The sequence below is a fragment of the Elgaria multicarinata genome, chromosome 17, assembly GCF_023053635.1.
Source record: "Elgaria multicarinata webbii isolate HBS135686 ecotype San Diego chromosome 17, rElgMul1.1.pri, whole genome shotgun sequence".
Lineage (NCBI taxonomy): Eukaryota > Metazoa > Chordata > Lepidosauria > Squamata > Anguidae > Elgaria > Elgaria multicarinata.
Window position 1 is genome coordinate 3,095,087 of NC_086187.1, and position 59,606 is coordinate 3,154,692.

Below are 59,606 nucleotides of genomic sequence, written 5' to 3' on the forward strand. Positions count from 1 at the left end.
CATGAACAATCCGCAGTTCACAACCCAATAACAAACCATGGGATTGTTAGTATGTCTGGGTTCATGCAACACAGCAACCCATATTTTTACAACAACCCATACTCAGCTTGAGTGTGGGTTGTCATGTTGTGTGACATCTATGGTGTTTTCATGCAAATCTGTGCACATTCATAATGAGTAAAACAGCAGTATTCAGGTCCTGCTCTTCAAGTCAGGCTGCAATCCTGGATGTAAGCCCCATTGAACATAATGGGACTTATTGTTTATTTATTTCTTTGTAACATTTCTATACCGCTGAACATAATAAAATCTCTCAGCAGTTCACAATATTAAAACACAGAATTAAAACACTTCCAGCAAAAATAAAAAAAGCAGTAAAATGGAGCACAGAGGACAGTGGAGGTGATCTCACGTTGCTGACCCTTTGGGCGGTTGACGCGCAACACGGGAGGAACCTGTCCAACTCGTTTCTGCAGCTGCTCAGAGGGACCTGCATTAATTCCTGCTGGCAAGATCTGCGGGCAGATGGCTGTTAGTAAACGGGGCCTATCAGCACAAAGGGTGTGTGGGGGCACCATCTGCGTCCAGGTCCCTTCTTGGAAGGTGCCCCCCGTCCGACCCCCTTTTCAAAAGTAGCCTTTTCAGCTGGAGTTGAAAAGCCAGTTGAGGACTGAGTCGGAGCTATTTAAAGGGGCTGTTCTCTTAATATCTCAGATGGAAAGGGCTCTTCGCACATGCTCAATGGTGCTCTATCCTGCTTCACACGGCCTTATGCAGAGGGTCACTCCACCATCCTGCTTCTCCCCCCCTCCCCCAACTTTCTGCCTAGAGCCCGCCCAAGTTGACCGACTTCCTCCTCGGGCGAAAGAGGCTCTGGCAGAATCTGAGCCCAGCCCTCACCGTCGTGCTGAGCCGATCCCTGTAAAGTGGCCATGTGCCAAAGCGTCTGCATCGTCCACGGACCCAAGGCGGCTGCAGATCCCCTGCCTGTCTGCCTCGGAGGTCTAATGGGCTGTGAAGATGTGACATGATCGGAGTGCCTCTGAGCGTATGCAGAGTGCCCTTTCGTCGCGGGAGAGCCCGTCAGGACAGGCCCTTGGCGAAGAAGCCGTGCTTCGGCGGGGCGAAGGGCGGCGTTCTAGGGGGGCCGGAGCGAGCTGGGCAAGGCGGAGAAAAGGGAGTCTCCGCCGGGTGGCGGTTCCGGCAGGGCAGGGCAGGGAGCCGGATCTGGGGCGGAGGCCCTTGCCAGGCGGGCCCGGGCGTCGCAAGTCCGGCTCCTCCCTTCCCGCCCGGGCCCGGCTGGAGTAGAGTCCGCCGCCTCGCCGACCGTGCGGAGGGCTCAGCTGGGCTAGCGGCCCCTCGATGGGCCCCCGCGCAGCAGCAGCAGCAGCAGCATGCCCGAGCGCCGCGCCGAGGCCAGCCATGCGCGACTTCGAGGGGAAGCCCCGACGGGGCGCCCGCTCAACCCGAGCGCCGCCGCGTCTGCTGCTTCTCGGAGCGCTGCTGCTCCTGCTGGCGCAGGTAACGCCGCGGATGGAGGAGGACGCGGGCCGGACCCGGCGCGCGAGGCCGGAGGCCGGCGGGCGGGTGCGCGGGCCGCCGAGCCGTCGGTGGGCGCGGCGCTCGACCCCGAGGTGGCGCCGCTGGCGAGAGGGCTGCGCCGAGCCGGAGGGCGGCCGGCTGCTACCCTGGGACCGCTGCGATCAAGGAAGAGCCGCCCCCCGCCGCCGCCGCCGCCGCCGCCGCGCGCCCCCTCTCCGAGCGCTCGGGTATGGCGACGGCGGCGGCGCCTAGCTGAGTTTGCCAAGGGGGAGCGGCGCAGGTGCGTACTTGGCGCCGCTCCCAAGGCCCGGGCAGGCCGCCGAGATGCCCCACTCTCTTCCGCGGGAGGCTCGCCGGCCCGGGGGCAACACCACGGAAGCCGCTCTGGAAGCCCGGGGCAGCAGCGCCAGCCCCCCACCGCCGCGATTGGGCAGGGAAGCCCTTGGCCCCAAGTGGGCAGAGCGCGGGCGGGGACGGGGCAGCCCCTGGCCCATGGAGAGGCTCCGAGGAGAGCTCTTCCCGCCGGGCCCGCTAGAGATGCCAGGGCTGGGACCCGGGCAGAACCGCGGCAGGCCAGCACCGCCCTCCAAGAGCCAGCACCGCCGGGACGGGCAGCCAGGGCTGCTGCCGAAACCAGGCTACGGAGAAAAACGAGGCCTGCTCGGGGCAAGGCCAAGGTTTGCAGCAAGGCCGCAAAGACCTGGCCTCTCCTTCCCCGACGCAAACAAACAAATCAAAACGCTAGCCCAAGGAGGACTGAACCGGCCCAGTGGCCACAGAATGCAGAATGGCAGGATGGAAAGGGGAACGGGATGGAGTGTCCTGGAAGGGGGGCTGGCTCGCGGGCGGGCGGGAGCCCTGAGTAGGAGACCCCACACTGCAGCCATTCTATTGCAGATCCCTCTTACATGCTCTGCCTCTTCCTCTCATAAGGGCTGTTGTCCAGCCGATTAAGAGCTGGATCTGGGTTCAAATCCAACACAATTTGGGCTCAGTGAGGACGAAACCAGACCGGGGATGGGGGTGCTGGCTGGACAGTGTCATCGCTGGCTTTTGTTCTCTCAGCCCCTTCCTGTCCTGTGCTCTGCCACTCTCCGCTTTTGTGGCTTGGCCTGATTTGGGCAGGCTGGTCCTTGGGGCAGGGGGGCTGCTGGTCGAGAGGCCTGCCCTGCAAGAGCTGCATAGACCTGATGCGTCTCTGGATCTTTCTGTCTCTGATCCTAACTCCTCCACACCTGATGTCTCCCCTGCCCCCCCCCCCTGCCCAGTGCCTTGCTGGCAGCCTAGTGACTGTCCCAGACATGCTGGTCTTTGTTTCGACCCTGGATGGGAGCCTCCATGCAGTGAACAAGAAAACGGGTGACATCAAGTGGACCCTGCAGGATGGTGAGCAAAGGGCCAGGTGGGGGGGGGGGGGGCGGCGGGGCGGCAGATGCCTTTCCTTGTGGAGGAGAGGTAGGAGGTTGAGCTGAGGTGGGAGTCGCCATGGGACTGCTCCCCTCTCTCACCCAGGGCCAGAGACTTTGCCACATCTCTTTGGGTGTGGTGTGCAGTAGTTTGGCAGTTTTTTTTCCTCCTTGGATGTCGAATATGGGGGCGTCCAAGGAGTCTTCCGATTGCATCTGCCTGAACCCCTCTTCTCCCCTTTTCAGATCCGACGCTGCAGGTGCCAACTTACCTGGCAGAGTGAGTGCCATCTCCTGGTGGAACGGCAGGTTTGGCTCCCATGAGGGGAGTGGAGCGAGATACTGAGGCAGGGCAGTGGTCTCTTCATGTCAGGCTGGCTGGGGAGATCCTCCAAGTTTCCCTGAGGCAGAATGACTGGCTCCCTTCCACAAGGGCCCAGCAAGGCACCAGCTAGCAGAAGGTCTTCCTGGTTTGACTGAACATGGCAGCCCCAAGCGCACCCTCTCTGAGCCTTAAAGCAGGGCTGGGCAACCTTAGGCCCATGGGCCTGATCTGGCCCTCTTGAGGCCCCAATCCAAATCGGCCTTCCACAGTTGCCCAGATGAACACGCTCCTTCCCTCAGTTTTTGAGAAGCCTTTTCCCCATTCTAAAAGGTGGCGATGCCTCTCTTAAAAGGCAGGAAGAGCTGGAAGCTATGATAGGCTAGGATTTGGGAACTAGACCTTTTGCCATTGCCTCCCCCACCCCGTTCACCACTGGAATGTGGCCCCTGAGAGCTCAGAGGCCCAACGCTCCTTCCGTAAAGGAATCCAAACCCTGCAAGTCCTGCCGTTTTCCCTGCCTCGGAGCACCAGGGATGTTGCAGCAGAGAGCAGAGAGAGGGGAGGGCTTGGAAATGACTCTCAGGTGGCCAGGAAGAAACGAGAGGGGAGGAGTTTCAGCCCATGTTGGGGGTGGGGGCAAGCAGCAAAGGCCCATCCCTGGGCGTGGGGAGCAGAGGCTTGGAGCAAGTGAAAGGGGGTGGTGAGGGTCAGCTGCACGAGGTCCAGGGGAGTGCCTTTAAGGAATGAATTCTGAGCTGCTCTCTGTGTCAGATGCCCAGTTCAGGATGGGGTGGAGGTGAAAGGATCAGAGAGTCATTACTCGCTCTCCGGTGGGGGGAAGCCTGTCGCTTGGCGATTCTGAGAGTGTCAAAGCACCCAGTTTAATCCCAAATACTTACATCATAAAGGACAAAAGTTTGACTATATGGACATCTTACAAAACTAAGAAATAATTATCTCAGCTCCAGAAATGTATTGGTACTTCTGGCTTTTGGGCTTACAGTGGAAAGGAGCCTGCACAATCACCAGCAGGTACCAGACTGGAGCCACGGACCTCCCCGCCTCACAGCGAGAGTGCTAGCAGATGATGTCATTAACAGGCACAAGCTAGAAACACACCACTTTGTTTACCAATATGTTGTGAATGTTGTAACAAATGGGCCTGTGAAGCCATTGAACATTTGCAATTGGTGTCACAATGAAAAGTATCACTGGCAGTATGAAGATCCCTGGGCACAGTGTCAGCTGTTGGGAAAATAGGGACTGAGTTAGCATCTGCATCACTTGATGAGTGGTGGGCAGTGAAATAATCAGCACTGCTAATGACAGGACTTGCAGGGTGAATCACAATAAAAACCTTGCCTGAAAGCACCCAAAACCTATCGATGAGTAGATTTGTACCACCTGATGATGGCAAAAGGTGTATGATTCTGGAGAATTGTGAGGCTTTCATTGTGCTTGAGGTTATGTGGGTGATGTCCCTGGCATTGAAGACAGACAGAGCTCTAATCTGGACTGGTTGGAATTCCAAAGTTCTGGTGGATGACCTTCCCTGACAGAAATCCCATAAACCATCCTGTACCCAACATCGCTACAAATTGTGGCAGAAATAATTAAGAGATTCCATAAAAGAACTGAGGAGTGCCAGAAGAAGCACATTATTATGACATAAGATTTGGCTATTATGAAACTGACGCGTTTAATAAAAGCAGACAAAAAGTCCTACATTTGACAAGTTGTTCCTGATGCTTGATACTTTTCACATCTGCCTGGCATATATCAAAGCTGGATGGACACTTCATCAATGAAACTCACTGAAAGAGACAGAAGAGCCACCATTAGCTGCCATGATCAGCAGAATGCAATTTCTGGACCAGAAATTAGACAACCTTCTGATTTTATTGGCACACTAAGGAATTATAACTTCAAAGAGACTCTGTCCCTGTTTCTAGTGAAAGCCTGGAAGTCTGATGATTACCTAATTCTTGCTCTCAAGGAGCCCTAAAAGAAATGAGTCATGTTTTCCATACCATGCAATGAAGTACACAATGCAATGAAGACAGATCATTCCAATGTACCTGTCAAGAGGCAGATTCCCAGCTGATTTACCACCTTGCAATGTTGTGGATCTCACCAAGTAACACTGCCACACAGTGCGATGCCATAGGTGGGTTGATCACTCTTCTGAGAAACATTCTACTCCTGAATGATGTAGAAGAGTCATCAGATGGGGTGAGGGAGGGGAATCACGGTTACCTACCATCTCTCCTCCGCCCCCCCCTCCTGTCCCACATCGCTTCCTCTTTCTTCCCGGAGAAAAAAGAGGAAATAAACAAAGACCACGTGGCCCATTCAGGGGGCTTTTTGTATTGCACTGCTTTTTCCTGCCCACAGCAGGAAACGGTGGTACAGTCTGTTTCCCACCCATCCCAAAAACAGTTGGATTAAAAGGGGTCCATTTTCTCATGGAAAAAGGAAAGATGGAGCGTGAGGTGCGCAGGAGGTGGACAGCAGTGTCTAAAGATGCATGAAAAAATGTGAGTGGGCAGGAGCGAGCGTGCAATAAAATGCTCGTCTGATGAACCCCATAGTCAATATTTGGATGGAAAATGGCCTGCAGTCAAAGAGCAATTCGAGGTGCAAGAAAGCCAGCAGACTCATTATGATGGTCAGTGTGCAAATCTCTACCTGGATCTAATTGCTTCACTGGACGTAACTGCATAGCAGCCTTTTCAAGAAAAGAGAAGAGCTGCGAATGCGCAAGAAGCCACTTCTTCATTAGGGGGTTTGGGGCCGGAGTTCAAGGAAGGAGCAGGGAGTTTGTGTTGGGCTTTTCTGGGGGTTGCCTGCTAATTGCTTCAGTGTTTTCATAACTGAAATAAATGAGTATAAAAATGGTTGTAGCAAAAATAGTTCTTTACTTTGACATTATTGTTAAAATAGTTCATCATTTCAGAACCAATGTACATAGATCCAATGAAATCTATTGGAAGCTTTTATGACATGGGCTTGGCCTGACATAAAGCAGTCAAACTGGATATTTTAAAATACAGGGAGGTGATTTCTGCTCACTGGTACCAGTTTCAGCCTAGTACCTTATGACATAATTAAGGGACCCCTTTTTTTGAGAGTTCAGAGAAGGGGGTTCTACCCAACAAAGTCCGTCAGACTGGACAGTCTGGGATGGACTCCGCTGTTCCCCAAGAGATGCTGCTTGTTTCATCCATGTACCCTGATGATGTAATTACTGGCCTTAAAGAGGGGTATGGGGGGTCCATTAATTATGGGACTAAATGCCGTAGTAGTTGCACATTAGACTGGCAGTTTTGGAGATGCCACATTTGTAAGAAGTGCAGATAGCCAGACCTTTTGTACCTCATGACGTAAGTATTTTGACACAGGCTCTTGGACTCTTTGGCCTTCTGCTTGGGGTGGCCCTGCCTGGCTGGAATCTGGCACAGAGTTCTCTCTCTCTCTCTCTCTCTGACACTCCCTTGTTCTCTTTGCAGGCCAGCATTTCTTCCAGACCCAAATGATGGCAGCTTGTATGTCGTGGGGGGTAAGCACAAGGAGGGCCTGATGGTGAGTGGTCTGGGGAAGGCCGCTGGGCAGGCTCTGGGAGAGGCTGGGTCTCCGGCCCCGGGTGTGACTGACTGCCCTGCTGCTTAGGTGAGGCCTGGGCTCCAGAATTCCATCACCAAGGACCCAGGGCCCCAAAGTGGTGGGATGCCAACGTAGGGTGACCCTATGAAAAGGAGGACCGGGCTCCTGTATCTTTAACAGTTGTATTGAAAAGGGAATTTCAGCAGCTGTCATTTGTATATATGAATGAATGAATCTTTATTGCTTGTTAGCCAACTAGGCCATTCGCAAACAAATAAAAGTGGCAAAATAACATATTAACATAATAACATAATAGCATATCCATACTCCATCACACCACAATCAGAAGAATAATACAAGCTAGTAATATAAAACTGATAGTAGGCTCAATTGCAGTACCAGTACTGGCCCGCAAGTAAGATTAGTAAAATTTAATCCTATATGGCAAACAGAAGCTTCCGTACCTCCAGCACCCGCTGTACAAATTTTGCAGTCCTGAACAATATATAATGATCAGAGCCTAACAATAATATCTGAGTTACATTTTTAGGTGACATGTGGTTGAACCTGGGAATCAGGGGCACAAGGTATTGCTTCCTCAGCTCGACATACACTGGACATTCAGCTAGAAAGTGTGTCATGTCCTCAGTTTTGGGGCAGCCAGCTGGGCAGTCAGCTTTAGCGCGTGGATGGGTCCTGTAACGCGCTTTCACCTCCATTAACTGGAGTGAATTTAACCTGCACCGGGTAAATAACCATCTCAACTCATGTGAAGTAACAGAAGTTAAGTATAAAGGGGCTTTTCCCGGGGCAGTAATTATACTTTTGTATAACGTGTTTGAATGGCTTGCTTTGATGACAGCCAATGATAATTGTATTTCACAATCATACAATCTTCTTGAGATCTCCTCTTTAGCCCCATCAAACCCTCTTGTAAGGAGATAAATTTGTGAGCATTGTAGTGTATATATGAAGAACCTGGTGAAATTTCCTCTTCATCACAACAGTTAAAGCTGCAGGGGCCCTGCCCTCTTTTAAATCTGGTCACTCTAGTATAGCTCCTGCAGCTTTAACTGTGGTGATGAAGAGGAAATTTCACCAGGTTCTCCATATGTACAAATGACACCTGCTGAAATTCCCTTTTCAATACAACTGTTAAAGATACAGGAGCCCGGTCCTCCTTTACATAGGGTCACCCTAGCCAATGGCTGGGATCTGCATTCGAAAACAGAAGAGGCCTCAGCTCCTCAGTGGAAGAATTCTGCAGCCATAATCCACGAGGCCCCTCTTGGAAACGAGCCCCAGGGCTTCATTGTGCCTGGCTGATTCTGCCATGGGGAGGATGGAGCGCTCTGCAGAACTCTACATGGGGTGAGAGGGAAAGACGGTTGAACATGTTCATGTCAAGGGAGCCTGGGCAGGAGACGGGACAAATGCCATTTGCAAACAGAGCTCAACAAGGAGCTGAGATGTATCTGACCAGAATACGCTTTGGGCGAGCCCAATATGTCAGATCTCCATGGCTGGAGGAACTGTCCCCTTCAAGGCCTGCAAGAGTTCCCCATGTTTCTCAAAATTTTGTTTGGGCTCCACACACCCCAGTTCCTAATTTGTGAGTGCTTGGGGTCACCATACCATGAAGAGCATCACACGCAAAACCCGTTTAATTTGGTTGTAATCCTTGAAGTGTCATGGCGATGTATGATATGGGGTGGCCCAAAGCTTATTATGGGCTGAAGGGTTCTTCTTCCATCTACCTGTTAAGCTCCTGTTTCGAGTTTTCATGTGACTAAGGGAAGCAGTGACCAAAATCAGAGTCTTTTACACCTCGCAAGACAGGAATCTGTGCTCTGCAGCCCTCCCCAGAACCCTCACAGGGGTTTCTGTGCAGAAAAATGGATATGGACGAGATCGGGGGTGGGGGAGGAAGTAGGTTTGGCAGCCTCAATTTCTTTCTTTCTTTCTTTCTTTCTTTCTTTCTTTCTTTCTTTCTTTCTTTCAGAAGCTGCCTTTCACCATCCCAGAGTTGGTGCAGTCTTCTCCTTGCCGAAGCTCCGATGGGATTATCTATACAGGTGCAAGATGGGGAACGCGTGTTGCCCAGGTGGGGAACGGTGGGGCCTAGGAGATGGCTTTGGAGAAGGCTTCTGAAAGGCAGAGCAAGAGTGGCAAGCCAGGGCTGTTGTGGCTCAAGACAGTTTGCAAGTGAAGTTAGGAGTGCCTCTGAGGATGTGCAGAGTGCCTGTCCCTTACCATTGAGACCTGCAGGGATTAAGAAGGGCAAAGTTTCCAGGATGGAAGGAGCTTTGAGCCCTGGTACCTCATTCCTTACTTTAGAATTCAGCATGGAAGGATCGAGGCCCTTGTGTGGGGAGGAGGGATGCAAGGGCCGGAGAGTGAAACGTCCCCTCCGTTCCCCAGGGAAGAAGGAGGACACGTGGTTTGTCGTGGATCCGGTGTCAGGGCGGAAGCAGACAACGCTGTCCACCAAGGCTTGGGATGGGCTGTGCCCCACAACTCCATTGCTATACATCGGACGCACCCGTGAGTCACGGTCCCCCTTTCTCCCTCTGGGGCCTGAGGCCTCCTTTGGCCAGGATGGAGCTGCCAAGCAAGCCTGGCGCATGCCGATGAGAAGAGCAGGGTTGCGCTGCCCTCACGCACCCCAAAGGACTTCTATGGAAACATTGTGATTGCCTTGTCAGAACAGGCCAGGAAGACCCATAGAGTCTCAGCAGCCATCCAAGTGCCTCCGTAACGCCCAAATGTAGCGCAGGAAGGGACGAGCTTCCCCCTGTTGCCTGCCCACAGGGCCTGGTAGTCAAAAGTAGGCTGCCTCTGCACATGGAGGTATGACACGTGACATGCAATGTCTTTGGCAGCCAGCCCCACCTTCTATGAATAGGCTGTGTGGCCATGGATGGATGCTGCCCACCCTGGATCTTGGGCAGCTCACGCAGGGCTCCGTGTAGTCGCAGCTAACGAATTCCAAACAACGCACCTGTGGAGCCACGGTCTGTGAACCTGTGCGCACGTCAATTTCTACAGAGAGGCTTAATTGGAATAGTTGGTTCGGCAACTGTTGGAGGAGGGAGAAGGATCTTCTGGGACCTTCCATAGAACAGAAGTCCCTTAGGCTGCTGGTTTCCACACCAGAAACCGTCGTGGCGCATTCAGGACTGAAGAGGGCGCCCCCTGCCCCAGCTGGAGTGCCCCATCTCCCCCCAGGGCCAAGACCACCAGCTGCTGGGTGTGATGGATCTTTCTCAGATGCTACTATTCATAGTGGGTTTTATTACTGTGGTGATGTGTGTGTGGCTACTCTCACCCTCTGCCTGCAGAGTACGTCATCACCATGTATGACACCAAGTCCCGTGAGTTGAGGTGGAATGCCACGTTCCAGGACTACTCCGCTCCCTTTCATGACCAGAGCGATGACTACAGTGAGTAAGAAGGGGAGGGGAGGGGGGGGCTGCCCAGGCCTGGTGATGTGCCAGCGGCTGGGCATGGAAGGAAAGGAGGGCGTTGTGTGCAGGGGCCCACCTGGTGGGAGAGGTGACAACCTGCAGGGAGAAGGTGGTTTAGGCTCCCTGATCCTCAAGGGCCCAGCGACTCACCAGGCGTGCAAGAAGCCCAGGAAGCACAGAAGATATTTTAAAGACCAAGTGTCTTATGGCACATTAAAGATTAGCAGATGGATTGTCGCATCCACTTTTGTGGGATAGACTCTGTTTCATCCGATGCATTGTCCTTCATTGGTAGTTTTGCTAACACAATTAGGATGATGATGTTATCACCAGTTACTGCTGCTACTTTGCTTATCTTACGCTTTATACAGAATTTTCACAGACTATTTTTGCAGTTTTGTAGACCTTCCATTTTTTGTAGACCTTCCTATTGCCATGTTCTTGATATGGTCGCTATATTCAATGTTCCCTGCCGAATGGAATCAACACTCCACAAAGTTCACTCATTTACCAACATGAAATGTGACGACGTAGGCCGTTATTACCCGGCTCTGTGCAATAGCTCTTGGCAGCTCAGGTTTAGCAAAGCTGCCATGTCAGGCATTTCCCTTTGGATCCTGTAGGTTCAGCCTTAAATAACATTCTGCAGGAATGCCACTCCCTGTCTTTCCTCGGCTCCTCTGCACAGAAATGGCCCACTTTGCCTCAAGCGGAGGCGGGCTGCTGGTGACAGTCGGCACGGAGAGCGGGGAGGTGCTCTGGACCCACGACTATGGCTCCCCCGTGGTCGGCGTGTACACCTGGCACCGGGACAGCTTGCGACAGGCCCCCCACCTCAACATAGCCGAGGAGAGCCTGCGTCACCTCATCTTGCGCTCCCAGGAGCTTCGGCTCATCTACTGGAAGCACCGGTTCGCCAAGGACTTCACTGCCAAGACTCCGCTGCTGTGGGTATTGGGCTGGGGGGGGGGGGGGCTGGGTGAGCAATGCGGAGTTGCTGTAGGCATATGCCGAGTTCAGAATGCCGGGGTGGGGGGGGTGGGGAGGGCTAGAGATGTAACATTTCCGGAAATTTTGAAGCCATGGGAAAAAAGGAGGTTTTTTCGAGGGGGGGGAACTGAATTTTTTGGAAAAATTTAAAAAATGCAATATTAGCCCTTTTTACAGATTGAAAGTCACTTTGTTACTTTAGGAACATAAAATGTAATTATGTACAAGTTGATTTGGCATAAAATTATCACATTTGGTATATTAAAAATACAGCGTATTCAAGGAATTATTACAAATTGGATTTATTTTTACCCTTTTATTGTAGCAAATGGAGCTACAAGCTCTTGAACTGTAAGGAACCTCTTTGGTTTTGCCAGTTTAAGAGGAGCAGGCAAAAAACAGAAGAAACCATTGACATTAGTAACGAAGAAAATTATTTATGTCTCCGCTACTCCTCCACAGTGTCAAGCGGACATAAAGCAACCCATTCCCATAAAAGGAACTGAGAAAAAAGGGGGAACCAAGATTCAATGAATATGCAAGAAATTTAATCAGACTCATTTTTTGAGCTATCACTCAGTTTCAGTCTCTGCTTCAGTGGCAGAAATGCATATTGCGCTTGCATTTGAGAGTTGTAGTCTCGATTTGCAACCTAGGACTTGCTTGTCCTCGGTACACAGAAATTATAATAATCTGATACTGCACATAGTTTTTAGAAATCATCTGTAGAAGTAAATAGCTGAACACCTTGTCTTAAACATTTTATTCATCATGCTAAAATAAAACATTCCATAATCCATTTTTCCCCATTTTTCGGGGGGAAACTTTTTTCCTGAATTTTTCCAGGGCTTCACATCTCTAGGTGTGCCTGTCTCTTTAAGCACCTGGGGAGGCGGGTGGCACTACTGAGAGGGCTGGGGAGGCGGGTGGCACTGCTGAGACTCCAGGAGGTGCCTGGCTCTCAGGGCTGGCAATGGCAAGCAGGATATGGAACAAGCATTACTGCAACAATGAGGACTAGCCACTTGCTGTTTGGTTTTTATGAAAGCAAATGAGGGGCAAAAATGTTGAGAGTCTGACAGTTCTGTTCTGATCATTTGTTAATCCAGATTTATATAATCTACACCTGGGATCGTCCCACATTGACAATTATTCCCAAGTAGATCATTCCTTTTGCCTTCAGGAAAAATGGTTTCCAACTCTATCTCCTACCTCTAATTGGCATGATGAACATTCACCTTGAGATAGATTTGCAGGATGTTAGAGTTGGATCATCTAGTCGAGGGGTGGGCCAACGCTAGACTGCTCTCTACAAGCTGCGGGAGCCTCAGAGAGGGCCCCACCCATGTCCCCCCGCATCCTGGCCAACCAACTGGACTGCAGAAAAGGGTGCTGTCCCAGCACTGCTATTAGCCAAGGAGGGCCCATCCCTTCCTGCTCCACAGCTGATGAGGTCTTACGCTTAAGAAGTTACCTGCCCTTCTTTGAGCCTAGCTGGTAATCCTGCAGCAGTGAGTTCCACTGACTTATTCCACATCAAGGGGAAGATCCTGGTTTTCAGGGGGCTCCCCCATTATGCTGCCCAGGTGTCCTGCTGTGTGTCTAACAAGCGCCTCCCCTCCCCCTGTTCCAGGCCAACATTGTACGTGGGTAAACACGTTGCAGGATTCTACGCGGTGACATCGCTGGTTCACGAGGGCGTGGCTCTTGTGGTGAGCAGCCAGCTTCCCCCTGGGGCGACCCTGGGTGAGGGCGAGGGTGGCTGGGGTGCTCACAGGCCACCTGTTGTGCCTCCTGCAGCCGCAGGGGGTGACCTTGGCACGGAGCAACGGCCCCACGACCGAGGACGTGACCCTCCAGAAGTCTGGCGAGCGTGAGATTACGCCCACCACAGATGTCAAGTACCCACACGGGAGCATCACCATTCCCCACAGCCAGTGGCTGCTGAAAGGTGAGTCCCCAGCCTCCCTCTGCTCCCACACAGAGCCAGGCGTGGGCCCTCATCTGTGGCTTCTCTGCCCTGGCTGTGGAATGTGGGGGGGGGAGGGAGGAAGGAGGAGGAGGACGCTTCGCCCCACTCCAGATGTCACCTTTGTACGTTCTTCCATTAGGAAGGAAGGAAGGAAGGAAGACCAGACCTTTTTTCTTCGATGCAATGATGTTTTACTTGCAGGGAGGTTTTTATCAACTGTCTGACATGGCGTGCGCCATTCTACCCGTTCACCATGCTGCACCCACTTCCACTGCATAACAGACCACACAGAGTGGCAGGGAGTTACTTCCCCAGGGCACGGTCCAGATGGATGCACGTGTGGGTTTTTCCCCGCCCTGCCCCTCATTGTCTTTGCTGTGGGCTCATGTGAGAGCCTGAACTCAGCAAACCCCCAAGGCCGCCCCCGCCCCCTCCAGGCAGAGCTTCGATGCTCTCTACGGACAGTCAGGCCGGAACAGCCGGATCAGGTGTCCTGGACCCTGATCTCCAGTCTAGCTGAGTTCTGCCTCTTCTTGGTGTCCTCCTGTTGGTCTGGTCTGCTTTGGCTAAGCAGAGATTTGCTTAGGAGATTTGTGGCACCTCTGCTTCTGCTTCCGTCTGGCACAGCCATCTGGCCGCATTTTCTTTGCACTGCCGGGAAGGCTCAGAAACTCACTCCCCTCGCCGCCCATCTTCTTAAAAGGAAAAGAAAATCCCAAGAGCAGCGGAAAGACTTCACTAGAAATACCACTAGACTGCAAGCCCTTCATCCTGCTCCCGGTGCCCCTAAGGCCTTGCTCAGGCGGAGAACCAAGAAGGCAAAGCAAAGGAGCTGCTAGGCCGGAGACCCCGGCATGACCCTCTTAGCCATCTGGTCCACATTTGGACCTGAAAGCGGGCACATTTAGACTGGCGTGCTGCTGTCTTACAAGTCCATGCAGGTCTGGTGCTCAGTGGGTCAGGCAGTTTGAGGGTGGAGCCACCTCATAACAGACTCTGCCCTCTCCCTCTCTGTGTTGATAGGGCAACATTCCCATGGAGCCCGACGGGATGCCTGGGCCGGGCGCCGCGTGGCCTTGATGGCGTGCTGAGCTCCTCCTCTTTCTTTCCCTGCAGGACACCACGAGCTGCCCCCAGTGGTCCACACGACCATGCTGAGGGCCTTTCCTGAGACCCTGCGGAGGAGCCCTGAGACCACCCTGCCACACAACTCCCCTCCCAGGACCCTCTTCGACGACGTACGTAGTGGGAGAGAATCATGTGTGCACATCTGCGTTGGGCTGCAGGGCTGATCTGGAGCGCTGAGGGTCAGCCCTGGAAGCTGTGGCATAATCAGCACGGGGATTAACCAAGCTTAAAAGGGGAAAGGGGCGCACTGCCTTTGGGCCCCAGCCGACAGTCAAGCAAGGTTGCTCCCTCAAGGCTAATGAAGGGGGCTTCCAGCTGGAGCTGGGGCAGGGGGCTAAAAGGCCTTGTGCAGCTTTTCCATCGTTTTCTCCCTAATGGGTTTTCTGGGGCAAGAGAAAAGATGGGGAGGCACGGGAGGGCCACGAGTGGAAGATGTCGCTCTCTGGAGCCCTGGCAATAATGGGACAGAGCAAGGGCCCTATCTGGAAGCACTGGAAGACAGAGCAACCCAGAGGGCGCAGCGGGGGCCTCTCTCTCTTTCCCTCCCCCGCACCCAGAGCCAGGAGTCGGGCGGCAGAGGCCTCGAGGGCAGCCTCACTTCGGAAAGGCATCGCTGGGCCTGTACCAGGTTCTGGGCTGTCTTCACCCTGCCCCTGCCAGAAAACCCCACGGCTCTGTGTGTGTGTGTGTGTGTGTGTGTGTGTGTGTTTCAGTTCCTGGCACCACGCAGCCCTGAAGAGCCCCCCGAGGAAGGCTGGCACTGGGTGGACCCCCCTGTGGAGACGGAGCAGACGGCAGTTTACCCGGAGCACGGCAGCTGGGAGCTGGTCGTGGCTGGAACCGCCACGGTGCTTGGGGGCGGGGCGCTGCTCTTCCTCCTGCTCTGGGTGAGTGGACTTTGGCTGCCCCCACCCACCCACCCGGGAGGCCGCTGTGGGGAGTGCTGAAACTCTCTGGCCCCTCCTGGGGTAGCCCGGGGAGCAGCCCCTTCACTTCCATGGGGTGGAACCTCACTCTCTTCACAGCCATGAGGGCTAGAAACTTACTCTTTTTTAAAATGGGTGCACAGAATGAGAAGTTCTGCAAGACGTCAAATCCCAAGTTTGTGTGGGCCACGGCGGGATTGCAGGACGCCGACAGTCCCAGCGCCTCCCCCGTTATGCTGAAGGTTGCTGGTGTCTCCCCCCACCCCAACCAATGCAGCAGCAGAACCGAAAGCAGCAGCAGTACTTGGAGCAGCAGCTGGAGCAGAGACTGCAGCTCCTGCAGCAGCTGGGGACGGGACGGCCTGCTCCTGGCCACAGCTCTGGGGAGCTTCTCCTGGCAGCCAGCAGCGATTCACCTGGAGCAACCTCGCGGGGGTCCTCACAGCCAGACCAGGGACCGGGCACCTCCTCCTCTTCTTCTTCTTCTTCTTTGGAATTGGCCAATGGGGGGTCCAGCACTAGTCAAGGTGGGTGAGGACTGGCCGGGGTGCCCACGTGCTGCACAAGCTGTCCTTTCGCGGGGTGTGAGATGCATCTGGGCTTCTTCAGTAGGCAACATCTGGCCCGCTGAGCTGGGTGTGGGCTCCGTCTCTATGAGCCCTCTTGCCTCACCACAGGGGCTGACCTGGAAACCATCGTTGTGGGGAAGATCTCCTTCCATCCCAAGGAAGTGCTGGGCCATGGGGCAGGGGGCACCTTTGTGTTCAGGTGAGAAGTGGTTCTTCAGTGCTCTTTGCTTACTGAATGCAAGTGGGGGGGGGGAGGGCTGGGGCCCACAGGGGCAGCTCTGAGGGCAGCTCCCTTGGGCCAGAGAGCCCCCCTGTCCATGCAAAGCAGTGTAAAAGGGCTGCTGCTGCTGCTGCTGCTGCTGCGGCCCCCTCCCAAGACCCTCTGGAAGCTCTCTGAGACCTGCAGTGCAACCTGCCGGGCACTGGGGCCTCCCCTCCAGGGGGGCCGTCGGGCTGCCTCAGACCTGCCCTGTGGCTGTGCTCTGTTCTTTCCCACGGAGCACTCCTGCCAAGGAATCATTGCGGTCCCTGCAAAGGCTGCATCTCCTCATGTTAGTCTGCTTGTGAAACTGGAATCTGTACAGGCAGGTCCTGGTTTTAGTGGACAGGGACGTCCTGTCCCCACCCCTGCTGCACCTGTCCCTATTTTGGAATTTCATTGCATTTCACAGTAGGTTTTAATTGTTGCTAGCTGCCCCGGGTGGGATGTAAGCACCAGAAAAGGGCAGTGGCGGGGGTGGGGTGGGGGGAGATATACATTTTAGGATACATGAATGACTAAACAATAAAATCAACCTGGGGAGAGAAGGGAGCCTGAAGAGGGGGAAGTAGGCAGGGCTGGGGTGGGCCAGGGCCTTTCTGCAGTTGGCTGGGCGCCAGTGACCTCTTGCCTTCCCCTAGGGGTCACTTTGATGGGCGCCACGTGGCAGTGAAGCGCCTCCTGCCCGAGTGCATCCGCCTGGTGGATCGTGAGGTGCAGCTTCTGCGTGAGTCGGATGAACACCCCAACGTTGTGCGCTATTTCTGCACGGAGGTGGACCAGCAGTTCCACTACATTGCCCTTGAGTTGTGCTCCTCCACGCTGCAGGAGGTGAATCATAGAATCATAGAATAGCAGAGTTGGAAGGGGCCTACAAGGCCATCGAGTCCAACCCCCTGCTCAATGCAGGAATCCACCCTAAAGCATCCCTGACAGATGGTTGTCCAGCTGCCTCTTGAAGGCCTCCAGTGTGGGAGAGCCCACAACCTCCCTAGGTAACTGGTTCCATTGTCATACTGCTCTAACAGTCAGGAAGTTTTTCCTGATGTCCAGCTGGAATCTGGCTTCCTTTAACTTGAGCCCGTTATTCCGTGTCCTGCACTCTGGGAGGATCGAGAAGAGATCCTGGCCCTCCTCTGTGTGACAACCTTTTAAGTATTTGAAGAGTGCTATCATGTCTCCCCTCAATCTTCTCTTCTCCAGGCTACACATGCCCAGTTCTTTCAGTCTCTCTTCATAGGGCTTTGTTTCCAGACCCCTGATCATCCTGGTTGCCCTCTTCTGAACACACTCCAGCTTGTCTGCATCCTTCTTGAATTGTGGAGCCCAGAACTGGACACAATACTCTAGATGAGGCCTAACCAGGGCCGAATAGAGAGGAACCAGTACCTCACGTGATTTGGAAGCTATACTTCTATTAATGCAGCCCAAAATAGCATTTGCCTTTCTTGCAGCCATATCGCACTGTTGGCTCATATTCAGCTTGTGATCTACAACAATTCCAAGATCCTTCTCGTTTGTAGTATTGCTGAGCCAAGTATCCCCCATCTTGTAACTGTGCCTTTGGTTTCTATTTCCTAGATGTAGAACTTGGCACTTATCCCTATTACATTTCATCCTGTTGTTTTCAGCCCAGCACTCCAGCCTATCAAGATCACTTTGAAGTTTGTTTCTGTCTTCCAGGGTTTTAGCTATCCCACCCAATTTTGTGTCATCTGCAAATTTGATCAGCGTTCCCTGCACCTCCTCGTCCAAATCATTAATAAAAATGTTGAAGAGCACTGGGCCCAGGACTGAGCCCTGTGGCACCCCACTCGTTGCCTCTCCCCAGTTTGAGAAGGTTCCATTGATAAGTACTCTTTGAGTCCGATTCTGTAGCCAACTGTGAATCCACCTAATAGTTGTTCCATCTAGCCCACTTTTAGCTAGTTTGTTAATCAGAATGTCATGGGGTACTTTGTCAAAAGCTTTGCTGAAGTCGAGATATATGACGTCCACAGCATTCCCACAGTCCACAAGGGAGGTTATCCTATCAAAAAATGAGATCAAATTTGTCTGACAGGACTTGTTCTTGACAAATCCATGTTGGCTTCTAGTGATCACCGCATTGATTTCAAGGTGTTTACAGATTGACTTCTTTATAATCTGCTCCAGAATTTTCCCAGGGATGGATGTCAGACTGACTGGTCTGTAGTTCCCAGGTTCCTTCTTTTTGCCCTTTTTGAAGATAGGGACAACGTTAGCCCTCCTCCAGTCGTCCGGCACCTCACCCGTCTTCCATGATTTTGCAAAGATAATAGACAAAGGTTCTGAGAGTTCTTCTGCTAGCTCCTTCATTACTCTAAGATGCAGTTCATCGGGCCCTGGAGATTTAAACTCATTCAAGGAAATTAGGTGTTCTTTGACCATTTGTTTATCAATCTCAAACTGCAATCCTGCCCCCTCAACTTCTGCTTCACTTTTTCCAGGGGGGTCATAGACCCGCTTTTGGGAGAAGACCGAGGCAAAGTAGGAATTGAGCACTTCAGCCTTTTCTTTGTCGTCTGTTATCAATTTGCCATCCTCATTAAGCAGTTGAACCACCATTTCTTTCCTCTGTCTTTTACTACTCACGTATCTGAAGAAAGCCTTTTTATTGCTTTTAGCATCCCTCGCTAATCTCAGTTCATTCACAGCTTTAGCCTTCCTGACGCCATTTCGGCACTTCTGCGTCACTTGTCTGTACTCTTCTTTTGTAGCCTGGCCTTCCTTCCACTTCCTATATGTATCCCTTTTTGTTTTCAGGTCATCTCTAAGCTTTTTGTGGAGCCACATTGGTTTCTTCTGTTGTCTTCTATCTTTTCTCCTTGTTGGAATTGTTTGTAACTGTGCCTTTAAAATTTCATTTTTTAAATACTGCACCCATCCTGCACTCCTTTTCTCATTAGGCTCCCTTGCCACGGGACCTTACTTATTATAGTTCTGAGTTTATTAAAATCAGCTTTCCTAAAATCCAGAGTACGTGTATGGCTACGCTCGACTTTTGTCTCCTTCATAATCAAGAATTCAAGTATGACGTGGTCACTTTCCCCCAGAGTTCCCGTAACTGCCACTTTATCCACTAAGTCATCCCTATTGGTCAATAACAAGTCAAGGATTGCCGATCCTCTAGTTCCTTCCACCACTTTCTGTAGGAGAAAGTTATCACCCATACATGTCAGGAATTTCTTGGAAGGGCCGCTTTTGGCAGTAATGGTCTCCCAACAGATATCAGGGTAATTGAAGTCCCCCATCACTACTACATCACACTTCCTTGAAACACTGGCAATTTGTTTCTCAAAAGTTTCGTCCTCGTCTTCTCCTTGATTGGGTGGTTGGTAGTAGACTCCGATTATCATATTCTTTTTATTCCTAGCCCCATTTATTTTAATCCAGACGCTCTCAACGGGGCTCCCAGTCTCATCCGCCTGTATTTCTGTGCAGGGATAGGTATTTTTAACATATAGTTCAACTCCACCTCCCTTTCTATTTCTTCTGTTCTTTTTGAACAAGTTATATCCTTCAATTGCTATATTCCAGTCATGGGAGTCATCCCACCAAGTTTCAGTTATACCTATCAAGTCGTATTTGCCTTCATGTAATAAGAGTTCAAGTTCATTCTGTTTGTTTCCCATGCTCTGGGCATTAGTATATAGACATCGAAGACCATGTGTTTTAAAGTCTGGCTTTGTTCCTACATTTGTTCCTACATTGAACCGGTGCTGTGGGGCTCGGAGAGGAGGGGGCGCTGGTGGGCTCCCCATTCCTGGCTTCAGCCTCTAGAGCAGGCCAGGGCTGAGATGGGCGCCCATGCCTCTGGGCACCTCTTTCACATGTGGCTTGGGCACAGGGCTATGGGAATGACTCACCTTCTCTGGGGTGAGGCTAAGAGGGGTGACTATATATGTGGGTCCGCTGTCACCACTCCAACATGTCAGATCCATGTGGGGGTTGTGGGATTATTCTTACTTTCTTGGCTTTTTATATTTATTTATTGCATTTTTATACTGCCCAATAGCCGAAGCTCTCTGGATGATTCACAAAAATTAAAACCATGAAAACCATTAAAATATAAAACAAACAGTATAAACAAACAGTTTGTACTATACTATATCAGTATAGTACAAAATGAAATATAAAACATTTAAAACAGCAAAGTTAAAATTAATTTGATAAACTGTTAAAATGCTGAGAAAATATAAGGTCTTCACCTGGCATCTAAAAGTATAGTGTAGGTGCCAGGCGAACCTCCTTAGGGAGCTCGCGCCACAGCAGAGAAGGCCCTGCTCCTCCTGGTGGCCACCTGCCTCACTTCCTTTGGCAGGGGCTCACAGAGAAGGACCCCTGAGGATGACCTTAGGGTCCGGGCAGGTACATAAGGGAAGAGACGTTCCTTCAGATTGCCTGGCCCCAAGCCGTTTAGGGCTTTAAATGTTAATAATACCAGCACTTTGAATCAGGCCGGACCTGGACTGGCGTAATGTGATCTCACCAGCCAGTCCCAGTTAGTAAATGGGCTGCCCTGTTTTGTACCAGCTGAAGTTTCTGGACCGTTTTCAAAGGCAGCCCCACGTATAACGCATTACAGTAATCCAGACGAGAAGTTATCAGAGCAGGCTGTCTCTGTCCAGATAAGGGCGCAGCTGGTATATCAGCCTAAGCTGATAAAAGGTGCTCTTTGCCACTGAGTTCACCTGTGCCTCAAGTGACAGTTCTGGATCCAAGAGCACCCCCAAACTATGGACCCGATCTGATCCTTTAGTGGGAGTGCAACTCCCTCCAGGACAGGGTGAACATCACCCAGCTGAATAGGTGAACCACCCGCTAACAGTACCTCCGTCTTGTCTCGTTTTAAAAATGAAGGCTCAAATATTCAGATAAAAGTGGAGGTAAATAGTAAGTGCTCTGCTTTTAAAGATTCAACTCTATGTCAGGACTGAAAATGAATATTGATTCATCAATTAAAATGTGGTTTGTTTTTAAATACTGCAGCTGGCAGGCGGCTTCTCCAAAATGTGTTTGGGTTTCGCAGTTTTGTTTTTAAAGAATCCACCTACGCCTGGCAGCGCCTTCAGGATTATTTTCAAACAACAAATGATGGTTATTTACGATTACCTTGTGCCGCCCAAAACGTATGGGGCTGACCAGCCTCCTGCTCTGGCTGACCAGCAAGTTCACTCCGTCCTGTCTTTCTGTCCACCTCTAGTACGTGGAAAGATCCACCTTCATCCGGAAAAGCCTGGATCCTGTCTTACTGGTACATCAGACCATGTCTGGATTGGATCATTTACACTCCCTCAGTATAGGTAAGGACAATCCTCAACCGTGCAGTGCTGGGCAGAAGGATACTGGTGAAGGTCCCTGGATTGGGGGGGGGGCACCAGAGAGCAGCCCACCTCCCCATCATTGCATTAATCCTGGGCTCTGCACGTGTGTGTGTGCGTGTGGGATTCCTTCCTTTAGTCCACCGTGACCTGAAACCCTGCAACATCCTCATCTCGGCCCCCAACTGCCATGGGCAGGTCCGCGCCGTCATCTCAGACTTTGGCCTGTGCAAGAGGCTGCACGGAGGGCGCCACAGCTTCAGCCTCCGCTCTGGTGTTCCTGGCACCGAGGGATGGATTGCGCCAGAGATGCTGAGAGAGGACCCCAAGGAGAACCCTGTGAGTGCACTGGTCTGGCCTGTCCATGGCGCAGGCCAGGGGAGGCAGCACAGAAGCTGCTCAGGCAGCAAAGTTGGGTGCCGGTGGCCAGTTTCTCAGCACGGCACGCTCAGCCCCCCGGGCCTGTGGGGAGCGAAGGCGCCAGCTCTAGGAGAGAGGAGCAGGCAGTTCCCCGAGACCTTTTCTGTCTCTCACAGACATGGGCGGTGGACATCTTCTCGGCCGGCTGCGTCTTGTACTATGTCGTGTCTGGCGGGCAGCATCCCTTCGGAGAAGGCTTTCGTCGCCAGGCCAATATCCTCACCGGCACCTACCAGCTAGAGCAGCTTCAGCAGGAGACGCATGGTGAGGAGGAGGAGGAGGAGGAGGAGGAGGTGGCGGCCCACTGGACACGCAGGGCCCAAGAGGTGTCGTTGTGTCATGCCTCTTTGTGGGCTTGGGGGGTGGGTGGGTGGGGTGGCCGAGCGGTGGCCCTGGTTCAGACCTTGCCTCTGTCACGTGGACTCAGCCAGTGGTCTTAAGGCAGCCACTTCTCTCAGCCTCCACCCCCCTCCACACTCAATCAGTGAAATATGGGGATGATGGTACTGGCTCACCTTGCCAGGAGTGTTGTAAGGATGAGAAGGACGTGTGTGCAACGCTTCGAGCCCCTTCAGCCGCTGCTTGTGCTTCTTCTATCTGCCACCCCAGACCATGTTGTGGGCCGGGAGCTGGTCGAGGCGATGATCGGCAGTGACCCCCACTTGCGTCCCTCGGCCAGGCAGGTCCTGGGGCACCCCTTTTTCTGGAAGCAGGAGAAGCAGCTGCAGTTCTTCCAGGTGAGTGCCCTGGGAGAAGATGGGTCCTGGCCCCTGCCTTCCAGGCAGACATTCCACTGGCACAGCTCGTGGCCTGGTCCTGCCTGCAAGGCCCAAACTCCTGCGCTCTGCACTTAGGATGTCAGTGACCGCATTGAGAAGGAGCCAGCAGACGGGCCCGTCGTCTGTGCCCTGGAGGCTGGGGCCCCTGCTGTGCTGAGAGGCAACTGGCGGACACAGATCTCCATCCCGCTGCAGGCAGGTATGGACCCAGCCTACCCGTGGTGCTCACAGCCCCCTCTCTAAGGGGTTGGCCTCTGCCACCTGCCGGGCTTGACCCCTGGGCCACAGAGAAGAGCCCCCACCCCACGCCCAGAGCTGCTGGGTCCCGAGTGGGAGCAGTCGCTTGTGCCCACCTCTCCTTCTCTCTGCAGACCTCAGGAAGTTCCGGACTTACAGAGGCAGCTCAGTGCGCGACCTCCTGAGGGCCATGAGGAATAAGGTATCATTGCTGCCCCAGACCGGTGGCTCGTCCCCAGGGCCGGCCGGCCCATTCGGCACCTGACAGGGCCTGGCACCCTGCGAATGCTGCTGCTGTTGCTGGGGCCAGAACCTCTCCCCACCAGCTCTTTAGAAAGCACAGGGCTGGCCCCGATGGCTGGCTGGCTGGCTGGCAGGCAGTACGGAGGCTTGAATTCACAGGGGAAGGGGGCTTCAGTGCTGGGCCTCGTGCTCACTCCTCTCCCTGGCGTCTGCTCTGGCAGCTCTCCCCTCCCGTTGCAGCTCCTGCCCGCCCTGCTTCGGAAAGCCTCGGAGCCTTTGCTCTGGCTCTCTTGTCAAGCTCAGCGTTGCCTTCCACAGGGCCGGGCAGAAGGCAGACTGGGATCTACTGGGATGTTTCTGCAGGGGATCAGCAAAGGGGGCCCAACTCCCCAGTTCTGTCAGAATAGCAGCCCCCCCCCCCGTTCTGTCAGAATAGCAGCCCCCCCCCCCCAAGTTGTACTGCTAACATGCAGAAAACCTGGGGGAAGCAGGAGAGGAGTTTTGTGTGCCAGGGCTGCACCCTGCATTTGGTTCTGCTACTCAGAACAAACTCAGAATGTGTCCATTCTATGCCTGCCTTTTGCACCAGGCCCAGCTGGCTCTTTTGGGGCTCCTGGTCTAGAACGGGGTAGATCCTAGGAGCTGGACGTCTGCCTACTCCTGGTCTGCTACGCTGCCTGACTGGCAGCAATGGCTCTCCAGGGTCTCGGGCGGGATCCCTTCCTCACCTGACCCGGGACCTTCTGCTCTGCCACCCAGCTGCTGCCCCTGAACGGTTGGGCTAGATGAAATCTTTCACACCACCACGGAGTTGCAGCCCATGATATTCAGAGAGCAGGTTGTACATAGTTCAGTCCCATGGACTCCCATGTTCAGTCTGAGTTTAAAAAGCCCCAGGTAGCGAGGCGGGGAAGGGCTCCTGCCTGCCCCCCTTTGGACTGTAAATCTGGGCGATTTACAAAAATTAAAAACCATTAAAAGCATGTTACACACAATGCAAAAAGAAAGGCATTTGCACAAAACCACAGGCGATGAATACCCAAAATTCCTCCTGGCTTGGTGCACTCTGGGGCCTCCGTGTCAGATCTCTTTCTCCCTCCAGAAGCATCACTACCACGAACTGCCCAGCAGTGTGCAAGAGACCCTCGGAGCCATCCCACATGACTTCGTCACGTACTTCACCACCCGGTTCCCCCACCTGCTGCTGCACACCCACCAGGCCATGCGCCTGTGCGCCAGTGAGAGGCCGCTGCAGGCTTATTACTACCAGGACTCTTCAAGCTCTCAGCCCCAAACGGGAACACCTGGGCTGTAACTGGCCGGAATAATCTTGTGGGATGTGTGCATGTGTGCACTTGGAGAAGCACAGAAGAAACCACTGTGGATCCCTTCCCGCCTCACTATCGAGTGACTGTCCTACCCGTGCAGACCGCCGCCGCCGCCGCCCCCCACCGCCCAGCAGGGAAGCAGCTGCACACCAGAACGTTCTCTGACCCACCCTGGCAGAACAGAACCCTGTTCAGCAAAGTCACTCTAGGAGCAAGTGATGCTTTCTGAGGAGGGGGTTCGTTCCACAGCAGAAAGCCCCTTCCTGGAGGAGAATAGAGCAGGCCATGTTGAAAAGCGACCTCAGAGAGGATAGGCATCCTCCTTCAAGAGGGCTGCGGCGTTCTCTTCCCTTGAACTCCTACCTCAGTGGAGAGGTGCAGCCACTGCTTGTGCAAGCTCCCTGCCTGCAACTGGTGTACTCCCTGCGCCTGATCTAAGGCTACCCTCTATCAGGATGAGGCCCAGCCCTATGACAGAGATGCTCTTGGAGGGCACCCAGTTCTTTGGGTCCCTTAAGCGACAAGGGCCCAGCTGTTAAACCAGCAAGTGGCTCAGGCTGGGTACCCCCACCAGACCTTCCTCTTGGAGCACCTGATAAATGGCTGAGAATAAAGCAAAGGGCAATGACTGATTTACATGTAAGCATGGCCTAGGCCTTGCAACAGAATCTTGTAAATAAATGGCTTTTAAAAAAACCATGGTCGTGAGCCTCAGTGTTGTCATCTTTCTGCCTCCCTCCTCCCCAGAACAAGGGACCAGAGTCCCAGGCCTTCAGAACCAGGGAGTGGGGGGCGCTTCCAGAGACAGACACCCCCTGGCTCAACCGGTCCAAAGGCATTGGGCAGCCGTTCCTTTTCAGGGGTGTGTGTGTGTAAGTAGTGGTGGCAAAACAACAGAGCGTCACCAGTGGAAGATGATGTTGTCTGCCCACCCACCCCAGTAAATGTGGCAGGGCAACGGCGTGATAAAAGCCTCATCTAGAAACATCTTATTACGTATAGCCATGCATAACTGGGCCTTGAATATCTGTGAAAGGGATTCCCAGAGCCAGATAGCTTCAAGTCAGCCACTGTTTCAAGGACGTCATCACCCCCAGTACAGGAAGAGGACACCAATCAAGTTAGCTGCTACAGGGTCTGGAATGAAATCTGGCCCACAGGATAGATCAACACCAAAAGTTAGAAGGCCTTGGAATTGCCTTACCTGTTTAAAATCCATGCTGGTGTATTTTACAATGTGAATGCAATCTGGCCTAGCGGGCAGGACAAGTTCACAGGTGGACCTGCATTTGCACACTAATGGGGATCTAGATATTTTATTTTCCCTGTCAGAGGGGGAAGGAAGCTGACAAATGTTCCCAAACAAAAGGATCCGAAAGTTGGAAGGGACCTCAGATACCATCTAGCCAAAGTCTTCTGTCAATGTTGGCTTGGCAGTGCAAGTTGCATCTACAGCGACCCTGAGGCGGATGATCCAGCAAAGGAGAACCCACCTCTTGAGGCCGACAGTCACACTGACAAACAGCTATTACCATCTGAAGGTTTCTCCTACCCATCCCTTCAAACTCTGCTTCTGTGCAATTTCAATCCCTTGGTTCTAGTTGTCCTTCGGAGCAAGACAGAAAGCAAGCCACTCCCTCTTTTGCATCACAGCCTTTCAGCTGTTTCAAGATCAATTTAGGCAGTTTCTACACCAGCCTGGAAATCCAAATGACGCACCGGGACTCCCAGGGTCAGGTGGGGATGAGCACAGGTTTCCCCAAACCCAGTTCTTCCCATGGCCTTGTGATCATCCCAGAGTGCAAGTATAACCTAATGGGATCTGAGCTGGTGATGACCGAGCAAGAAAGAGATCTTGGGATTGTGGTGGACAGCTCAATGAAAATGCCCACCCAGTGTGCGGCCGCTGTAAAGAAGGCAAACACCATGTCAGGCATTATAAGAAAAGCAATTGAGAATCAAACGGCCAGTATCATACTGCCCTTATACAAATCTATGGTGCGACCACACTTAGAATACTGTGTACCCACAGCTAAAAAAGGGTATTATAGAGCTGGAAAAAGTGCAGAAAAGGGCAACTAAAATTATCAGGGGGCTGCAGCATCTCCCCTATGAGGGAAGGTTACAACAGCTGGGATTATTTAGCTTGGAGAAGAGGAGGCTAAGGGGAGGCATGATAGAGGTGTACACAATTATGCATGGTGTGGAGAATGTGGAAAGGGAGACATTTTTCTCCCTCTCAAAATACTAGAACCTGGGGTCATCCCAGGGAGATCCAGCACAAATAAAAAGTACTTCACATATCGCATAGTTAAATTATGGAACTCACTACCACAAGATGTAGTGATGGCCACCAGTTTGAAGGGCTTTAAAAGGGGGTTGGATAAATTCCTGGAGGCAAAGGCTATAAATGACTACTAGCCCTGATGGTTGTGTGCTATTTCCAGTATTCGAGGCAATAAGCCTGTGTGCACCAGTTGCTGGGGAACATGGGCGGGAGGGTGCTGTTGCACCATATCCTGCTTGTTCATCCATGGCCGATGGCTGGTTGGGCTCTGTGTGAACAGAGTGCTGGACTAGATGGACCCTTGGTCTGATCCAGCATGACACTTCTTATGTTCTTATTAGCGAGGGATGCTAAAAGCAATAAAAAGGCTTTCTTCAGATATGTGAATAGTAAAAGACAGAGGAAAGAAGTGGTGGTTCAACTGCTTAATGAGGATGGCAAATTGATAACAGATGACAAAGAAAAGGCCGAAGTGCTCAATTCCTACTTTGGCTCAGTCTTCTCCCAAAAGTGGGTCTATGACCCCCCTGGAAAAAGTGAAGCACAAGCTGAGGGCGCAGGATTACAGTTTGAGATTGATAAACAAATGGTCAAGGAACACCTAATTTCTTTGAATGAGTAGAGTAATGAAGGAGCTAGCAGAAGAACTCTCAGAACCACTGTCTATTATCTTTACGAAATCATGAAAGATGGGTTAGGTTCCGGATGACTGGAGGAGGGCTAACATTGTCCCTATCTTCAGAAAGGGCAAAAAGGAGGAACCTGGGAACTACAGACCAGTCAGTCTGACATCCATCCCTGGGGAAATTTTGGAGCAGATTATAAAGAAGTCAGTCTGTAAGTACCTTGAAAACAATGCAGTGATTACTAGAAGCCAACAATAATTTGTCAATAACAAACCATGTCAAACTAATCTGATCTCATTCTTTGATCGGGTAACCTCCTTTGTGGACTGTGGGAATGTTGTGGACGTCATATATCTTGACTTTAGCAAAGCTTTTGACAAAGTGCCTCATGACATTCTGATCAGCAAACTAGCTAAAAGTGGTCTAGATGGAACAACTATTAGGTGGATTCAGAATTGGCTACAGAATCGGACTCAAAGAGCGTTTATCAAGGGTACCTTCTCAAACTGGGGAGAGGCAACGAGTGGGGTGCCGCAGGGCTCAGTCCTGGGCCCAGTGCTCTTCAACATTTTTGTTAGTGATTTGGACGAGGAGGTGCAGGGAACGCTTTTCAAATTTGCAGATGACACAACATTGGGTGGGATGTTGGCTAATACCCTGGAACATTGGCTAATACCCTGGAAGACAGAAACAAACTTCAGAGTGGTCTTGATGGGCTAGAGTACTGGACTGAAAACAACAGGATGAAACTTAATAGGGATAAATGCCAAGTTCTACATTTAGGAAATAGAAACCAAAGGCACAGTTACAAGATGGAGGATACTTGGCTCAGCAATACTACAAACGAGAAAGGTCTTGGAATTGTTGTAGATCACAAGCTGAATATGAGCCAACAGTGTGATATGGCTGCAACAAAGGCAAATGCTATTTTGGGCTGCATTAATAGAAGTAAGTATAGCTTCCAAATCACGTGAGGTACTGGTTCCTCTCTATTCGGCCCTGGTTAGGCCTCATCTTGAGTATTGCATTCAGTTCTGGGCACCACAATTCAAGGACACAGACAAGCTAGAGCGTGTTCAGAGGAGGGCAACTAGTATGATCAGGGGTCTGGAAACAAAGCCTTATGAGGAGAGATTGAAAGAACTGGGGATATGTAGCCTAGTCAGAGAAGATTGAGGGGAGACATGATAGCATTCTTCAAATACTTGAAAGGTTGTCACACAGAGGAGGACCAGGATCTCTTCTCGATCCTCCCAGAGTGCAGGACACGGAATAACGGGCTCAAGTTAAAGGAAGCCAGATTCCGGCTGGACATCCGGAAAAACTTCCTGACTGTTAGAGCTGTAGGACAATGGAACCAGTGACCTAGGGAGGTGGTGGGCTCTCCCACACTGGAGGCATTCAAGAGGCAGCTGGACAACCACCTGTCAGGTATGCTTTAGGGTGGATTCCTGCATTGAGCAGGGGGTTGGACTCTGTGGCCTTAAAACCCCTTCCAACTCTACTATTCTATAATTCTAACTCAAGGGGGCTAGTTGTGGCTCTCAGATGCCCCCCTCCAAGCACTGACCTGCCCCAAAGCTGCTTGGCTTCAAGATCGCTGCCTCATGTGCCTTCAGACTATATCCCAGTGACTCCAGTTTTGGACAGAGGAGGAAGAGCAGGGATTTCTCTATCAGCCAGAAGCACTCATGAATTTGGCATGGGACAAAGCAACTCTCCTTCCAGGATAAGGCATTGGTGGGTGGGGGTGGGAGACTCCCTCACCCAAAAGGCTGCAGCTCTGGGGAAGCCTTTTCTAATAAGCTCACTGGGTGGATGGCTGAAAGTTCAGCTGTGACCCTGCTCACTGCCAATATGAACCTAAAACGATTTTTTGCCTGCAAAGCAATGCTTCTCTTGCCTTAAAAAAGAAAAGAAAAGACCCTTACCTCTGCTTTACAGCTCAAGGTTCCCATGGACAGGGCCCATGGTATTAAAGGCAAAACTGAAGTACTTTGGCACATAATGAGAAGACAGGACACCCTGGAGAAGAGGCTGATGCTAGGGAAAGTGGAAGGCAAAAGGAAGAGGGGCCGACCAAGGGCAAGATGGATGGATGATATTCTGGAGGTGACAGACTTGACCTTGGGGGAGCTAGGGGTGGCAACGGCCGACAGAAAGCTCTGGCGTGGGCTGGTCCATGAAGTCACGAAGAGTCGGAAGCGACTGAACGAATGAACAACTCCTCTTGCAGCACACATGTGTAGAAGCCACAGTTTCTGACAGGCACGGGGGAGCTGTCAGGTAGGTCATTTGTGCTGGAAACAGTTCCCTGAAGTGGCAATCGCAAGGAAAGGAAGGGCACAGCCTGGCAGCAAGTGGGTCTTGGGGAGGCCCTTGGTGACATATGAAGGCGCCTCTGATTTCAGACCAAGCAGGAGATTCCTAACGGAGCAGAAAGAGAGATGGCAGCGCTGAGGGCCGCTGCCTGCTTGCTGTTTCCAAGGGATCCTCTTTATTCACTGACGAGTAGGTGCAAAAGAGTTTAATTGGATGCAGATTAGTATCAATATTAAAAGTAAGACACAGTAACAAATAAATGAGACACAGTAACTACAAGAAGGAGAGCAGAGCACCCAGAACAACGCTCACGTAGACACATAACTTATAGGGCGGACCACGCCCTGCCCTGCCCCTAAAACCTGAACCTGCAGCTCATGGTCCTGGAAGCCTGAGCGCAGCAGAGGGAACGAGGGACAGACAGGCTTTCACACAGTCTAGCTGGGCTGGAAAGCACCGCCACCACAGCCCCAAACAGTTCCGGAATGGGAAGCCCGTCCTCCGCAGCTGGGCTCTAGCCGGAAGGCTTCACGCAGGCAGCATCAGACTTGTAGCTCAGCAGCTTCTCCACCATGGTGCGGGCGTAGCGGAGGCGGCTGGCCAGCTCCGTGCAGCAACCAAACTCCTCAAGCAGGGCGAGCTTGTAGGTGCAGAACTCCCGCTTCTCGTTGATGTAGGTGATGGCTGCCATGAAGGGGCAGAGGATGACCTTGGTGTGGTCCTGCGGGCAGAGGGGTGGGGAGGACATGCAGGAGGCTTTAGCATCGCCAGCGGTGCTCTCTGCTCCAAGCGAGCACAGCAGCAGCAAATGCAACATGCAAATGCAATATGGACAGCAGCGGAGGAGCTGTCGTTAAATCAAGGGCCCGTTCCAACCCATCTAAGAAATGCATAAAGCAGTTTAAATCTGGGAAAGCACAAATGAATTCCACAGAAACGCCCCACTGATATCATGCTAACTACCAAGGGTCATCTTCAGATCTCTCTGCCTCTTCTAAATTAGTCTCAGTACACAGCAAGAGGAAGGCCCATTTTGCAAGTTCCTGGCCCTGCTGTCTGTCTCCTCTATGAAGAGGCAAGACAGGCAAAGTGGAGCCCTGTTACATCACCTGGAAGAAGTTGATCTGCACGGTACCATTGCTCAGGTGCAGGATGATAGCGCTGCGTGTGCGGAACCAGGTGAGCAGGTAAGGGAGCCGCGCCAGCTCATCGCCCTCCCGGGGGTTGATATCAGCTCCTGCTTTTAGCAAGTGCTTGTTCATGTAATTCCGGAAATATTCCAGCAGCGTGACCTGCAGGAGACACACAGTGTCATGCCACGTTAGTGAGCCAATAGCATGGCAGAGGACAGTCACACCAGAGGCAGGCCTCTGGAAGCGGGGTCCAGGGAAGACCATGCCAGACCAATGCACACCCACCCACCCGGCCAATTATTGGCAACAGAAGACATCCTTAGCCTGGCTGGTACCCACTGAGCCCCAAACCTCTTACAAGGACCCTCCACTCACTGGATGGGCCTTTGGGGCTTGCAAGTAATCACACCCTTCCCCCCTTTAAGCCACACTGGCCCAGCAGTAGCCTTCTTCTCAGAGCCACAAGCCCCCTGCGCCACTGCATCCTCATCGCCTTGTTGCTGCCCCACTTTCCCGAAATAGAATCGGCAAGAGCAGAGCAGGACCAGCACTGTCAGGAAGGCCCTTCACCGCAAATGGACCCGGAGCATTTGGGGCTGTTCGGGGGGAGGGGAGGTGTCTCTCTGGGGCACTCACCTTCTTGTTGAAAGCATCTGGGTAGGAACGCACATTGAAGTACGACTCGGAGCCATTCTCTTTAATGTACTGCAGCTTGTCCCCATCGTTGTACATGATGAGACGAGTCGAGTCATTGAAAAGAACCCCCACACTGTTGTCGCACAGCTGGTAGCCTGTGTTGAGAGGACACAGGAGCACATGAAGGCTGTGAGTGAACGGCGGGAGCTGTTCAGGGTGGGATATTTCGGTCTGCAAAACATGAACGCTGCCACCGAGCCGTGGGCTCCGCATCAGAGTCTGGAGTGCATTTTGGTAGAATCTGGAGAAAGACTGTTGAACAGCTCAGTCCCCCAAACCAACATGGATGTGCTGCCTCAAGGGACACCTTGGACATCAGAGCTATATTTCAAATACACATTTGACCTTCAACTATGTCAATGACTAACATCTGTCAAAGTCCCTGAACACGCTTAGCAGTGGTGGGATGAGAGAGGAGGCCCTCTTATGACCCAGCAACTGGCCAAAGAACACAGAGCAGGGAGGGAGTAGGAACACATGGTCATTTCTCAAAATGGAGGACTGTAAAACAGAGGGTGGGGTGGGGGGCTCACAATGCTTCCTAACGTGTTCATAAATGATCTGAAATAAGCAATGGCCAAATCGGATGACAACAGCAAACAGAAGGGAAAGAGCTCAAAGAGAATCTCTCAAAACTGGGGGGGTGGGGAGAGAGTGGGCCATAAAATGGCAAATGCGGTTCAATGTAAGCAAGTGCAAAGTGATGCATGTTGGGGCAAAAAATTCCAGCTTCACATATAGCGGTAACTCAAAAAAATAGAGATCTTGTGGCTGTGGTGGGCAGTTTGACGAAAATATCGACCCCAATGCGCAGCTGCTGAGAAAAAGGCAAATTCCCTACACAAAGCCACGGTGCAACCACATGTGGCAATCAGAACTGTACACAATATTCCACACTTAAGAAGGGGAATTGTAGAGCTGGAAAAGCTGCAGAAAAGGGCAACTAAAATGATCAAAGGGCTGGAGCAACTCCCCTATGAGGGAAGGTGACAACAGCCGAGACTGTTTTGCTTAGAAAAAGCATGAGTAAAGGGAGGCTGTACAATATATATATTTCCCCTTCTTGTTACTCTTATGGGCGGGGGGTGGGGGGAGGGAATCAATTAAGAAGATAAACTTGTAGAAGTAGCAGCTTGAAAAACAAGCTGGCCTCAAAAGTAGCCCTTCTTCATCCAAGTTCTGCTTTCTTTCATCCATAAGAAATGTCGTGCAACCAATGATACGGGAAGGGAAAGAACCAGCTAAAGGAGCAGGTGGGTTTTGGATTCAACACACGTGTTTCTGAAATGTTCCCTGCCCAGAGCACATTGAAGGGGAACATTGGACGCTGCCTTAGACCAAGTCAGACCCTTGTTCCATTAGCCCAGTGTTGTTGACACTGACTGGCAGCATCAAGGGCTCTCCAGCGTTTCAGGCAGAAGCATTTCCAGCCCTACCTGGAGATGCTGCCACGGATTGAACCCGGGGCCTTCAGCATACACAGCACGTGCTCTATCACACGGAGCTACAGCCCCTCCAGAAGACACTGGCTGGCCCAGGCCATGCCAACTGCTACCTACCTAGGCCATACTTATCCGAGTAGTCCACCCATTTGCTGACCCAGAAGATGGGGATGCAGGCGGGGTCCTCAGCTTCCTCTGCAACAGAGAAGCGCAGTTACCCAACAGGACAGCCAGACGGGCCGGCTCAAGGGCTGCCCAGCCCAGCTCCTCACCTTGCCTGACTGGGACTCTTTCTGAGGGCTTGGACGCGTTGACCAGAGTCAGCTGCTGCAGCAGGTCAGCCAAATGGTAGTCCACAGGCTCGCTGGGGTTGCAGATGGCCACCTCTTCCTCCTTCTCAGGCACCTTGTCTAGCGCAGGGCTCTCTGGTCCTAGGACAGGAAAGGATGGGAGGCAGGGTGGCCCCACCGTCACTCAGTCCAACCTCAGCAACTTAGACACACTTCCAGCACAAACTCAACAAGACCCACACTTCCTCCACAAGCACGAGAGGTAAAGGAAAGTCTCTCCCACAACCTGGCTGAGAGGTTTCCCTCTAGAGGACCCCCAGGTTAGTCAGAGGTCATTCCCTGGAGCGTCCACCCCCAAGCACAAGCTAAGCTGCCAACCTGACTCACCTCTGTTAACCACTGAGAGCGGTGTTCTCCCACTGGCCTCAACCCCATTCGGGGCCACAGAGAACCTGGGGGGGACTGTGAGGCAGGTGGTGGGCAGCCGTGAAGGGATGTAGCCTGTCGTGAAGAACTCGTCACTCAGCAGCTCGTCAATGGTGGGGCGGGCAGCCGGGTCGGACCGTAACATTTTCTGGATAAGGCTAGCAGCAATGGGGTTGATGTGCTGGAGGGCAGGCAGGTGGAACAGAAGTGAGCAGAGGCCCCCAACTTGGCTGGCCCCAAATGCAACTCCGGGCCCTTAAAGCTAGACCCACAAGCTCCTTGCGGCCCCTCTTTGCTGCCCATGGTAGCTGCACACTTCTGGCTGCCATAGTTTCTTGTGAGCATATGCATGTATGGATTCATCACAGCCACTGGGCAGCCTGGTGTGTCCCTTGTGCCAGGCCAGGGGCTCCGCTATTTAATTCAAGATGGTCACCCAGCAGATGCAATTAGGACCAGAGAGCCAGAAATGTGTCAGCATGTATGACACAGGGTTCTCAACAGCCACTGTTGCCTCGTACCCTGGAGAAACCAGCTGTGTGTTTCAGCAACCGAGGCCCTGCAGGGGAGAGGCTCCCTAACAGGGCCAAAGAGAAAAGGGACTCAGTGGCTGATGACCCACTGGGGGCCCTATAAAGGCAGATTTGAAGTATTTTTCTATTAGAAGATGAAGTACTTTTGAATGTAAACAAATGGAAAAGATAAAGTATCAAACACCTCTGCTAATCGGGTCTATTATATTCCCAGCAAGTTCTCAAAATGGAGTATGGAAAATAACTTGGCATTTTGCCAGTAGCATAAACCCCATTTTCTGGGTAGTCAGGAGCACTGGTGAAGGTTTTGTTTTAAAATTTGTTGTTTATACTAGTACAAAAATCCCATTATGAAGCACTGCAGGGATGTAGTGGGCCCCAGCAGTAAATTTTACCCAAAGGGGCATGTTCTGCTCCAAGCTGGCTTTATCTTGACACAGGAGCTAACACTCCTCAGAGTGAAACATTCTTAAAAAACCAAAACCAAAACCTCACTCTACCAGGGCTATGGGGATACATGAGGCCCCGCCCATTTATTTATTTATTTATTTATTTTATTTTATTGCATTTATATACCGCCCCACAGCCGAAGCTCTCTGGGCGGTTCACAAAAGCTAAAAACAGTAAACATTAAAAGTATACAAAATTTAAAAACCGTAAGAGACATAAAAACAACAGTATAAAAACAGCATTACTATGGGCCCCATGTTCCATCCAGGCATTTTAGGCTTCTGTTTTCTCCTCCAGGGCTTCCCAATAGTCCCCAATGAGGATCGCCTAATTTGCATTAAAAAATTAAGTTAATGTTATGGGGACCAATGTACCCGCTGGTTTGCTGAGCATACGCTTTTGGAACGCAATGCCATTAATGTTAAACTGAAGTCATTTTGAAATCAATCATATCTCCAATTCCATTGGAACCCAACAGAAGTTTGACACTGCCAAAAGGAATGCTTCAGGCAGGTTAAAAGTGTTTGGCAATGTTTTTATAAATTTGGATAATTCACTGAAGCGTCCTCTTTAGGTTATATCTAGAAACAGAGTCAGCCTGGAGTTAGAGCGTTTTAAAAGGTAAAGCGGAAACTAAAGCAGAGTAACAGAAACAAGTCGGATGTTTTAAGAGGCAGCTGCACAAAGCAGGCAGCACGCGAGTTCTCGAAGCAGCTTCGTGGCATCTGGGAGTATTAATAACATTGGCCTCAATGTTATTAAAAGTACCCTCACCTGTTTGGAGGCAATTTTAATTCTGTGTTTTGTGCTGTTGCCCCCACACTGAGCACTCAAGATGGGGCAAGTCAGGCAGTTCAACAAAGCAAGCTCCAGTGATAAACCCAACTATCACTGACACCAGTGACAGGACTTGACGGTGTTCCGCTTTGCCACCCAACACAGTCCCAGGCGGCAAGCAGCGTACCGTTGGAATGGAGTAGTCGTTGTTCTTAATTCGAATGTATGTTGCTTTCAGACAGGAGGTTTCAAAGGGCGGCTTCCCGACCAAGAGGGTGTACCTGCCCAAAGAGACCACACAGAGAAACACATCACATGTGGGAGGGAGAGACACATATGCAGGAGAGCGTCTACCACGGAGCTGTCCAGGGAACCCGAAGCAGCTCACAAAGGATTGGAACCACTTCTCCTTCTCTCTCTCAAGTGATAGGAAGCCAGATTTACACAGACACTTTTGCCCACCCCATTAACATATACATGCTTACTTGTTCTGAGCTCAGATCAGGGGTACCAGCTCTTCTTTAAATGGGGGGGGGCTGTGTCCCCCCCACAGAACAACCTGTTCCACCTCTGCCCATGGTACCTGGGCCCACCAGAGAGCTTGACTCTAGGCTCACACTCCAGAGAACAGTGCAAAACAAGCACTGGGCAGCCATGCAGGAATTCGCGGAGCAGGACAGGTCCTTGGTGCTCGAGAAATAGAGAGCACACTCCTATTCATAAAAGGTTTGAGCACTGTTTACAACTCCCATCATCCCTGTCCACACTGGCAGGGTCTAATGGGAGTGGAAGTCCAACAATATCTGGAGGGCCACTACTCCTCTACTATTGTTTCAAAGCCATGTAACTACCGGCTGGGGAGAGCCTCTCCCAAGCGTCAAGGGCAGTATTGGCACTGAAGCCTGGGTTGCAATACCCAGGGACTGGGGTGGGGGGAATCTCCTCCACCAGTCCATGAAGTCCCCACCCACCCACCCACCCACCCACCGGCTCCAAACGTACATGATGCAGCCGATGGACCAGACGTCCACTTCGAAGCTGTGGCCCTTCTTGCCCAGCACCTCCGGGGCGATGTAGTTGGGTGTCCCACACAAAGTCTTTTTCCGCTCACCATCATACTCGACCTTTGTGGCCAAGCCAAAGTCACCTACATAGACATTGGGGTGGGGGGAGGGAAGCAGGGTCACTGAGGGATGCTCAGACTCAGCAGTTTTGCCTGCCAGTTCTAGAGGTCCAAGTCTCCCTTCACCACCCAGATGGAAGTATTTATGGACTTCTACACCAGGCCTCAGCTCAGGGGCAAAGCAGCTGCGGTGCCTGCAGGCTCAGGCACAGCATCACAGGAAGCAGCACATTTGGGGAAGGACCATTCACAGTGCACAAGGCCTCAGAAGAATTTCGCTGGCCTCCAGGATGCAAGCAGCCATGGATCTGCAAGCTTCACCCTGAGAAGCACTCAGTTCATTATATTTCTTGTAGCCTTTGTGAAGAAATGCAACAGCCAGCAAACATCGTGTTTGAAGTCTACTTAAGAGCCCAGATGCCATCATCACATTTTAGGAACCACCAAGTTTAAGTGCCTGGCATGTTTGGGAAGGAAGCAAGTCAAAGTCGCTCCAGGGCTGGCTGGCATCCGATGATGAGGTGGCCTGGCCAAGTGAGCCCCGGGCTTTTCGGCCTTGAGAAATCGTCTTCTCTCTACCTGCCAGGCAGCAGCAGGGACTTTGGAACAGGCGGCCCTGGGCATAGGAGGCGGCGGCGGCGGCAAGGGCCAGCTGGCCAGCCAGCCAGGCCCCACGCAAGCCCCTTACCTATCTTCACCTCCATGTCGTCATTAAGGAACAGGTTGCCCAGCTTGAGGTCGCGGTGGATGACTCGGTTGGTGTGCAGGTACTGGCAACCCAGGATGATCTGCCGCAGGTAATACCGGGCTTCAGGCTCCGTTAGCGCTTTTCGACGCTTGTGCAGCTCCAGCAGGGACTGGGGAAGGGCAGCAAGAGGAGCCATGAGAAGAGAGGAGGTGGACAGAAGCCCAGCCAGGGGCAGGCGGGCAGGCAGGCAGGCCCCCTCCACTGGGACCTGGAGGGAGGGGGGGTCTCACAAGAGCCACACTCCACCCCTACGCTGAGCCTGGAACTGCCCTGGGACTGGCAAACCATTCGTTTTGCTCACTGTTGACTACAGTCAACACCAGTGGTCTTCAACTGGTAGGTCGCAACCCAGAAGCGAGTTCTGAGATCAGTCCAGATGTGTCGCAGCAGCAAAGCCGTGTGAAAATGGGACCCATATTGCAGGTTGGGAGTCTGAGGTGGGTCATGGGCCTGCACCAGTTGAAGACCACTGCTTTTCTTCACTGGCAATTTCATCCCCCCCCCCCCCACTTCTGCTGTTCGCTTTCCAACAAGGAAGCAGGAAGTCCCACGGTTCTTTCACCTCCCAGTCCGCCAGCTTCTGTCCCATTAGGGCTACTGAGGTGAGCACAGAGGTAGGCAATGTGAAGGAGAGCAGATAGACTGTGCTGGGCAGAGGACAAATGGGTGTTGTGGTTGGGAAACGGTAGCTTTAGTTTGGTATTATGCACCAAATTCTAAATGACAAAGAATTTTATTTTATTCATTTATTTATTGCATTTTTATACTGCCCAATAATTGAAGCTCCCTGGGCAGTTCACAATTCTAAATGACAAAGGGCCTTGGCGCCAGGAAGATGCTTCTCATCTGCTTCAATGCTGTGAGTCATCTCAGAGGCCAAAGGAGGTGTGAGACGAAGGTAACAGGCCGAGGAAGGAGGGCGAAGGGCGAGAGGAAACAGGAGGAAAAGTATATACCGTAGTTGGGGACCCACCCCAAACTCTTTGTCTTGTCGTTGCCAAAGGATGCGGCGAGAACCATGATGGGGGAGCAAGGCCTGCTTATGAGTGAGTAGTCGGTTACTTATCTGTTACTGGGTTTTTATGCTATGCAAGTTTCCAGTTACTTTTAGTTATTCTTCCCATGTACCTATCCTACCTTTAGTCTTAATAAAGTCTTCTACCTCACAATTTGTGAGCCCTTTTTGTCTTGGCTTGGGTCTATGCTAAATCCGGTGGTACAGGTCACGGAAAGACTTGCTCAACCTTTACAGGTGGAAGAAGCAGGAGTGGGGAGGAAGGAAATCCCAAGGCAGGTGGGGTGAAATCCGAGTGAGGGTTTAAGGGGTTGGGGAAGGACTGGGGGCGGGGGTTGAGGTGGCAGGGCTGCAGCTCAGGGTCTGCCTAGTTGCCCTATTTCGGGGCACAGGAGGAGTTATTTCATGGGCCAGGAGAATTTTCATTTTAGCCCCTCTTTGCAGCATACAGCTTGGGTCATGAGCACCTTTCTTTTTGCTAGCTGCACACTGGCTTCTAGATTGTACTGTACAATCAAGGGGGGGGGGGGCTCCTAACATTTTGGGGTTGGCTACCCTAACAGAAATTTGTAGTGGCTCCCAGGACACGTTTTCAAAATGCCAACTGTTCCCATGAGCTCAAAAAGGTTGCCTAGGCCTGGTCGACATCATCTCATGAAGCCCCCAATACAAGGGGAGTAAGGTTGGGCAAACAACTGCAAGGATCCACCTTCTCCTCACTGCCTGCCGCTTTCCCCTACCACACTTCCTGCCATCTCAGCCTCTGCCCAAGACTCCCCCTCATCCCACAGAGCTCCTTGCATAGCTGTTTTCCCAGCGACACTGAGCCTTGGGGCACTGGCTACCAACACTGTCTTGGTGACACCTTCCTGCTCTTCAGTTGAACATTTGCAGACATGACCGAGGGAAGTGCACGGGTGACGAGGTGTCCCAGAATCCTCCCCCAAATTGGTGCCCTCCAGATGTTTTGCACTATAGCTCTCATCAGTCCCAGCATCATCAATGGCCAAGGACAATGGAAGCTGGAGTCCAAAACACCAGGGTGGGGTACTGGGTCAGGGAAGGCTTGGCTTACTGTTTGGTCACCATGGGATTTTTCAGCAAGAGTCACTCTCCTGGCTAGGAGCCAAAACTCCACTCTGCGGCTTTAATCTACTGATTTCTGGCCTCTGTGGATCACAGCCCGCCTCTCCACCCACAGCCAGTGGAGGGTTCGAGCCTGCCCACGAGGTATCACTCTCTCTGCTGGGCAAGGTAGCAGCTGAAATCACACTACAATGAGGCATTTTGTACTTGCAGATACAGCACAGCCAAAGACCCAGGTCACTGACCCAATTTGCTAGTTTGTTTCTAGGGCAAGTGCAGCTTTTAACCTACAAGACTCTATGTGACTCTGGACCTCACAATGCAAAGGCCCTTCAGAGAGACCGTGTGTGGGAGGGTGGGTGGTGGGTTTGGGAACAGGGGGGTTTCTGTGAAAGCCCGGCATTCATGGAATCCTCTCCCCTGGGAAGCTCTCCTGGCACCAGGTCCAAGCCATGGCAATAGGCCTTTGGAGGTTAGTCGTGGCCCAAGAGATGGTTCCGAGATGCCTTTTGAGGTGCGGAAGGTTGGGAGATTCTGTGCATTGTGGATGCGCATCTTTTTCATATTGCATTGCCTTTAGATTGAGCCCAAGTGAGCTGCGTAATGTAACACTTAGTCCAAACCACTTTTTCTCCTTACATGCAGACTAGCCTGTTAAGTAGAAGGCGTCTAAACATGCACTGAGTGATTTCTCCTTTCAACTTTTGGAACAGCCGTATTTATTTATTTGTTTATTTATTCTTTGACCAGGGCGGTGCCACTGCCTGTCAAGCACACGGCTGCTGACTTTGGCCGTGGGGGCTGCTAGAAGAACTAGGACAGGGCAGAAGCCCAGGCGCAACAGGCTCCCAGGAACATCCCGAAGAGACGCCGCCGCCGCCCTCGGCCCCTCGCGGATCCAACCCCAGCGCTCCCCGCCCCCGGGAAAAACCGCGCCTAGGGCCGTTGGCTAGCGGCCGCCCTGCCTGCCCTGCCCACCCCGCAGCCCGGGACGCCCCGTCGCCCAAGATGGAGGCCGCGGCGCCTCCGCCCCACGCGGCCTACCCGTCGGCGGCAGAGCTCGAGGACGACGAAGACGAAGTTGCTGTCCTCGAAGAAGCCGCGGAAGCCCACCACGTGGCGGTGCTCGAGGCTGCGGTGTATGGCGATCTCCATGGACATCTTCTCCTTCTGCGGCGCCTTCAGCAGCAGCGACTTGGAGACGATCTTGCCCGCGAAGACCTCCTTGCTCTCCACGTCCGTGATCTCGTAGCACTTGGCGAAGCCGCCCTTGCCCAGGAAGCGGCCCAGCCAGTAGCGCCGCCGGCTCCGCGGGTCCAGCAGCACCCCCGGGATGGCGCTGATGCTCCCTTCCGCCGCCGCGCGGCTTCTGCCGCCCCCGGCCGCGGGCTCCCCCGCCGCGGCGCCACCCGGGCGGCCCCCTCTACTGCTGGGCGCCGCTGCGCTCATCCTCCGCTCCGCTCCGCTCGGCTGCTGGGGGCTCCTGCTGCGCTCCGTCGAGGCTGAGCGGCGGCCAGGAGAGGACGGGACGCGACGCGACGCGGCAGCAACAGCGGCGATTTTAAACCTGGAGCCAGAGCGTTACGGAGCCCCGAGCGCGCTCCCCATTGGCCGGCACGATTTAAACTCCAACCCGCCTCCAGCACCGCGAGGCAACACGGGAGCAGCGGCGCGAGCCGGGGGCGGGACGAGGAGGCGGGACCTCCCCTCCGCCCCTTTAAAGCGCCTCGTCCGCCTTCCCCAGAAAGCGGGGGATGGGTGGCACCCAGCGGCGACGCATGTTTCTAGGTAGGTGGCCGGCCGGGCCCCACATGCCAAGATCTCTGAAAGGAAACTAATGGTACACCTCACACTAAAACGAACCATAGAGTCATATGTTGAATCATTTAGGTGTTGCTTTTAATATAGCATGCATTAGCCAAATTCCAAGCACAGTAAAGAAAAGGGGTTTCAAACAAGGTAGAGAGTCACTACACAAGCATGTTCTAGACAGACAGTACACTTTTTTTTTTAAAGTAAAGTTGCTTTTGAACCAGTGCAGGCAGAACCAGGAAAGTCAACTCTTATGGAAAGGAAAGTAAGAGCAAACTGAGGTCAAATCTACACGGAGCAGGATATGAACTTCGAAAATGGTTTGAAAATGGTATATGTAGTGTGTCCTCGGCCCCAATAGTTGTCACTATAGTTATAAACCATTTTAAGCTGTGGGGAGGTAACTAGTGAGGTACCGCAGGGCTCAGTCCTGGGCCCAGTGCTCTTCAACATTTTTATTAATGATTTGGACGAGGAGGTGCAGGGAACCCTGATCAAATTTGCAGATGACACAAAATTGGGTGGGATAGCTAATACCTTGGAAGACAGAAACAAACTTCAAAGTGATCTTGATAGGCAGGGGGCGCTGGGCTGAAAACAACAGAATGAAATTTAATAGGGATTAATGCCAAGTTCTACACCTAGGAAAAAGAAACCAAATGCACAGTTACAAGATGGGGGATCCTTGGCTCAGCAATACGACAAATGAGGAGGACCTTGGAATTGTTGTAGATCACAAGCTGAATATGAGCCAACAGTGCGATATGGCTGCAAGAAAGGCAAATGCTATTTTGGGCTGCATTAATAGAAGTAAGTATAGCTTCCAAATTGCATGAGGTATTGGCTCCCCTCTATTCGGCCTTGGTTAGGCCTCATCTTGAGTATTGTGTCCTGTTTTGTGCACCACACTTCAAGAAGGATGCAGATAAGTTGGAGCGTGTTCAGAGGAGGGCAACCAGGATGATCAGGGGTCTGGAAACAAAGCCCTATGAGGAGGGACTGAAAGAACTGGGCATGTGTAGCCTAGGTAAGAGAAGATTGAGGGGAGACATGTTAGCACTCTTCAAATACTTGAAAGGGTGTTACACAGAGGAGGGCCAGGATCTCTTCTCGATCATCCCGGAGTGCAGGACACGGAATAATGGGCTCAAGTGACAGGAAGAGCCAGATTCCAGCTGGACATCAGGAAAACGTCCTGACTGTTAGAGCAGTACAATGAAACCAATGCCCTAGGGAGGTTGCAGACTCTCCCACCCTAGAGGTATTCAAGAGGCAGCTGGGCAGCCATCTGTCAGGGATGCTTTAAGGTGGATTCCTGCATTGAGCCAGGGGTTGGACTCGATGTCCTTATAGACCCCTTTCAACTCTACTATTCTATGATTCTATGAAAGCAGTAGTGTAGATCCTGCCTGAGACACCTGGGCCCTGTACACCTAGGAAACCCAATGCATGTTGTTCAGTATCTAAATTATAGCCAGGGCTGGCCCAAGTAATTTTGCTGCCCAAAGCGGAATAGCAAATGACATGACCCCCACCTCCAAAGTCACAATGCATAAACCAGTCAAGTCATTTTGGCACTTGAGGCAAGTTGACAACAGCTTATTATGCCATAATAAAGTTGTGAGTCTTCAAGATGTCACACGATACTTTATGGCTTTTGAACACAAAAGAAGACAACCCACCTGGCCTTGTGGATCATGTAACCAGCAGATACAGTCCAGAAAGATGCTTTCAGAGCCAAGGAAATCCAGACACAAGCAATTCAAGCCAAACCACACTATATACTCACATATTCCTGACTGTTAGAGCTGTGCGATGGTGGAATCTGTTACCTAGGGAGGTTGTGGCCTTTCCCACAATAGAGGCCTTCAAGAGGCAGCTGGACAAGCATCTGTCAGAGATGCTTTAGGGTGGATTCCTGCATTGAGCAGGGGGTTGGACTAGATGGCCTTGCAGGCCCCTTCCAACTCTGCTATTCTATGATTCTATGATTATTTTGCCCTAGTCCAAACATTGCTGCTCACATCCCTTTTTGATGCAGGACTCAACTGAATACGTCAGCAGGCCGCCCACCCGCTCCTCCCCTTGCCAGGAGCCCCACTGGCTATAATGGCAAAGTACAGTAACTGTCTGGGCACCTCTCTCTGCATAATCAGGTAGTAGCTTACAATGGTGTTGTTAAGTAATTTCAGATGCTGGATGTAAGTCTTATAGGCACCTTTATATCCTAAAATGCATTGCTTCAGTTTAAACAGCAGATATACCTTCCACATTAACAGCTGCTACATTTCTTATACTAGAGCAATAATATATATATGATTCAACACATGTGAAGAACTTCACATTTTAAACTCATTTAAAGTGCAACCCTATGCATGTTTAGAAAGAAAAAAAAGTCTTGCTTGCTAGGGGATTCTAGGAGTTGAAGGACTTTTTTCTGTCTAAACATGCATAAGATTGTGCCTTTAACTTATCATGTCACACTAGCATGAATACAGGAATCAAATAGGATTTCCTTCTGCAGTGGAACATGCTTACTTAGGACTAGACAACATTTTGTTATAGGAGAGGACAATACACTTTTAATTAAAATTTAAAAATAGATAAAACAACAAACAAAGAAAAAGATGCACAATTACAGGACTACTAAAACCATGGTTTTTAAAAAAAGAGAAACTGATGCCTGGGATTTCACCATTAATTCCAATTTGGGTACATCTGGATTTCGATATAAAAATAAAGCAGCAGATAAAAACAAACTGAAGGAAATAGGATTGACTCAGATGAACTTTTTTAATGAACAAAATCCTATAACATATGAAGTATGGAAGAATCGAACACAAAATATGAAAATGCCATGGATAGTATGGGCACAAATCAGTAGATTTATGGGTTAGGGTTAGGCTGATGGCAGTTGTACTCCAAAGCCAGAGGGCATCGTGATACCTTCCCCTGCTTTAAGTACTAGTGGATGTGAGATGCCCCCCCCCCAGGTGAAGAGCAGCCCCCATCACCTCCCCCACTGTGCTTTCCCCTCCTTCCTGCCAGGAAGGGAAGCCCAGGACAGGTGGCCCAGGAAGATCCTCCCCACCCCCACTTGATACCCTGCTTCCTGCAAGACCCCCAGTGTGGCCTAGTGGCTAGAGTGTTGCACTGGGAGTCGGGAGATCTGGGTTCTAGTCCCCACTCAGTTATGGAAACCCACTGGGCGCCTTTGGGCCAGTCTCAGTCTCTCAGCCCAACCTACCTCACAGGGTTGTTGTTCTGAGGATAAAATGGAGAAGAGGAGGATTATGAACGTGGCCCTGGGTTCCTTGGATAAAAAAAGACGGGATATAAATGCAATAAATAAAAAATAAAAAAAAAATCTCCATCTCACTTAAAAGGAAGACAGGAGTGGCACGACAGGGGGCGCCTCCAGGTTCAGAACAGTTTTTAAAAGCCAAAACAGGCCCGCGGGGCTCGCCCCCTCCCCGAAGGGGGTCCGGCGGGCTCCTGCTGCCGCGCTGCCTCAGACGCCCGGTCACAAGGGGACGCGGGGCGAGCCCCTGGCTGGAGCGGATTCCTCCCTGGCCGCATTTCCCGCCGCAGTCCGACCTCACGGTGCTAGTCCGAGAGCCGCCAGCCGAGCTCGGCGTCGGGCACTCCCTCCGAGCGCAGGCGACAAGAAGAGCGAGCGCCCGGCCGCGGGCTCGCTCCCGCTCTGGGCCGAGGAAGAGTCCGTGCCCCGGAACCTCATCGCGGGCCCCGCGCGGCCCGTCCCTGGCGGGGGGGTCGGCCGAGTCCGCCAGATGCCCTCTTGGTGCCAGGTGGGGAGACGCATTCCTCCCCCCTCGGCGAAACGAGCCCCCCGGGGGTGGCCCGCGAGCAGCCCAGGGCGCCTTTGCGGTCCTCCGGGCAAGAACGCTGCTCCTCCTCCTCCTCCTCGGCCCGTCCGTAGCCCTCGTCCTCGTCGCCGCCGCCGCCGCCGCCCCGTCTAGCAGATGGCGCAGCTGGGGCTTTCGACGGGGCGTCGCCGCCGCGCCTCGGTAGCCAGAGGGAGCGGCGTCGGAGGGCCGGGCTGAGGCGCCCGCGGAGCGCGCCGACCTGGTTCAGCAGCTCCTGGACGAGGCCCGCCACGTTGTGGCCCTGCTTGGCCGACGCCTCGACGCGGCGGGCGCCCCAGTCGCGCCGCACCGTGTCGGCCAGGCGGGCCCCCGACTCGCCGCCGGCGCCCAGGTCGCTCTTGTTGGCCGGGAAGCTGTAGCTGCCGCTCGAGTCCAGCAGCTCCAGGCGGAGGCGCCGAGCCGGGCCCGGCGGCTCCAGCTCCAGCACGTGCAGCTCCTCCACCGTGCGCCGGTGGCGCGCCTCGAAGGCGCCCTGTAAGAAGCGGCGGATCAGCGCCGTCTTGCCCGCGCCCAGGAACACCAGGTGCACCCGCGCCTGCGCCGGGGCCGCCTTCAGGGCCATGGCGCGGCCGGAGCCCCGGGCGCCCGCGGGCCTTGGCTGCCTTCTCCCGCTGCCGGGCCTGCGCGCTCGCAGCCGCCGCTTTATGCGCCGCGTGCTCGGGCGCTGGCAGCTCGCTGCCAATCCAGGGGCGGGAGGCGGGCCTGCGGCTGCTGGTGGGAGGGGCCGGCTCCGCTCCTCCGGCGGAGGCGCCTGCTCGCTGCCGTCCAGGCAGGACGGAGGGATTTGGGCGCGGGGCCGAGCCCTTTCCATGCCCTGCTGCGAGGGCGGCTTCATGCGAAGGCCGCCCTCTCGCAAGAGCTCAGTCCCGGGGGCTCTTGGATCCTGGAAGGGGAACAGCGGCACAAGGAAGGGTGGCCCCGCCCTGCGCAGCACCACCGCGCAGCCGGGCTCACTAAAAAGGGACCTGTGGCAAAAGGGAGCGGCGTGTTCTGTGTTGCCCTCAGCTCTGTGGAAGGAAGGCGGGCTCCGCCACGCACCCCTTCCCCGCATCCGGTGCCTTGCCCTGATGGTCTCTGCAGCCCAACCCCCTCACAACCAAACAGCAGTTCAGTGGCGAGGCTGTTACACTTGGACAAAGTGTTCAAATCCCACTGCTAACACCTACGCCTTGATCCGGTTCGCATCATCATTCCAACTTAAACATTAGCTTTAGCCATGCAGCATAGCTTGTTTGAGGGGAGACAACCCTGCAATTATCCAACATCGGTTTTTGGAAGGCCATTTCCCTGTCAAATAAGCCATGCTGCCTTGGATGGCAGGACAGGCTGCGTCCCAGTGGGTAATTAGGCAAATGGTGCCCAGCACACACCACAGCTTAAACGAGCTTTCATAGCTTGTTCAACCAGTGGTTATTGTGCAAACTGGGCCATTGTAAGGCTTTGGGCAAAGATGCTAACAAGTGGGGACCTGCAACCAAACACTGGCATGTATCCCCACCCAGGAAGACAATTGCTCTTGTTAGGGGTCCAGCTGATGGAACAGGAGCCCTGGGGGCTTGTGGGGGGGGGAGCTTTTCCTGGAAAAAGAACCAAACCCACTTGATAGCTCCTACTCAGGCTACTGTGAAGATCGGCCAAGATTTGCCACTGTCTTGCTACTGAGAGGGTTAATATAAACAGCTCTCAAGGACCATCTTAGAAAAACAGCTTGTTAGGCACTTGTTAGGCACCTGGATAGTTATCAGCTAGGCCCAAGGCCGATAGCAATTAATACTGGCTGGTTTCAGCTGTGGGAAAAGTGCCCTGGTAGGAAGGGCCCTGTCCGAAAGGGAGGGGGTGCTGGAGGCCCTAGTGGGGCTTGGGATTTGTTAGAACGGGTCATGGCACCAACAGGCCCAAAAAGGGATAAAGGAGTGGCCACCGCCTTCCCTGGGACCACATGTGTGTAGAGCGCAAGGTCCCCGACGGGCAGGGAATAGCTTGGTTTTAGAAAGGGTTTTTGGTGTGTTTTAGTGCCTGTATGCTCCAGGGAATGATCAGTTGCCTTTGAGGTGTGGTTTATGGTGGGTTAACCATTTTAGTGGCTGTTTGAATACCTAATGCTCTTTTCCCCTCCTTCCCCCCTCTCCCCGTGTCTGTGTGATTAAGTGTTTTCCTTGACTGGAGCCTTATGTGTTCGTTTTAGAGTTTTAAATAAACTGCTTCAGTCCATAGTCTGTTGTGTGTGTGGTTATTCTCTGAAAGGCTGGCTATTACTGTCTTGGTACAGGGATAGGGAGGTGGGAGTCCGGGCAATCGGGCGATTGGTCCAGAGCCTACCTTGCAGGGAAATCGGGTGGACCCCAACTTTCCTTCACAGCTACTACTCCTGAAATCTCCCCCCACACACACACACAGTGCTATAAAGCTTTAATTGATTCAGATTCAACCAACCCCAAAACTAATCATTTTGTGGCAGGGAGGAGAGGTTTACAGACAGTGGGAGAGTGAGAAGGTGTCCTTCTTTCCTCCTTTACTGAAATCTTCCTGTATAGCAAGGAGAGGTGAGGCTGAGCCTCATGATATGCACTGGCCCAAAGTGAATTCCCCGCCAGAACACTATTATTTATTTATTTATTTATTACATTTTTATACCGCCCAATAGCCAAAGCTCTCTGAGCGGTTCACAAAAATTAAAACCACAGTAAAACACCCAACAGGTTAAAACACAATTACGAAATACAATATAAAAAGCGCAACCAGGATAAAACCACACACTATTAGCTGCTCAGCCACGGGTTCAAGGAGGCCAATGCCCCCCCCCCACATCCTGTTTCCCCCACTGACCAGAGCTCCTGGAAGCCACTGAACAAAGGTTTTTGTTGGGGTGTTTTTCGTACCCAGTGAGCTGGGGGAGAGGTAATAACGGCGGGGAAGGCAATGGCAAACCACCCCACTATAAGGCCTGCCAAGAAAGCATCCCTCCAAGAGTCAGTAATGAGTCAGTGCTTGCATGAGAGGTTCCTTTCCTTTTTCCTTTTCGTTTTAACATTTTCTAGCAATTTACAAACTACCATACTACAGTCATGGGGAGTCCCAAAGAATGCAGAAACTACCAGCTTGTTTTGGAACTGTCTGCTTTGTTTCCAAACTGATAGCTTCATCCCACTTCCACTTTTTTTCTGGTTCTCCCTCCGATTATCCCATTTCGCTTATATAGCATTTATATAGCGTATGTGCGCTTGTAAAGCCCCATCCCACGTGCACTTTTGTTCTGGTTTACCCTAGAATTATCTCATTTCGCTTACATAGTACTTATATAGCATATGAAAACTTGTAAACTTACACCTCTGCTGTAGCGTGTTTGGGGAGATTTGTTGAGGTTCACTCACACTGCGTTCTTATCCCCACCCACCCCAGATCTTCTATGTACCTCCTCCTACCATGTATTGGTTGTTTGAAGTAGGGACAACTCCCCCTCAGACAACAGGGATTGGGATTTGCTTCTCTTGTTACTGAACACCAAAGTAGAAGTTACATAAGACTGCAGTCAACTCTTTTGCATGCTTACTCAGTAAATAAATCCCATTGAGTTCAATGGAATGCATTAGAGCCCCTCGGATTGCAGGCTTAATTTTTGCAACATTCAAAAGGAAAAAAAATGGGGTAGGTGGATGGCTGAGGTGGGGGAGCGAAGCGAGGTAGGAGGTGGCCATCTCAACTCCCAGTGGACAGAGGAGGAGACTTCAAATGCAGTGCCAGGATCTCCGATAGCAGAGAAATTGAGAGGCAAATCACAGTTGCTGAGAGGATTAAGCCATCCTTTCCTATGTGGGGGCTCCCAATAAAAACTGGACTGCCCATTGTTAAAAAAAAGAAAAGAAAAAGGTGGGGAGATGCAGGATCCCCCCCCCTTCCCATGGAGAACATTTCCATCTCTGCTTCCCCTGCCTCCTGCCATCCCCCACTCAGCTTCACATGCTCAAAGGAATGGAAGATCTGTGTCCTTCCCCCACCAACTCCCGTTCAAATAAGAACAAGAGCAACACAAAGTAGGATGGAAAAGGACCAACTCTCTCTCTCTCTCTCTCTCTCTCTCTCTCTCTCTCTCTCTCTCTCTCTCTCTCTCTCACACACACACACACACACACACACACACACACACACACACACACACACTCAGAAGCAGCCAAAGGACTTCGCTTGAAACTGACAAGACATTTGGGTGAAACTCACCAGCCTTTGAAGAGTGCTGTTCCGGACCTACAGGAACGAATCCCATTGATTTCAACTGCTAACGTGACCTGCTGCCCCTTGGTCTGTGCTTGGAGGGGAGAGAAACGGTGAGGGGGTGCAAGGAAGACAAAGAATCACTACCTATGATTACCCTGCCTGGAGGCTCCCTCCCTGCCTCCCTCCCTCTGTGGCTCCTCCTTAGGAAAAGGGCACAGAAAGATGGGAAATCTTTCCAGCCCCCTCTTCCCTCTGTTTCTCTTCCTGGACCACCCATGTTTGGTGTTAGGTAGGGTGACCCTATGAAAAGGAGGACAGGGCTCCTGTATCTTTAACAGTTATATTGAAAAGGGAATTTCATCAGATGTCATTTGTATAGATGGAAAACCTGGTGAAATTCCCTCTTCATCACAACTGTTAAAGCTGCAGGAGCCCTGCCCTCTTTTAAATCTGGTCACTCTAGTATAGCTCCTGCAGCTCTAACTGTTGAGATGAAGAGGAAATTTCACCAGGTGCTGCATGCATACAAATGACACCTGCTGAAATTCCCTTTTCTATGCAACTGTTAAAGATACAGGAGCCCTGTCCTCCTTTCCATAGGGTCATCCTATGTTAGGGGCACACTTAAACATCCATATAGTGCTTTTGAATGCTGAGAGTGTTTTATCTATTTTATTCAGAAAGCTTTACAACATTGTGCCAAAACTCAGAGGCAATAAACCGATACAGACCAGTTGCTGGGGAACATGGGTGGGAGGGTGCAGTTCAACTGTGTCCTGCTTGTGGGTCCTTTGCTTTTCAACTTGTTCATAAATGATCTGGAATTAGGAGTGAGCAGTGAAGTGGCCAACTTTGACGATGATACCAGATCATTTAAGGTGGTCAAAACCGGAAGGGCTTGCCTTCCTGCTTCTGGGTGTTGCAGCACATGTAGTGGCCCAGGGCTTGGCCTCATCCTTCACTGGAGCACTGCAACCTTCCTCATGCTGCCATTACTCTGTTGTTCTAAGGAACAGTCACTGAATTTGATCTGGCCAGATCACTGTCTCCCAATAAACAGCCAGCTGTCAATTAGCCAGATTTCTCCACTGTGTTTGGATTTGGCATTAGGAAAAAGCCGGCCTTTGAACAGGCCCTGGGGAAGCAAACAAAGGAAGAGAAGAGCATTTGCTGCTCTGCCATCTCTGGCAAGGCGATGGGGGCAGGGACGTGGCTCTCTCAGCAGTGTGGCCCAGTTGCCCCAGGAGCAGCCTCATTTCCAGAGGGCATGGGGGCTGGGGGGGGTGTCTTCTTTTTTTTAATAATGGGCTCAAGTTACAGGAAGCCCTATTCCGGCTGGACAGCAGGAAAAACTGCCTGACGGTTAGAGCAGTACGACAAATGGAACCAGTTACCCAACCCCCTGCTCCTGCATTGAGCAGGGGGTTGGACTCGATGGCCTTGTAGGCCCCTTCCGACTCTACTATTCTATGATTATTTCAAATGTCATAGATATACATACCACAAAGTAATTACATAAAATACACACAGAAATACAATTTTAAAAATCTAAGGTTAAGGTGTACTTCATTTCAGAAACGCAAACTATCTTCTCTCATTCCTTAATTACATTTAACACAGAATCAAATTCATTTCTTGAGGGCTGATGGATCTTCAGTCCACGCCCCTGGGGGCAGCTGGGAGGTGCTGCATTCACCGAAGAAGGGCACTATCCACTACCGTTTCCAAAGCTGGAGATGTGCAGGCCAACCTTCAGATTTCAAGATGGCCCAGTCCCTCCCTGCTGCCGCCCACCTGCCCGCCCGCCCACTGCTGCTGTGTGCCGCTGCTCACCTGCTGCCTTGGGCTCCAGGTTTGGTTGCCATCTTTTCTGATGATAGCGAAGGGGCGGGGGAACTGACCTACTTCCCCACAATGTAGTTGTGCAACTCTGCAATAGACTTGCATTTTGTTTCTGAACATTGCTTAGCTTTGCTATATTTGCTATGTGATCCTCCTGCTTTTTAATAATGTTTTATGGTGTTTTGACTGTGGCTGTTTTTAATTGGTTTTTATTGCTGGCTTGTAATTCTTGTTGCTCTTCTAGTGTTTTGTTGCCTTTTATTGCTGTTTATTGCCTTTTTGTTATCACATTGAGGAAAGGTGGCATTTAATTTATTTAAATAATAATAAGCAAAATGTAATTGTGCTCCAAATGCAATATCAGAGCTGTTGCATCAGAGTGGGACCCTGACTCACTTGCGTCTTCATACATTATTATTATTTATATATATATATATTTTTTTACCAGAACACGTCTGGATGCCTGGGGGCTTGCTTGCACTCAGTGTTTTGGAAGGACGTGGAGCTAGTCGGTCTGGAGCGGAGCGCCACGAGGCGCTGTCAAAGGCCCTCCCCTCTCTTCAACATTTTTATAAGTGGCTTGGATGAGGGTATAGAGGGGGTGCTGATCAGACTTACTGTTGCCACAAAATTGGGAGGGGAAGCTAACATAATTGAAGACAGAATCAAGATTCAAAAGGATCTTGACACATGCCAAAACAACAAAATGAAATCCAACAGACATAAATGTAAAGTCCTGCATTCAGTTACCAAAAACCAAGGTATGTATGAGATGGGGGAGACCTGCTTTGGCAGCAAGGTCTAGATGTCTTGGTTGATCAGAAGCTGAATGGGAGCCAGCAGTGCGATGCGTCTGCTACAAAGGCAAAGGCAATCTTAGGCTATATCAAGAGGAGCCCAGTGTCCAGGTCAGAGGAAGTCATAGTTCCACCCTATTCTGTGCTGGCCAGGCTGCATCTGGAGCACTGTGTCCAGTTCTGGGCACCACATCTTAAGAAGGACATGCTGGTGATCTTTTGTTGTTTATTTGTAAACTCCAGGCATCTATCCCTGCTCTGATGAAATTGATTAACACCTTCGGTGATCTTTCCGGCTACTCAATTAATTGATCAAAGTCAGAGATGATGCTGATTGGAGATAGTACATTTCATAGTGTGTTGGCTAATGGCCAATTTCGGTGGTGCCCCAATTATATTACTTATCTGGGAATACTTATTCCAAGAGATGTATCTCAATTGATCAAAATAAATTTAAATTAACTCATTAGTGACATGACACGAGATATAGATAGATGGGCACCGTTAAAGTTGAGCTTGTGGGGTAAAATCAACACACTTAAGATGAATTATACCTCGAATTCTTTATGTTTGCATGGGATTCCTTTACTTATACCTGGCAAATATTTTCAACAATTTAATGCTTTGTTTCGTAAATTTTTCTGGGGTTCATCTCCACCTTGTATATCTCTGAAACGGATACAGCTTCCAATTAAAGAAGGTGGGTTTGGTCTTCCAGACCTAGCTTTGTACCATTGGGCCTACTTAGTGCCTTGTACTAAGTTCTGGTTATCTTCTGTTCCGTCAGAAATGCCACCATGGTCAGTTCTGGAAGGCTTATGGTTAGAACCTCTTCCCAAATGGACAGCACTCGGGTCTCACTATATTACATTAAGTAACCCCTCTCCTACAATTTTGGCTGCTAGAGAGACTTGGCGCATAATATCACGTCAATTACAGTTTGATCCATTCTCTCATGCTAAATTGACTATATGGGGAAACACAGATTAAAAAATTGGAAAGAAAACATTTCTGTGGAGGACATAGACAGATAAGATTATTTTTACTTTGGATCAATTAATAGGCCCAAATGACGAATTTTTGTCCTTTTCAGATTTGTGTGTTAAATACAATTTACCTGCTATGGCTCAATGGCAATACTTGCAATTGCAACACCTGCTGGAATCTAGGATTGGCCCAGCTGCTTTTACAGCTTCAGAGCCTCCAGAATTGTTAGAAACACTTTCAGCAGCTGAACTGATACATAGATCCACAACTCACATATACAAATATTTAATAGCAGCAAGTAAATATGATACCCATAGTTTAAGACTAGATTGGAATAGGGAATTGGAGTGTCCTGTCTTGCCTAACCAATGGACGGTTGCTCTAACATCTGTTTCTGAAGTTTCTATGGATCTTAGGCTACGTCTTATTCAGCAAAAAGTTTTGTTTCATGTTTATTGGACTCCACACCTTTTCAATAAGGGTTTGTCTAACTTGCATAATTGTTGGAGATGTGATGCATCTAATGCTTCTTTAACTCATATGCTTTGGCAATGCCCAGTAGTTGCCCCCTTTTGGGAGGAGGTGATAATAAGGATGAACGTCACACTGAAACCATCTATAATATGGAAGAACGAGCAGGTCCGTCTCAGTTATCTACCAGTTTCTTGGAAGTTAACGCATGGTCAGCGCAGATGGATCTTCAGAGCCCTTATAACAGCCAAAAGGCTTATATTATCACATTGGAAGGACAAATCTACCCCTGCTATAATGCAATGGATCGAGGACCTAATAACATTATCAGCTTTTGAACGGTATGGATATTTGGTCTGCTTTTCTTGAAACATTTGTACAACTCTCTCCCTTTTTTCAGTTTATGTGATGGAAATGATGATAATTCTTTATACAAAGTCTATGGGTCCCACCCCCGGTTTTCACGATGTATTTTCTGTTTTGTTTGTTGATATTCACAATAAAATTAATTAATTAATTAATTTTTTAAAAGGACATTGACACGCTGGGGCATCTCCAGAGCAGAATGACAAGGATGGTGAGGGTCCCAAAACCAAGTCCCATGAGGAACAGTTGAAAGAACTGGGGATGTCTGGCTTGGAGAAGATGAAGGTGAGACATGAGAGCGGACTTCAAGCGCCTGAAAGGCTGCCACGCAGATGATGGAGCAGACCTGTCCTCTGTGGCTCCAGAGGGCAAGACTAGAACCAACAGGTGGAAATTGCAGGGAAGCAGAGTTTGGCTAAACCTGAGGAGAAAGGTCCTAGTGCTGAGAGCTCTTCCTTGGTGAAACAGGCAGTCTTGCTCGGAGGTGCACTGGAGGTGTTTCAGCAGAGACTGGATGGCCATCATTGACCAGGGAATTGGAGTAGGATACCTCCAAGGTGTCTTCCAGTTCTATGGTTCTTCAAAGCCGGGACCTGGTACTGTTGCCAGATGACATTTTGAAAGGTTGCCATTTAGGTCTTATTTCTCACTTCAAATTGGGTGGGAGTTCCATCAGACGCTGGTCGAGGTGCAAAAGAGGCAAAGTGGATCTCTTTAATACATGGAAAGCCACATAATGTTTTTGGTTTATAAATGTTGTTTTTTTCCACTGGGCCCTGGAAAACAGAGTAGGTGATACACATGCATATATTTGCCAAGCAGGAGGAGACTGAGGTCTTCCTCTGTATCTTTGTGTACCCATCTCATGGTGATGTGAGGGCATCTTGTCTCTGAGCCAGAGACATTCACCTTTCACCTTTTTTTGCAGAGTGCAAAGGCTCTGTACCCCACCCCGAATCCCTCCATACACATATGTCTGGCAGCAGTGACTATTTACTCTGGAAACAAAGCCCTTTGAAGAGAGACTGAAACAACTGGGCATGTTTAGCCTGGAGAAGAGAAGGTTGAGGGGAGACATGAAAGGTTGTCTTCAAATACTTGAAAGGTTGTCACACAGAGAAGGGCCAGGATCTCTTCTCGATCCTCCCAGAGTGCAGGACACGGAATAACGGGCTCAAGTTAAAGGAAGCCAGATTCCAGCTGGACAGCAGGAAAAACTTCCTGACTGTTAGAGCAGTACAACAATAGAACCAGTTACCTAGGGAGATTGAGGGCTCCCCCACACGAGAAGCCTTCAAGAGGCAGCTGGACAACCATCTGTCAGGTATGCTTTAGGGTGGGTTCCTGCATTGAGCAGGGGGTTGGACTCAGAGGCCTTATAGTGATACCAGCCAGAGGTGTCCTCCTTTCTCAGGTGGCAAATCTTTCCGCTTCCATGATGTGGCCAATTCAGAGTGTATGCTTTTGGACTGCCTAATCACATAAACTTTTGCCCAGTGTGATGGAACCATTGGTGCTGTGACCCAAGGAGCAACCTGGTGAACACCCTTTCCCCACCCAGTCGTAGGAAGAGAGGCACTGAGGGTGTCTTGCTTCTCCTACTTTAAAAGTCACTGTGTGAACAGAGACCCTTGGTCTGGGGTCCAGGTATGGATTCCTTACATTCTTATGACCTAACCAATTCGACGAGGAGGAAGTCCTGGCCAAGAGACACCTGCAGAACTGCAACCCAGAGCCATCCCCCAAAGCCACTTTCTTGTCCTGCTGGCTCTCCCAGATTTTAACTAAGGTGCTGCTTGCCCACAGTTTCAGTTGCACCACCCTCCCCCCCCCAAATGTGTCATCCAAAGGGCCATCTTCTGGAGCTACTTTGGGTTTAAACATGGGGAAAACACGCATTGAGCATCGGATGTCATGTGACTATTAGTCCTGCTTCAAAGTTGCTGCTTCTCTGTCCCATCCATTCAGCTGTCTATCCATCTTCAAAGCCCCATGGTGGCTGCGAATTGCTGTGTCAGTTACACGATGCAACCACCAATTCACACCCACCACAGGGCTTTCACATGACGCTGCACTCTAAAAATGTTGGGGACTCACCCCGACTTTTCCCAAAGAAGTGAGGTCACCACTGCTGTGTGAACTTGCTCCAGCGTTGAGTCGGGGGCATTCTGGAGTGGATGGTGAGCCCTGATTTGTTGCTGGAAGCCAGGCAGAGGACAGGAAGTGGGTCCAGTGAGCCGGACGGCCACCAGAAAGCCCCCACTGCCTCCTGCAATCAAGGTTATCTGCTGCCACCCCACAGCAACAAAACTGTGGGGTTTAGCAGCAAAGTGGAGCCAACGCAGCACCGTTGCCCCCCCCCTTTTTTCTGAAAGGCTCATCTTTAACAGCTACCTGGCAGGTAGGCAGAAACAACATGGTCCTCTCCATGCTGGGATTTGGCCTGTGCAGATGTGTAAGAATTTCATTTTGGTTTTCTTTTGGTAAGAACATACTAAATTCAAAACAGGATAGAAAGAAGTTGAGATTTACAAAATTTGAATGTGGGAGAAACTGAAATGGACCGATTCATCTGTCCCTGTTTCTGGCACAGAACTGGCACCACCACACTGGTATCCACAGAGCTGCTGAGAATAGCGGTGCTGCATGTTCTCCTGCAGCATGTAGCCCAGGGCATTATGGTGTTCCCAGGGTGCATAGAAACCACAGCTGTACAATACAGCAGCAGCAGCAACAACACCATCACAGTCCTCCCCCACCCTCCATTGCCACAGCCTTGCAGCCTCTTTCTAAGTTCAAAGAAGCTTCCTCTTGGCTTCTTGGGAGATTGTGCCCCATGTTCATTAGTGCGTGCGTGTGTGTATGTGTGGGCTTTCTGCTTCGCATCTTGAGCCATTTCTAATTGCAACTTTTGAAAGTATTTGGAAAATTGTAACATTTATTTATTTATTTATTTATTTATTTATTTAATGATTTACAATAGTTATATACCGCTCCATATCTAAAATAGGTTCTGGAGCGGTGCACGTAGGAATAAAGCACTAAAAAGAAAGAAGACTGAAAACAGCAAATTAAAATTGTAAATGTTAAAATAAAGGACCGATAAAAACAGTGGCTAGTCAGTTGTGGGAGGCTTCCTGGAATAGAGTTGCTTTCAGGAGGTGCCGGACTTCCAAGGGCAGGGAGTTCCAAAGAGAAGGGGCCACCATGCTAAAGGCTTTTCTCCTGGTGAACTCCAATCAGTGTAAGTCCCCCTGTGGAGTGGATATTTTTATCGGGGCTGTTAGTTATGACTTCTTCTGGGTAAGAGGAAGGCGTTCCCGAGGGTGGGAGAGCTCAGGTTGGGGCAGCCGCTGTGGCCCATAAAAATCATAGAATCATGGAATAGCAGAGTTGGAAGGGGCCTACAAGGCCATCGAGTCCAACCCCCTGCTCAATGCAGGAATCCACCCTAAAGCATTCCTGACAGATAACATTTTGCTCATTAGGAAACCCCTCCAGACCAGGTTAGGTGACGTGGCTCTATACCTGCTGTTAGACCAGCAAGACACATTGGCAATGTCGGTGTACCTCCCATTTTGCTGCCCAACAGTCTCCCTGACTGAGCTGGTCTTAAGCATGGTGTTTGAGAACTTCCAAGGTGCTGGTCCTGGGAGACTTCAACATTTACACTGAGGCAGTCTGGACTGGGCCGGCTCAACACTTCACATGGCAACCATAGGGCTATCTTAACTTGCCATTGGACCAATGCATAGGACAGGGCATGTCCTTAATGTAGTTTTTACCACTGGATGTGACGGGGTGGTCCAGATATTGGTGTGTGTGTTGAAGTTACCCCATTACAACAGCCAGACAACTATCTGATGCTCAAGGCATCAGTCCTGCCTGCAGGAGTGGGGACCCATGAAGATGGTTTTATAGAATCCAATGGGTTCCTGAATATGCTCAGGGAATTTCTAGTAGCCAGAGCCAGCAATCCTGTTGAGGCTCTAGTCTCACTGTGGAATGGTGACACATGATGGACCACCACAAGGTGTTCCCTGGTTCACAGGTGAGCTTTGGGAGGTGAACTGGGCTGTGAGATGGCAAGAGTGCAAGTCTCGTTGGGAGGCTGACCAAACATGCATGAGAACACATAATCCACACCAACTCTTTGCAACCAAGGAAGCCTACTTTGCTGCCTCCATTGGATCTAGCGGTTTTGGGGGTAGTTTGGAGCTTGTCTTCTTGTTCTCCTGTAAATCCTAAGCTGGAGTCCTCAAAGGCCAGCTGGGACAGCTTTGCGAGGCAGCTTGAGGATAAAGCTGCTTGGCTTCATGCCGTCTTTCATGCTGCTTGTAGTACCAGGACATGATGTGTCCAATGCAACATACTGGTCCAGCAGTATGGGCTCAGTTTCAGTAGCCTGAGAATGTAGGTTTAGCCTACAACCTACTCTCTTGACCTTCGTCTGCCCTGGCTTATTCGAATTAGCTGAGAGGATTCAGGAACTGGTGCATACATCTTCGCGTGAAAGAGTAGTGCCCGCCATCTTGACAGTGGTGATGGTGCATCCACTCCTGAAAATGTCTTCCCTGAGCCCAGTCACTAATACACCTTTTTAGGTAAGGTGTTTGAGAAGTGGGAGATCCAGGACAAATAAAAGGAAGTACTTCACACAGCGCATAGTTAAATTATGGAACTCACTACCACAAGCTGTAGTGATGACCACCAATCTGGCTGGCTTTAAAAGGGGGTTGGATAAATTCCTGGAGCAAAAGCTATCAATGACTACTAGCCCTGATGGTCTTGTGCTATCTCCAGTATTCGAGGCAATAAGCCTGTGTGCAGCAGTTGCTGGGGAACATGGGTGGGAGGGTGCTGTTGCACCATGTCTTGCTTGTTCATCCCTGACCAATGGCTGATTGTGTGAACAGAGTGCTGGACTAGATGGACCCTTGGTCTGATCCAGCATCAGGGCACTTCTGATGTTCTTAAGGTGGTGCCTGGGAAGCTCAGAGGCTCTTGAGGGATAGGGAGTATCTGGAGCCATTTCAGTCTGGGGGCAAAATCAGTTTTGTGTGAGTGAGTGAGAGAGAGGCGTGAGAAGTCTGACCCTGAGTTGGGAACTGGATGCACTGTGGTGCAGTGATTCTGCTCCTACTTGTGGGGTCAATTCTAGAAAGTAGCACTGAGGGGCTGTGGCAATTTTGCTGCGGGGGGTGTAGGGTACAACCTTGTCCCCCATACTATTTAACATGAAGCCACTGGGGCAAGACATCAGGAGATTTGGGGCAAGGTATCATCAGTATGCCGATGACACTCAGCTCTGGTTCCCTGCAACATCTGAACCGGTGCCTGGATGTAGTGATGGGTCGGATGAGGGCCAAGAAACAGACTGAATCCTGACCAGACCAAGACTTGTGGGTGGGTGGTTCCCAGCTATGGGAATTGGGGAGTTTGGCTGTTCTAGATGGGGTTGCACTCCTCAGCAAGACCAGGCACATTGTCTGGGGGTGCTCCTGGATTCATCATTGTCATTAAATGCCCAAGCAGCTTCTGTGGCAAGGAGTGCCTATTATGAACACTAGTTGGGAGGTCAGTTCTAGCCTTTCCTGGCCAGGTATAGCCTGGCCACTGCAGTCTCTGCATCGCACAGAGATTACTGAAATGTGCTTTATGTGGGGCTCCTCCTTGTGCTTGGCCTGGAAGCTGCAACTGGTGCAAAAGACAGAGGCCAGGAAGCTGAGTACGGTGCCTGGC

The 59,606-nt window shown here is 51.2% G+C and overlaps 2 protein-coding genes across 2 annotated transcripts; one reads left to right on the plus strand and one right to left on the minus strand.

Moving 5' to 3' along the window:
- Window positions 1-2,708: 2,708 nt before the first annotated feature.
- ERN2 (endoplasmic reticulum to nucleus signaling 2) lies at window positions 2,709-25,132 on the plus strand. Its single transcript, XM_063142938.1, has 21 exons — window positions 2,709-2,928; window positions 3,195-3,228; window positions 6,783-6,855; window positions 8,879-8,951; window positions 9,298-9,420; window positions 10,218-10,319; window positions 11,032-11,290; window positions 12,967-13,045; window positions 13,134-13,284; window positions 14,422-14,543; window positions 15,147-15,320; window positions 15,640-15,886; window positions 16,037-16,127; window positions 16,829-17,018; window positions 21,412-21,511; window positions 21,669-21,868; window positions 22,066-22,213; window positions 22,559-22,686; window positions 22,804-22,927; window positions 23,100-23,167; window positions 24,311-25,132. Exons 1-21 carry the CDS (start codon window positions 2,733-2,735, stop codon window positions 24,521-24,523), a joined length of 2,895 nt encoding a protein of 964 aa, XP_062999008.1. The 5' UTR covers window positions 2,709-2,732; the 3' UTR covers window positions 24,524-25,132.
- Window positions 25,133-30,206: 5,074 nt separating this feature from the next.
- On the minus strand, window positions 30,207-40,825 carry PLK1 (polo like kinase 1). Its single transcript, XM_063143592.1, has 10 exons — window positions 40,535-40,825; window positions 37,330-37,498; window positions 36,521-36,665; window positions 35,706-35,799; window positions 33,720-33,939; window positions 33,315-33,473; window positions 33,160-33,237; window positions 31,541-31,695; window positions 30,881-31,063; window positions 30,207-30,492 (listed from the first exon to the last, which is right to left on the minus strand). Exons 1-10 carry the CDS (start codon window positions 40,649-40,651, stop codon window positions 30,286-30,288), a joined length of 1,527 nt encoding a protein of 508 aa, XP_062999662.1. The 5' UTR covers window positions 40,652-40,825; the 3' UTR covers window positions 30,207-30,285.
- Window positions 40,826-59,606: the final 18,781 nt, after the last annotated feature.

Coding starts and splice junctions, on each gene's coding strand:
- ERN2 (XM_063142938.1), top strand. CDS start 2,733: ATGCGTCTCTGGATCTTTCTGTCTCTGATCCTAACTCCTCCACACCTG. Junction 10,320..11,031: donor TGACCAGAGCGATGACTACA/GTGAGTAAGAAG, acceptor TCCTCTGCACAG/AAATGGCCCACTTTGCCTCA. Junction 13,285..14,421: donor CAGCCAGTGGCTGCTGAAAG/GTGAGTCCCCAG, acceptor CTTTCCCTGCAG/GACACCACGAGCTGCCCCCA.
- PLK1 (XM_063143592.1), bottom strand. CDS start 40,651: ATGTCCATGGAGATCGCCATACACCGCAGCCTCGAGCACCGCCACGTG. Junction 36,666..37,329: donor CGACATGGAGGTGAAGATAG/GTAAGGGGCTTG, acceptor ATGTCTATGTAG/GTGACTTTGGCTTGGCCACA. Junction 33,238..33,314: donor AAGAGTCCCAGTCAGGCAAG/GTGAGGAGCTGG, acceptor TCTCTGTTGCAG/AGGAAGCTGAGGACCCCGCC.